Source organism: Podarcis erhardii (genome assembly GCF_964252035.2).
Source record: "Podarcis erhardii genome assembly, chromosome: 3".
Lineage (NCBI taxonomy): Eukaryota > Metazoa > Chordata > Lepidosauria > Squamata > Lacertidae > Podarcis > Podarcis erhardii.
The window spans coordinates 118,865,411-118,937,499 of record NC_138507.1 but is presented as its reverse complement, the minus strand read 5'-3'; the positions used below and the strand labels follow the sequence as shown (position 1 = coordinate 118,937,499).

Sequence of the window (72,089 nt, the reverse complement as noted above, 5' to 3'; positions counted from 1 at the left end):
TTCAGTATCTGAACTGAGTGAAGTTCATTGTCTTTCGACACAAAAATCCCACTCCTGGTTCCTCCCAAGCTTTCCTTTATTTTAGGCATATAATTTAGAATAGAAGGGGGAGCGGAGGGGCAAAAGGCTTTTTGCTGCCCCATTAAACAATTGAGAGTCAAAGGTCCTTATCGGTCTATAGCAATTCAGCCATGGATCTAACAGCCTCCTCCTCCTCCTCCTTCCTCTTTGGCGATCACTCGTAGCCAAGTAAGATTGTCTTCCATAAACACGGTATTAATAGTGAGACTGTCAGTGATTGTGGAGGCCAATTCTGGATCCATATGTCCTTCCACAGTGGGGACATAGGTTTCTTTTTTTAAAAAATAATTTTTATTAACTGGCCAATCACATCAAATTAAATCACATCATATAAGTTCCGAATTACAAAGCCAAATTTTAAATTTTGTTGGGGGGACCCATACTTCAAGATCCAAAGGAGGATTCTGATCATCTTCTTGATGCTGCATTAATCTCCAAATCAGTCCAAATCAGTCCAGACAGAGTTCATAATTCTATCCCATCTTATCTTGCTGTTTCCACTTCACATCTTGTTCATATGTTTTCTCTTTTTTCTTTATGATCTCTTCTGATAGTCTCCTTAAGCCGATAAACACCAATAGTAATAATAATGCTGTGTGAATTTTCCGTTCTTCCAATCCTCAAATCAAGATAGTTACCATATATCATCTTCTTCATAGATAACATTGCTCTTTCCATCATAATCTTGCAAAACTGTCGCTCTTAAGTCCCACTGAGGAGTTTAATCCAAAATATATAAACAACTTTGTTTCTCTCTTTCTCCTCCCAGACTCAAGACCTCCGACAGAGCTTCCCAATATGGCGACGGCATTTTTAACTGCCTCATTCCAAAGCTTTTATACCTTCCATGCTATTCTTAAAACATGCTTTGGTTCGAAAGTTTATCTCCACACAGCCTTAAATCCACAGCTTAAGTCTTTAAAACGACATTTCTGACTCATAAGGGGATTCTTGTTTAATCACATAAGAAAAGAAAGGAAAGTTTCTTCCCCCTCCCCCCTCAGTCATTTGCCGTACCGTGTCTTGGCGTATCTTCTCATGATTTATTCTTGTCTTGTTTTATCAGAGATCTCTTCTGTTAGCAGTCTTTACTCCCCCTTCTTCATTGAAGTATGTGCAATTCGCCTCATCCAAATTGTTTCTTTTGAAGTTCTTGCAGCTAGTGGCGCGAATCAGGGACGGCGTCCAGGAGTGCCGAAATCCCACAGGAGAGCTTTGTGCCTAGTGCCCCCATCCCCACAAATTCGGGGGTGGTATAGGGCACAGCAGGCAAGGGCCGTCCCCCCCACCATCCTGGGGGGGGGGTTAAGGAGGCTAATTACCCCCATCATAGCCTCCAAATTACCTTGTGTGGGTTGGAGAGATGTTATTGTCAGCCATCTTCCGATGCGCCACCTAGTGGCCCCCGGGGACATAGGTTTCTGGGTGGGAGTTGATCATGGTGAGGGTTTGCCAAGCGTGTCTTCCTCGTAGCATGTTTCTTCCCTTTGTCCTGAGTTTGAGCGTCTTCAAAGACCATGATACCTTTGATAAAGGCTGTTCTCCAAATGGAGTGCTCACAGCCCAGTGTGTCCCATTTTTCTGTGTTTATACTACTTTTTCTTAGATTTGCCTTCAGAGAATCTTTAAACCTCTTTTGTTGACCACTAATCAAGCAGCTGAACAACATGACCAGTCCAATGATGCTGATCTTGAACAATCATTCCTTTGACACTGGTGACCTTTGCCTCTTCCAGTACACAGGCTTTTGTTCTAACAGTAGTTGCTCAATGACTCATCTGGGTGCTTCTTCCGGGCTTAGCGTCCTCCACGTCTCACAATGGGCCAAACCTCTAATCTTTCCATCTCTACATGTCATTCTGGGGAAGACAGTGTGCTGATGGCTGAACCAGCAGCCCTACTTTCCTTCAGGGCATGGTGATGACTTAGAATCATAGAATAGAATCATAGAATCATAGAGTTGGAAGAGACCACAAGGGTCTTCGAGTCCAACCCCCTGCCAAGCAGGAAACACCATCAGAGCACTCCTGACATATGGTTGTCAAGCCTCTTGCTGGACTTGGCAAGGAAGTGGGAGGAAACAGCTTCCCAAGGATCCTACAAATATGGATCACTCGTCTCTCTCCTGACAACCTTCTGGCCTGTGGCCCTGCACCGAGTCTCACTGCACCTTCTATCCTAACAGAGCCATGAAGATCCTCCAGCTATGTTTGGCTATTCTGTCTTTGCTGCTCCTGGCTACGTCTGGTAAGTCATACAGAAGAAGGCAGTTGTCTTCATGTCTTCAGGTCCTGCATAGTGGGGCTGGGAAACCACACTATTCAAATGTTTTGAGAACAGCTCAGTTCTTTTAACCCTTCTTCCACTGGTCCACCTAGCTTAATACTGTTTATACCAACAGACAGTGGCTCTCAAGGAAAGAGCCACAGCCTGGAGATACTGGGTTGATGCTGGTCTGCTCCATGAAAGGCTGGAAATGTTTGCTTTCTGCTGCCCTGGAGGGAGAAATTAGATCTAACTGGCTTTAGTTATAGGAATGTAGATTTCAGCAAAACATTTGTAGATCTTTACTGGAGAGCTCAAGTGCTGGATTCCCTGCATTGTTCAAAGCAACAGCACTCAAGCAGAAGAGGGACATATCAACAAGTGTTGAGGAGCAGCTTAAGATTTGCAGTAGTTCCAAGAAGCTTTAGGGCAGGGAAAACCTCAATAAATGTTAGGGACAGCCCCCTTCAAATAATCCCATATCCTAAAGAGGTCTGTAAAGAGGTGTGTGTGGGTGTGTGGGTGTAAAACTGGGGAGGGAAAATGGAATGGAGAGGAGAGCACTACTCAGAACTATAAACACTTCCTTATTTTATTGTATTATCAAATTTGTTAGTTCAAGGTCAAAGGCCTGGTTATAAAGGAAAGCTTTGGCTTGGTGCACAAATATATGCAATGATGGCTCCAGGTGTGCCACCTTGGGGAGAGCATTCTGCAAACAGTCGGCCAGCAGATAAAAGCCCAATCTCATGTTACCACCCTCCAGACCTCTCGTGGAGGGTGCAAATGAAGAAGGGCCTCAGATGGTGATCACAGGGTCTGGGCCGGTTCCTCTGGAACAGGTTTCTCAACCTGTGGGTCCCCAGATGTTCTTGAACTACGACTCACATCACCCCTAGCTAGCAAGGCCAGAGCTCAGGGAAGATGGGAGTTGTAGTCCAACAACATCTGGGGACCCACAAATTGAGAACCGCTGAGAGAGAGGCAGACCTGGAGGTATTGCAACCCTGAGCCATTTAAGCCTTCATAAGTCAAAACCAGAACATTGAATTGGGGCTGGAAATTAATGGGTAGCCAGTGCAGTTGGGCCAGGAATGGTGTAATATGCGTGGGCCCTCTTGGCCAGGTGAGCAACCAGGCCACCAAATTCTACATCAGCTAAAGTTTCCAAACTGTCTTCTGAGGCAGCCTACATATAACGTGTTGCAATATTCTTGTAGGTCCCATTTCTATGGATTCCAAACAGGGTTGGAGAACATGTGTCAGGGACTGGCTGGACGAGGAGGAGTGGTGTTGAGGTGCCAGCTGGGAAGCCCCAAATGGAAATCCCAGAGGAAGAAAGCTCAGATCATGGGGATTGGTGGTGGGACACTGAGGAGAGGTCAGAGGGAGAAGATTGGGAGGAGGTGCAGTGTACCAAAGGGGCAACAGGGTTTAGTGAGCAGGAGAAACCTGTGACAGGGAGCAGTTCAGGCTCCAAGGCTGAAGCAGAGGAGGGATCGTGGTGAAGAGGTTGCTGAAGAATGCTGGGATTCTTTGTCTCAAGCTGCGACAAGCTCCCCTCCTCACTGGTCTCCAAGAAGGTGCAGGACAATGAGTATGGCAAATGGTTGAAGGAACTCGAGGTGGGAGTTGGAATGCCACGTTATCCCGATGTGCCAGTGAACTTGTAGCCCCTTTTCCTTCCTCTTCTGAATTTTCTTTGCCTCCTGAAAACCCATAAGATTACTTTTCTCTCTGCAGTGTACAGTGATATTTTTCTCTCTCTCTCTTTGTGCAGCATTTGCCCAGGAGACACCACAGAGTAAGGAAGCATGCAAGGCTCAAGGTGGTAGTTGCTTACCTCATACGTGCGTCAATTTTCCAGAGATTGGAAGCTGCGGGGGGAAGATTAAGTGTTGCAAAGAAAAGTAATCTTGGTTTGGCAAACAAGAGATCAAACATATTGCCAGAGGTAAGCGTTCCACTGCCCAAACCCTCCAGGCTGAGCATGTCAAGGAGCCTCTGATTTCAGGGTCTTCAGGCTTCTCTCCACAGTCGCTTGACTAATGACTCATTTCTGTGAACCACAATGGGACTTACAGCCAAGGAAACACACTTGGGTTTTGCCCCATCTCCTTTTGCAATTACTACAGCCTCTTCTTATCTTCTAGTATTGTAGCCCTTGCTCAGATATACATAAAATGTAGGGCCAATGGAATTACCATATGCCTTACATTTAACAATTTAAATCATGGTGCCATTCTTTGCTTTCCCATAGAGTAAAAGAGGAAAGGTCCGACTCAAATTTAGTACCAGGATTTCCCCATATTCCTCACATAACTAACTCTTTTCATCCTTTATTCTGAAAACTCATGTCAATATCTCTAAAGAGTTTGAACAGTTTCAGACTTGATTCTGTAACTGGAATCTGTCCTCATTTGTTCATCAGAATCTGACAGTAGAGTCCTAGGCATGCCTCACTTTTCTTTTCTTTTGCCTGTTTATATTGCCTATATCTTCCATTTTCCTTCATTCGTCATTTTTTGTTGTTGTTCAGTTCTCAGATGAGCTGGGGATCTGCTCTAGAACAATAAAAATATATACAGAAAACCATGACAAGAAAATAACAACAACAACCATTTGTTATTTATACCTCGCCCATCTGGCGGGGTTTCCCAAACCACTCTGGGTGGCTCCCAACCGATTATTAAAAACATGATGAAACATCAAACATAAAAACTTCCCTAAACAGGGCAGCCTTCAGATGTCTTCTATCAGATGTCTGTCAGATAGTTGTTTATTTCCTTGTCATCTGTTGGGAGCGTGTTCCACAGGGCGGGCGCCACCACCGAGAAGGCCCTCTGCCTGGTTCCCTGTAATCTCACTTCTTGCAGGGAGGGAATCTCCAGAAGGCCCTCGCTGCTGGACCTCAGTATCCGGGCTGGATGATGAGGGTGGAGATGCTCCTTCAGGTATACTGGGCCAAGGCCGTTTAGGGCCTTAAAGGTCAGCACTGACACTTTGAATTGTGCTCAGAAACGTTTTTGTTCTTGTCCACAGGAGTTTACATTTCCCTGAAATACTTGTTATTGATTGCCTTAGCTCATTCATTGCCTGCAATGCTCTGCCTTCCTATCTTCATCATTTTGACATCTGATTCCAGGTGAAATGGAAATAACTGCTGTATATTTTGCTTTGTTTTCAAACAGATTAGACTGATGGAGGAGGCCTGCTTACCCAAGATCTTTTAAGAGCCACTGGATTGCTGCTTCATTCCCAGCTAGAGACGCCTTCTGCTTCTTCACCAAAGCATCTGGATCGAAAGAATAAGCCATCGTAAAATGTTCCATGATTATACCAGCTTGTCCCTTGCAATAAAAGCAAATTAAAAAACCACGTTCCCTCTCTTTCCAGTTTCCAGTTATCCGTCCTTGCTTATGCAGCCAAAATAGCACCTTGCCCTCATGAGACAGAGGTTTCAACCAGCACGATTGTGCAGAAGCAGAGCAGATCTTTAGAAAAGAACCCTAGAACCCTAGAACCCTAGAAGGGGAAAGGATCCCCCCCAAACTGTCTGTTGAACCACAATGAGGATAATGAACTATGAGTTGAATAGGATCCAAACTGCAGCAGTCTGATTGGTCCTAGAACAATAGGATCCAAATTGCAGCAGTCTGATTGGTCCTAGAACAATAGGATTCAGAATGCAGCAGTATGATTGGTTGGCAGGAACCACCCAACCATGCTCCAGATATAAGTGAATCCACAACCTGATTGGCTTACAGTAGAATTCCAGAATTAGCCAATCATGTGCAGCCCATTGTGTAAATAATGTATATAAAGCAGATACTTTGAGGGGACTTGCATTCATTCCTCCTCACCACTATGAGCTGAATAAAGAGCATGAAATCACTTTGCGACTCTGAGTATATTTCAGAAACAAAACAAAACAAAACAAAATCTGGGATTCCAGGAGAGAAAGAAAGGGTTTTTTAAAAACACAAACGCATGAAAGCTGAATTAAAAATATGTGAAAAACAAGGGGGAAATGAGAAAAAACAGTCAAATGGGGGGAAACCCCATAAAACGTCTTATTTCAACGTGATCCATGGATTGACTATGCAGCCAACCATTTGATTTAATCTAATGGTATTTTTTAAAAAGCATTTTACTAGAAGGCAACAGTTTATCTGATAAACCTGAATTTCGGCATCTTGTCAAAGATATTATTGTTCTTTGTTGCCTACCCTAAGATGGTTAAACAATGTGACCTTTTTACGATGAAAATTACTTACTAGTTCTATTGTGTTGTCTGGGAATATAGGAACAAAGGACACTGATCATGTTGGATCAATCTATCTAACTAACTAACTCAGTACAGTCGTTCCTTGTTGTCATACTAAATCCATTCCGGAAGTCTGTTCGACTTCCAAAACATTCGGAAACCAAGGTGCTGAAGCATATCAACCTACCCTCACTTGCTTCTCTCCGAATCCTACATTGTCACACTGTTTTCTCAGAGCATCCTCATCCCACTCCTGCCTTTAGAACCTTGGGAAAGCAGCCAATGAAAACAGAGTGACGCTGACTTACAATTTTATTATATAGTAAGAGATATAGCAGTATCCTGTACCTCCTGTGAAATATGCCCATTCCTCCTGACCCCATCTTATCTTCACAAAACCTCAAGGGTAACCATTATTATTATTATTATTATTATTATTATTATTATTATTATTATTTTATTCCTTGCATCCCACCCATCCGACCAGGTTGCCCCAGGCTCTTGGGGCGGCTTCCAACAAATTTATTGCACCATTCCCCCACTGAGCTCAAGGCACTGTACGTGGCTGATCCCCAGCTGATATCCTCACAATGTGCTGGCTGGGTTGAGAGATGGCGACTGTCCCAAGGTCACCCCAATGTGCTTCATGGCTGGGCAGAGATTGCAACCTGGATCTCTGCAGCCCTCGCTTCTCATCACCATGACACAGTAGCTATGGCAGAGAATGTGCGTGGTCCAAAGTCATCTGGTAAGTTTCATGGCCATGTGTGGATTAGAACACAGGCCTTCCTGGTCTAAAGCACCCTGCCCATAGATTACCAGGCCTTGTGATCTCTGGAAAAGTATAAATAAAGATAGTACATTAAAGTTCTAATAAAAAACTTGAAAAAGAAAAAAAGAAAAAAAAAACTGGAAAGAGAGGGAACAGGACTTTTTAATTTGCTTTTATTGAAAGGGGCAAGCTGGTATAATCATGGAACATTTTGCGGTGGCTTATTCTTTTGATCCAGATGTTTTGGTGAAGAAGCAGAAGGTGCCTCTAACTGGGAATCAAGCGGCAATCTAGTGGCTCTTAAAAGATCCTGGGTAAGCAGGACTCCTCCATCAGTCTAACCTGTTTGAAAACAAAGCAAAATATACAGCAGTTATTTCCATTTCACCTGGAATCAGATGTCAAAATGATGAACATAGGAAGGTGGAGCATTGCAGGGAATGAATGAGCTAAGGCAATCAACAATAAGTATTGAAGGGAAATGTAAACTCCTGTGGACAAGAATAAAGATCTTGTCATGGTTTTCTGTATATATTTCTATTGTTCTAGTGCATGTCCAGCTCGTCTGAGAACTGAAAAACACTACAAATGACAAATGAAGGAAAATGGAAGATATAGACAAAATAAACAAGGAAAAGAAAAGAAAAGAAAAGAAAAGAAAAGAAAAGAAAAGAAAAGAAAAGGGAGACATGCCTAGGACTCTACTGTCAGATTCTGATGAACAAATGAGGACAGATTCCACTTACAGAATCAACTCTGAGTCTGAACAAACTCTTTCGAGTTATTAACATGAGTGGAACACGCTCCCATCAGATGTCAAGGAGATAAACAACTATCTGACATTTAGAAGACATTTGAAGGCAGCCCTGTTTGGGAAGTTTTTAATGACTGATTTTTTAATGTATTTTTAATCTTTTATTGGAAGCCACCCAGAGTGGCTGGGGAATTAATAATAATAATAATAATAATAATAATAATAATAATAATAATAATAATGGAGGATTACAGAGATCTTCCTTAGTTAAAAAGAGGACCAAAAGCAAAGGAAATTACAGTGGTACCTCAAGTTACAAACGCTTCAGGTTACAAACTCTGCTAACCTGGAAGAGTTACCTCGAGTTGAGAACTTTGCCCCAGGATGAGAACGGAAATCGTGTGCCGGTGGCACAGTGGCTCTAGTTGAGAACAGTTTCAGGTTAAGAACGGACCTCCGGAACGAATTAAGTTCGTAACTCGAGGTACCACTGTACAGATCTAAAGGAAAAGGGAGACATGCCTAGGACCAGTGCTTTTTTGTGGGGTGGGGGGGCCACAGGGGTACAGGTACCCCTAAACATTTTTGTTGACATGCTTTCTGCGAAGAAGCAAAGCCTCTTCCAGCCACAGGAAGAGGCTTCTTGGGATCTGGCGTGATCGTCTATGCCATTTCCATTGCCTCCTCCAGCAGCAAGAGCAAAGACAGGAGGGGGGAGAGGCGCAGCCAGGGTTTCCTTGCCGCTACGGGAACCAATCGCAAAGCAGAGCCTTCCCAGCTGCGCACCGGTAGCTCCTTCCCCCTTCCCCCAAGGCCCATTTGCGCCTGGAAAACTCCGCAGGGCTGTCCTGGAAACACTGTGTAGCTGCAGCTATAGACGAATTTTAAAAGAAACATTGAAAGATGCAGCACCAGTTTCCCATGCGGTTTCCCCCTCCCGCGCACACAACAAAATGTCATAACAAAAGGCAAGGTGCTCATGCTGTTTTTGCATGTGGGTCTTATTAGCGTTTTGAAAGATGCCCTACACTCGTTATAGGTGAACTGTCAGCTGTGTAATATGAGGTAATGCATGTCCATTTACTGTATTTATTTTCTGTTCAAGCTCTGGTTTTCCCAGTAGTGATGTATGGAAGTGAAAGCTGGACCATAAAGAAGGCTGATCGCTGAAGAATTGATGCTTTTGAATTATGGTGCTGGAGGAGACTCTTGAGAGTCCCATGAACTGCAAGAAGACCAAACCTCTCCATTCTGAAGGAAATCAGCCCTGAGTGCTCAATGGAAGGACAGATCCTGAAGCTGAGGCTCCAATCCTTTGGCCACCTTATGCGAAGAGAAGACTCCCTGGAAAAGACCCTGATGTTGGGAAAGACTGAGTGCACAAGGAGAAGGGGACGACAGAGGACAAGATGGTGGGACAGTGTTCTCGAAGCTACCAGCATGAGTTTGACCAAACTGCGGGAGGCAGTGGAAGACAGGAGTGCCTGGCCTGCTCTGGTGCATGGGGTCATGAAGAGTCGGACATGACTCAACGACTATACAACAACATTTGAACTATAAAATAGTGATTTTCTTGAGTCAACATGAGAGTACCCCTAAATATTTTTAAAGAAAAAACCGCACGGCCTAGGACTCTACTGTCAGAGTCTAATGAACAAATGATGGCAGATCCCAATTACAGAATCAACTCTGAGACTCTACAAACTCTTTTAGAGATATTAACATGAGTTTTCAAAATGTTCAAAAGAGTTAGTTGTGTGAGGAATATGGGGAAATCCTAGTACTAAATTTGAGTTGGACCTTGAAGCAAAGAATGGCACCATGATTTAAATGATATGTTAATGAGCTGAGGAATGCTATGCATATGGCAATTCCATTAGTCCTACATGTTAAGTATATCTGAGCAAGGGCTACAACACTAGAAGATAAGAAGAGGTTGTAATATTTGCAAAAGGAGATGGGGCAAAACCCAAGTGTGTTTCCTTGGCTGTAACTCCCATTGTGGTTCACAGAAATGAGTCATTAGTTAAGGGCCTGAAGACCCTGAATTCAGAGGCTCCTTGAAATGCTCAGCCTGGAGGGTTTGGGCCGTGGATGCTATTTGTGAAATTACGCTTATCTCTCATAGCTTGTTTGATCTCTTGTTTGGCAAAACGAGATTACTTTTTGCAACATTTCATCTTCCCCTCACAGCTTCCAATCTCAGTAAGATGGAGACACGTCACAAGTACGCATTTACCACCTTCAGCCTTGCATGCTTCCTTACTCTGTGGTGTCTCCCAGGCAAATCCTGCACAAAGAGAGAGAGAAAATATCACTGTTCACTGCAGAGAGCAAAGTAAGGTTATGAGTTTTCAGGGGGCAAAGAAAATTCAGAAGAGGAAGGAAAAGGGGTACAAGTTCACTGGCACCTCAGGGTACGGTGGCATTCCAGCTCCCACCTCCAACCATTGGCCACACATGTTGTCTGGGCTGGAGTCGGATGCCGGTCATCACAAAGAAACAGTTGTCAGTGAAGTTTAATTTTTATTCAAAGAATCGGCATACAACTCAGTCACATGTCCCAGTAGGTCTTGTCGCTACTGAGCAGTTACTAGGACTGAAGGTCCCTGCCTTCCACTCCTTGTAAGGCTCCTCCTCTTCCAAACATTTCCCAAGCCTTATCTAAAGTCGTCTGCCCACCTCTGACCTCTGTTCTGCTTTTCTCAGTGCCCTGCACATTCTTGGGGACCAGTGGTCAGGGGATCTTGTCACAACCGGAAATGGAGACTCCAGGCATTCTTCAGCAGCGTCTTCACCACCACCCCTCGTCTGCTTCAGCCTTGGAGTCTGAACTGCTCCCTGTCACAGGTTTGTCCTGCTCACTAAACCCTGTTGCCCCTTTGGCACACTGCACCTCCTCCCAATCTTCTCCCTCTGAACTCTCCTCAGTGTCCCACCAACAATCCCCGGGCTCTGAGCCTTCTTCCTCTTGGATTTGCATTTGGGGGTTCCCACCTGGCACCTCAACACCACTCTTCCTCGTCTAGCCAGTCCCTGACACATGTTCTCCATCCCTGCTTTGGAATCCATAGAAATGGGACCTTCAAGATTACTGCAACACATTATACGTAGGCTGCCTCCAAAGACAGTTTCGAAACTAACTGATGCAGAATTTGCTGGTCTGGTTGCTCACCTGGCCAAGACGTCCCAAGCATATTATACCATTCTTGGCCCAACTGCACTGGCTACCAGTTAATTTCCAGGCCCAATTCAATGTTCTGGTTTTGACTTATGAAGCCTTAAATGGCTCAGGGCTGCAATACCTCAAGGTCTGCCTCTCTCCAGATGAACCAGCCCAGACACTGTGATCATCATCTAAGGCCCTTCTTCATTTGCCCCCTCCATGTGAGGTCTGGAGGGTGGTAACACGAGAATGGCCCTTTCTGTGGTGCCTCCCTGTTTGTGGAATGCTCTCCCCAAGGAGGATCACCTGGAACCATCATTACATATATTTGTGCAACAAGTCAAAACTTTCCTTTATAACCAGGCCTTTGACCTTGAACTAACAAATTCAATAATAAAACAAAATAAGGAAGTGTTTATAGTTCTGAGTAGTGCTCTCCTCTCCATTCCATTCCATTCTCCCACCCCAGTTTCTCTCTCTCTCTCTCTCTCTCTCACACACACACACACCACACTGTCAGTTAGTTTACGTAGTATTAAGCTAGGTGGACCAGTGGCAGAAGGGTTAAAAGTACTGAGCTGTTCTCAAAACCTTTGAATAGTGCTGTTTCCCAGCCCCACTATGCAGGACCTGAAGACAACTGCCTTCTTCTGTATCACTTACCAGACGTAGCCAGGAGCAGCAAAGACAGAATAGCCAAACTTAGCTGGAGGATCTTCATGGCTCTGTTAGGATAGACGGTGCAGTGAGACTGGGTGCAGGGCCACAGGCCAGAAGGTTGTCAGGGGAGAGCCGAGTGATCCATATTTGTAGGATCTTTGGGAAGCTGTTTCCTCCCACTTCCTTGCAAAGTCCAGCAAGTCGTCACCATGCCTTGAAGGAAAGTGGGGCTGCTGGTTCAGCAATCAGCACACTGTCTTCCCCAGAATGACATGTAGAGATGGAAAGATTAGAGGTTTTGGCCCATTGTGAGACGTGGAGGATGCTAAGTCCGGAAGAAGCACCCAGGTGAGTCACTGAGCACCTACTGTTAGAACTAAAGCCAGTGTACTGGAAGAGGCAAAGGTCACCAGTGCGATCGCCGAAAAATGGGAAACACTGGGCTGTGAGCACTCCAAGTAGGATCTTCATGGCTCTGTTAGGATAGACGGTGCAGTGAGACTCGGTGCAGGTCCACAGGCCAGAAGGTTGTCAGGGGAGAGCCGAGTAATTCATATTTGTAGGATCTTTGGGAAGCTGTTTCCTCCCACTTCCTTGCAAAGTCCAGCAAGTCGTCACCATGCCCTGAAGGAAAGTGGGGCTGCTGGTTCAGCAATCAGCACACTGTCTTCCCCAGAATGACATGTAGAGATGGAAAGATTAGAGGTTTTGGCCTGTTTTGAGACCTGGAGGATGCTAAGACCGGAAGAAGCACCCTGATGAGTCACTGAGCACCTACTGTTAGAACTAAAGCCAGTGTGATCACCAAAAATTGTGAAACACTTGGCTGTGAGCACTCCAATGGGAGAACAGCCTTTACCAAAGGCCTCATGGGCTTTGAAAACTGTCAAACTCATGCCTAAAATAAAGTTATGCTTGTGGGAACCTGTGGGGGGGGGGACCAGGGGCTGCACAGATGGTGAACAAAACATGATGTGCCAACCCAACCCTTGCCACTTCTGCTGGGTGGGCTTGGGGCACAGAGGTTTAATGGGGCCACTCTGCAATGTCTGCCAATGCAGAGGGCAATCCAGTCGGCTGACATGACCCTTGGCACACACACCCTTCCAGTGCTGGCCAGGCGGCCATTCAGTGAGGCGCCCAGGGTCAAGGCAACAAGGCCAGACTGTGTTCTGAAGCCTAGAGACCCCCAGCTGCAGGCAGGTTGGGGATCCTTACATGGGGGTGCCTGGCTCTCCCCTCCTCAAATTTATGCACCCAGGGCTATGCCCCCCCTGGCCTTCCCCACTCTACAGCCCTGCTCCAACCACTACCCATTCATTCAGAATACAAGCCCACTCTGTCAGACTTGCGTTCGACCGAGCTGGAAAAGCTCATCTTCCGGTCAAGTCCTCCGAAATCTCCTCCGACGATGATTAACGACCTGAGCCTTTGATAAGGCTCTAGGCACGTTCCCCATTCAGTAGAGTATCAAAGCAGCAGAAGAGACGAGAAATATGAGCTACATTACTAGGTTTTATTTCAAACTACACAGACAGAAAAGAAATAAAACATCCTCTCTCTCTGTGAAAATCAGAGAGCAACTGGATACAAAGAAACAAGAAACCAGTAATATCAACATCTGTCTCCTGTGAGACTTCCAACAGTCTGGGATGTCTGGAATGCAAAACAGAGTCTTGTGACTCCAAGCACTGCACAGTGGCAACACACAGAAACCTAACACACTCACCCCCTTGTGTGAGGCGGCACTGAGGGACAGAGAAGGCTTATCTTGGTCCTCAACATGAGAATTCAATCTGCTATGCCCTTCTTGATAGGCAGAGGAGGCTTGAACCCCCTACGCCCATCAGGAACTGAATCTTAGCTTGCCTTGGCAAATGGGGCTGCAAGCTGTGCCAGGGGCGGCGCTGATGGAGCCGAAAGTGGGCTTCCCTCAGATCCACCCTTGCCCATTTAAGCAGCCAGTACCTGGAGCTCAGTCTGTTTGTTCCTCCACCAGGTTTCCCCATCCGCCCACCCTCAGTTTAAGCTGATACTCAATGACTTTGCTATGGCTATGGTGGTTGCCGTCCTTCTAGGGGACGGGTAGGAAATTGCCCACCAGGGTAATTGGCGCTGACCTGGTGGTTTCGCCTAGCTCATAGCAATCATCACAACTGGTTGGAAATTGGGGAGGGGAGGTTGTAGTCTCTTTTTTTTTTAAAAAAAATAATATTTATTAAGATTTCAAAAAAGTTACAGTAATAAAAAAGAAAAGAAAAAGAAGAAAAAATACAAAACACAAAAAAGATAAAAAACAATTAAAAACAAATCAACCTTTCCATATCTTAACTTTCATTTACTTGTTTCCCTGACCTCCTCGCACCTCCCTTTTTTGTATTCTAGTTCAATTAATTATTTCAGCAAATCCTTTCCATTTTTGCTTTTATCCTAATAGTTTATCTTAATATATTATAACTTTACATTCTCACCTGTTAACAATCCATCTTTAAATACTCCTTTATAACATTACTGCTAAAGCCACATAACTTCATTCCAGCATCCTTCTAACATTCCTTAATTTTACAATATTTCTGTAAATAGTCTTTAAATTTCTTCCAATCTTCTTCTACCAACTCTTCTCCCAGGTCTCGGATTCTGCCAGTCATTTCCGGGGAGGTTGTAGTCTCCGCCTGCCCCTTCAAATGCCGGGGTATCCCGTTAAAGGGATCCGGGGGACTGGCCATGTCCATGTGGCCAGGGGGGCCAGGGCCAAAAGCACTCTCTCAAACAGCTGTCCCTGCAGGGGTCACCCTACTGGATGTAAGTCTTAGGAACCTCAGCCTGGATTGACCACACGTCACTTCTGGCCGGCCCAAGCCAAACCTCTTTCATCTGTATTCAGTAAAGTTGTGGCCTCTTTTGACCCCATACCCATTCTCTTAATTTTTTTTTTTTTTTATTCAAAGTTATAACAAAACATATTTTCCAAAAACATATCCTTATTCCCCCCCATTTTTCCTCCCCCCTCCCCCACAAAACTCATCCCCCCACCCCACCCCCCGACTTCCCTCAGTTCCAGTCTTTGTTACAGATAGGTAGCCGTGTTGGTCTGCCATAGTCAAAACAAAACAAATTCCTTCCAGTAGCACCTTAAAGACCAACTAAGTTAGTTCTTGGTATGAGCTTTCGTGTGCATGCACTATCTGAAGAAGTGTGCATACACTATCTGAAGAAGTGTGCATGCACACGAAAGCTCATACCAAGAACTGACTTAGTTGGTCTTTAAGGTGCTTCCAGTCTTTGGTTTCTCCAATAATGCTATTTTCTGCATGTTACAGAGTTGTATAAATCCTCCAACTATTTAGCTAATTATTACCAGTAAAAAATAAAAATAAAAATTGTGGATGTTTATTCAAAACCTGCCAAGGAGTCCAGTTCGTTTTGTTGTGTCTTCAAATACTTTGTAAAGGGTTCCCATTCATCCTTAAAGTCACAGTTATCCTTGTCCCGTAGCTTATGTGTCAATTTTGCCAGTTCTGCATAGTCCATCAATTTTTCTTGCCATGATTCTTTAGTTGGGATTTCTTCAGTCTTCCATCCTTGTGCTACCAAAATTCTCGCTCCCGTTGTTGCATACATGAAGATGTTTTTCAACTTTTTTGGCAGGTCTTTCCCTACAATCCCCAACAAAAATGCCTTGGGTTTTTAAACAAATGTTAAATTCTTAATGGTCTCTTATTATACGGGTTTGCTGGAGGAGACTCTTGAGAGTCCCATGGACTGCAAGAAGATCAAACCTATCCATTCTTTAGGAAATCAGCCCTGAGTGCTCACGGGAAGGACAGATCGTGAAGCTGAGGCTCCAAGACTTTGACTACCTCATGAGACGAGAAGACTCCCTGGAAAAGACCCTGATGTTGAGAAAGATGGAGGGCACAAGGAGAAGGGGACGACAGAGGACAAGATGGTGGGACAGTGTTCTCAAAGCTACCAGCATGAGTTTGACCAAACTGTGGGAGGCAGTGGAAGACAGAAGTGCCTGGTGTGCTCTGGTCCAGGGGGTCACGAAGAGTCGGACACGACTAAATGACTAAACAACAACAACAACAACAGCAGCAGCAGCAGCAGCAACAACAACAACAACATTATACGGGTTGGGGTATGGGGAGTTCGATGCCTGGTCCTGCAAGAAGAGTCTACTGGATCTGGCCATCTAGCATTCTATTATCACAGTGGTCAACCAGATGCCTGCAGGAAGCCAGGATTCGAGCGCAAGAGCACTCCCCACCAACTGTGGCTTCCAGAAACTGGTATTCAGAAGTATTGCTCTCTCCAACTGTGGAGACAGAGCACAGCCATCAGGGATAACTGCTCCCATTAGCCCTCTCCTACATGAAGGTTGTAGGTTCAGTCCTTGGCATCTCCAGGAAGGGCTTGGAGAGACCCCTCTCTGAAACCCTGGAGAGATGCTGACAGTCAGCTTAGACAGCAAGGTCGTACCTTGGATCTCAAATACCTTGCTACTTGAATGTTTTGGCTCCCAAACGCTGCAAACCCGGAAGTGAGTGTTCTGGTTTGTAAACATTCTTTGTAACCTGAACATCTAACACGGCTTCCATGGCTTCTGGTTGAGTGCAGGAAGCTCCTGCAGCCAATCGGAAGCTGTGCCTTGGTTGTCAAATGTTTTGGGAAGTGGAACGGACTTCTGGAATGGATTTGGTTCAACAACAAGGTATGACTGTACTGAATCCGATAGACCCATCTGACATGATCAGTGTCCTTTGTTCCTACGCTCTGTAGTAAGTCATTTTCATCATAAAATGGTACCATTGTTTAACCATCTTACGGGAGGTAACAATAATATCTTTGACAAGATGCAGAAATTCTGGTATGTCAGATAAACTGTTGCCCTCTAGTAAAATGCTTTTTAAAAAATGCCATAAGTTTAAATCAAATGGTTGCCTGCATAGTCAATCTATGTATTAGCAAAAATATGTTGAAATTGTTCACATAAAGCTTTGCCAACCTAATTTCTTGCCTCTAGGTTATTTTAAGACAAAGTTTTATGGGAGGGGGTTCCCCTTTGACTGTTTTCCCCCTCATTTTTGTATAGTTTTTGGCATAATTTTACTTCAGCTTTGAGGCATTTTTTGTTTGATAAAACCCTTTTCTTCATCTCCTGGAATCCCACGATGTTTTGTTTGACCCCCCCCAACCTTTTTATACTGCTACTTAATTATTTTTTGGAAAAAAATGCTGTTTTAATGGCATTATTTGCTTTTAGTATGGTGTGCTGCTTGCAGATGTTTAAAATGTTACCTGGTTTATAAATGCTTTTAAAATCAATTCAAGTTTGCTTTTATCAAAGTGACTCTAATGTAAATTGTTTACTGTCATGGTGGGTTTTTTTAAAAAATAAAAAAGCAAACCACTGTCTAGAAATATTTTTAATAACAAGCAAACAAATTCCTGGATGATGAGACCCACCCAGGCCACTAGCTTGGGGAAGGCTGTTTTTTGCCATATTAAGAACTCAAGCCTTTAAAATAATCATTGCTTTTCAAGTTAAACATCTCTGAGTAACACAGAGAATAAAACCAGACCCCAGAGCTCCCCTGCTTTCTCTCTGTCCCTGTGTCTCTTTCTCTCTTTTTTTCTGTTTACTGAAATGCACCCACCAAAGGAGAACTTTTCCTTTCCTTCTGCTTCTGCCTTTTTCGCAAAGGAAAGTGAGTCTCTGACTCCACCTCCTGGAAGGAAGGCAAAACTACAAATATCAGCAAGCTGGCTATCATCTACCTTGGGCCAAGGAAGTCTTTGTCAGTCCGTACTGGAGAACCCGGGACATGGGTGGTGCTGGGGGTTAAACCACAGAGCCTAGGACTTGCCGATCAGAAGGTTGGCAGTTCGAATTCCTGTGACGGGGTGAGCTCCTGTTGCTCGGTCCCTGCTCCTGCCAAGCTAGCAATTCGAAAGCACGTCAAAGGGCAAGTAGATAAATAGGTATCGCTCCGGGGGGAAGGTAAACGGCGTTTCCGTGCGCTGCTCTGGTTCGCCAGAAGCGGCTTAGTCATGCTGGCCACATGACCCGGAAGCTGTACGTCGGCTCCCTCGGTCAATAAAGCTAGATGAGCGCCACAACCCTAGAGTCGGTCACGACTGGAACTAATGGTCAGGGGTCCCTTTACCTTTCCTTTACTGGAGAATCCAGAAACTGTGGCTTGGAAGTGTAAAGAAACACAAAGCAAGAACATTTTCCAAGCATTGGGAGAGACTCCACTGTCTGCTTCCTACTTTCTCCATACTCCAGCGTATATAAGAGATTTCATGACTAACATGTAAAATAAAATGTTGCTATGGGGAGGTGCCTTTGTTCTCTGCTCCAACAAGCCAGCCATGCCTGTCTCTAGGACTCTCCCTTTCATCCTTTCCTTCTAGGGATGGGAGAATCTCTCCCCTGTGGTTTCTCTGGGCTTCTCATTTTTCCAATCTTAAATCCAGTTCTCCACATTTCCACATAAACTTGCATTTTTTAATATGAATAAATCAACATTTCAGTGGCAATTTCCTGTTTGTATGAAATTTTGCCCAAAATACATATTTCTGCAAATAAATCAAATCAAATCAAATCCGTTTATTGTGAGGACCATGCCTGTGCACAAAAATCAACACTACAGTAGTTAAAAATATTAAAATTCATTACATACTGTGCCAACAAAACCTTCTTCCCACAAGATAGAAAAGGAGGGAAAACAAGCAGCGAGTTAAACAGACGGTGAAGGGGTCTTTACATTGTCGTCTATAAATCTTTCCCTGGCTTTCATGGCCTTCATCACAAAGACCGCTACCACATGGGTAATGCGTGGGTTTGCATCAACTAACAAAAATTTTACTCTATCTTCAGGACTGGTTATAGAGTTGGGTATAATTTGCAGCAATGCGTCTCTAAAGCCCGAGTAAATGGGGCAATAGAGGAAGTAATGTGTAAGATCCTCTTTAATTTTCATAAGGCAAGGACATAAACGATGTTCTACTGGGGTTTTTGTGTATCTACCGGTCAGGTAGGCAGTTGGCAATGTTTGAAACCGTGCCATGGTGAAAGCTCTCCGAAGGGTGGGATTGGTGATATCCACCAAGTAGTTGGCACAGATTTTGACTGCTTTTACTCGGGGGAACCAGTAGGAAAACCCTGAGTTTTTTATCTTGGTGGAGTCCAAAAAGGCGTCTTTTTCAAAGATCCATTCCCGAACTTTATCAGGGCTCCACAATTTGAGAGTATTAAACTCAGGTAGGTTGTATCTGGATAGAATGTCTAGTAGGCTTTTATGCCAAGTGGTATTATTTTGTAATGATATAAAGGCTTGTTTAGCCAATAAGGTGTTCGGGGCATCTATGAGGTTGGTGAAAAAGCGCAGGAATCTTAAGTGGGCCCTGGCAGACACAGAAGGTAATCCTACTTCCACTCTTAGGAGAGCTGCCGGAGTACTCTGAGGGAGGCCTAGAATTCTTCTGAGATAAAAATTTTGGAAGATTTCAAGCCGTTCTAACAGCTTCTGATTCCAACCCCAGAGTTCTACTCCGTATAACATCTGTGGAATCACTTTTCCAACAAAATTTTTTAGTGCCGGGATCACCAGTTGCCCTCCCCTCGAATAAAAGAAACTGAGCAGAGCACCAGTTGTCCTACGTGTTAGAAGTGCTACAGTCTTGAAGTGGGCAAGCCAGCTAGATGTGGCTTGGAAAGTGATACCAAGATATTTAAAAAGGAGACATTGTTCAATTTTGTGTTCATCTAGAGACCATCTAAATGTATGTCGAGCTCTAGTAAACACCACAATTTTTGTTTTATCATAATTTATCTTTAGAGAGTTTTGGGAACAATAAGCTGCGAGCCCCTCCAGCATGCTGAGTAGACCCCTTCGAGTGAGTGCCATGACCGCCATGTCATCAGCATATAGCAGTATATTCAGGTGTTTGCCTTCCAGGGCAGGAGCTGATGACTTATACTTTGCCATATGTTGGACAATGTCGTTTATATAGAAATTAAAGAGGAACGGTGCTAACAAACAGCCCTGTTTAACCCCTTTCCCCAGTGGCAGAGGGTCAGTATAGTTGCCTGACATCCCAGTCCTGATTTTAACTGTGGTGTCTGTATGTAACTCTCTAAGTATTTTGAGAAGTCGTCTATCAATATCTGTGTCATATAGTTTTTGCCATAATTTGTCCCTACAGATTGAGTCAAAGGCGGATGTGAGATCTACAAAAGCCACAAAAAGTTTGCTTATGTGTCTTTGTGTACTTATCTATCATTGTCTGTAATACCAAACAGTGGCCTATTGTGCTATGGCCCTTTCTAAACCCTGCCTGTTCCGGATTAAGCAAGTTAGAATGGTCAGCCCAGTCAACCAGTTTGTTTAGCAGGTGGCGAGTATAGAGTTTATACACAATGTCCAGGAGACTTATGGGGCGATAGTTTGAGGGGTCTTGGGGGTCTCCCTTCTTATAGATGGGGGCTACCAGGCTCAGTTTCCAATTTTCTGGGATTTTGCATGTATCATTTATTTATTCTGCAAATAAATATTCCCCAATATAGAAATATTTCCCGATATACTGCATTTTTGTTTTCATTAATATATGCATACTTAGGCACAATTTCCCCAATTGTACGTATTTACCCCAAGTTGTGTGGTTGGAGAAGTGCACTGAAAAATTCAGAGCACAGAGTATTCACATTCTGTTTCAGTTCATCTGTTGCTTCAGAAAGTGCAAATAAGGTTGGATTGCCTATAAAAGTGAACTGAGTAAAATTGCTTCTCCTTAATTCCCATTCCCACCTCCTTTCTCCTCCACCTTGTCATTCCGTCCTTCTCTTGGAGCTGTTTTGGGGGGATTCCTCCCCATAGGTGAAATATGCCATTTTGGCTTCAAAAGCAACAGCACTCATACCTGAAAATAGGAAACAGAGGGGATGGAGTCTTTTATTTTGCTTTTATTGCAAGGAACAAGCTCATACAATTGATGGAATTTTTCTGAAGTCTTCATTTATTAATTTTTATCTGGATGCTTTGGGAAATAAGCAGAAGGCATCTCCAGCAAGGGATTAAGCAGGATCCAGTGGATCTCAAGGTGAGGGAACATCTCCCATTTTTTCAAAGGATACTGGGTAAGCAGACAGCAATCATTTCTTCCCGATAAATCTGGAAAAGAAAAATACCAGAGTTACTCCCATTTCACCTAGAAACAGATGTCGAAATCAAAAAGAGAGAAAAGGCGAAGCACTCAGCAGAATATGAACTGATGGTACGGGGAATCAATGAGCCAAAACAATTAAAGGAAAGTACTGAAAGGAAATGGGACGCGGGTAGCGCTGTGGGTTAAAGCACAGAGCCTAGGGCTTGCTGAACAGAAGGTTGGCGGTTCGAATCCCTGCAACGGGGTGAGCTCCCGTTGCTCGGTCCCTGTTCCTGCCAACCTAGCAGTTCGAAAGCATGTTAAAGTGCAAGTAGATAAATAGGTACCACTCCAGTGGGAAGGTAAACGGCGTTTCCGTGCGCTGCTCAGGTTCGCCAGAAGCGGCTTTGTCATGCTGGCCAATTGGCTCCCTCGGCCAATAAAGCGAGATGAGAGCCACAACCCCAGAGTCGGCCACAACTGGATCTAATGGTCAGGGTTCCCTTTACCTTTAACTTTACTGAAAGTGAAGCCAACGAACTTTGAGACAAGAAGATATTGTATTGGTTTTAGGCATCTATTGCGCAGACAGGTGGAGACCCCCCGAACCTGGGCAACACTTGCGTGGAACAATGACTCAAGACTACGTGTTATGGGATTAAAATTTGGCCACAACTTTATGAAAACTTCAGATGTAGGAAGACCTTGGCTTAGGTATTGGGCGTTTATCCCTCCCAGTCTCCGGCTGAGGATCTGGGGAATATTAGGGTTATCCAGAATATGTGGGGATTGGGCTGGCTCTGGAGAACATCTGTTCAAGCAGAGAGCCCGCCCCCCATTTTGCCACCATCACAGGGGAGAGCAATGACAACCTCTCGGCTTATTGCCAATGCCTCCCCTCAAAACAACCCCTTTAACGGGGAGCCCTGGGATCACTGCTGCAAGGGGGTGTGGGTCATCGCTTCAGCCCCCCTCCCCCATTTAGGGAAGATAGACTAAAGGATTCCACTCTAGGCCTGAAACGGCCAAAGTTGTGACGTTTTGCCACGGGGAAGGCAAAACCTGCCAATGCTGGAAAGTTCCTTTCTGGCCCTTCAACAGTGACCATAACATAGCAGCGCCTGCATACTTTTGAAGAAAAGGTTAACCTGCAAAAGAAGGCTTAAGTAAGGGAGGGCAGGGTGGGAGAAGCTCTGAAGCCGACTGAGAACTCCCAGGTAAATTCCGCCCACTGTTGTGTGGGCTGGTCGATCCCTCCCCTTACCTGGCCAACTCTCGCCTGGGAATGCCCCCCCCCGGAGGGATTGGGTAACTGGCAGAGGTAGGCAGCTACCTCCAGGCGTCCAGCCTATGGGGGGGCATATCCAGGCTCTACTACCACATGGGATTGGGGGGGGAGACTGTGTGCAACCGCGCAAAAGGCACCCCCCCCCCGTTTTGATGTGGGGAGCGGTCATTTATATAGTGCAGCAGAGGTCCCACCTCAACTTGGCACAATAGCAAAACAGAACTGAATGGGAAGTGGAAAATTGAAGATAAGGGAATTAAAGGTGAAGGGTAAACCTGACTCTGGGGTTGCGGGGCTCATCTCGCTTTATTGGCCGAGGGATCCGGCATATAGCTTCCGGGTCATGTGGCCAACATGACTAAGCCGCTTCTGGTGAACCTGAGCGCACGGAAACGCCATTTACCTTCCCACCGGAGTCGTACCTATTTATCTACTTGCACTTTGATGTGCTTTCAAACTGCTAGGTTGGCTGGAGCAGGGACCGAGCAACGGGAGCTCACCCCGCTGCGGGGGGGAGCTCACCCCGCTGCGGGGATTCAAACTGCCGACCTTCTGATTGGCAAATCCTAGGCTCTGTGGTTTAACCGACAGCGCCACCCGCGTCCCGCTATATGGGCATTGTGAGTAGGTAAAATAGAATTAGGATCATAGGCCTAAAAGAAAAAGTAGAAGGGGAAGTTTTAGGATGTTATTTCCAAGATTTCCTAGAGGTATAAACTCAATAAACTATGCCAGGACCTCGCACTGGTTGCAGATAAGAAATTGGGCAGGTGGGGTTGGAAGATTGAGGTCAGTGGGACAGGGAGACATTTCCTCCAATAGACGGGCCTCCACAATCTTTTAACTGTTTTTTTATCTGGGGAATTGTTTTTAAATGTTTGTATTATTTTTATATATGGCATTATCTTGGCTTTGCAAATGGGCTGGATCTATGGAGCTATATAGGATCGTGGCCAGAGGCAGCACTTGTACTACGAACCACTTTTAATATTTTATCCCTTTATGTATAGAATTTTTTTGCCATTTGGAAGTTGCCCTGGGGAAAGTCTTTTTAATGGGCCATCAGACATCTAAAGAAACGTCTGGTTAAGTCTAGCAAGAATCAAAAAAACTTTGATGACACTTATATTCTGGCTGCTCATTTGATCTCTTGTCTGGTAAGCTGAAGTTACCTTACGCAACATCTCCTCAGCCATCCACATTTCCCCAACTGAACGTAGGGTGAGCGACACCTTCTAAATCTGCAAACACCACCATTGAGTCTGCATTGCTGACCATTCCCTGGTATTAGCTGGGCAGATCCTACACAGAGGAAGAAAAATAGGTTACTGTACACCTGAAAGAGGAGAGGAAATTCAAAAGAGGAAGAAAGGGAGACACAAGTTCAGGAATGGGGGATTCCAGGACTCTCTGGATGTTGGGGCATTCCACTCCCAGGACCTCTCAGCCATTAGCTGAAGTTGCTCCCCATTCCTGCTTTAGAATCACTTCATCAAAAATGGGACCTTCAACAAAGTGTTTATAGTTCAGAGTGCTCCTTTTCATGGTCTCAGCTGCCCATGCCCTCATCCATGGTACACCATTCCATGCACCCTCCTCTCCAGTCCCCACCCCCACAAATAAACAATGGGCCTCATTAGTCTCTGGGCTAATTTTTTGGGTGGGAGAAGGTTTCCTGAGTCCCTCACCCTTAAGATTTTTTGAATATCTGCTGTGTTTGAGGTCCTCCCCCAAGCATCCCTTTTGTGCAAGGATGACGTTGTTTTGCCCACATGGAAACCAGGATTCCAAGTGAGTTTCCTATTGGTTTATAGGAGAAGATGGAGGGCATTGATTGGGTCATCTACTCCACCCTGTGAACAATGCAGAGAATCCAGAATGTGAGTGTCCCCCAACAGAGGGCTTTTCAGTGAGCAAGAGCCCACCACAGCTGCTCTTACCATTAAAAAGGTTTTTCTAATGTTCAACTGAAACCTATGTATCACTTGATCCAAATAGTCCTGCCCTCTGGGGCAGCAGAGAGCATGTATTTTCCCTCTTCGGTGGAACAGCCAAGCATCAACTCATCATCTCCAAGGAGGGTTTGGATAGACTCTTGCCTAGCACCCCAGAGAGCCACTGCCAGTCTGTGTAGACTGTATTGAGCCAGGTAGACCACTGACTGGGCCATGCCTCTGCCTGAAATTTAGCTAGAAGGCCACCAGTGCTAGTTCAAGCAAGTATCTTCTGGCTGTCAGTGTCCACTAAAGAAACATCACTAGCTATTTTTATTTATTTTATTTATTTAAAAGCATTTGCAAGCTGCTTAATGGTTTAGAAATCTCAAAACAGAGCAGAAGCTGCTACAGTTCTGCGCAAGTGTGCAATGGGAGTTGCAGCGCATGGTGCAGGGTGCAGCTTCTGGGGAAACCCATTTCTGATGGAAGGACCAAGGCAGTTTCCTTCTATGGTATAAAAGTTAGATGGAAACGCTTGTTCCCTTTGCAGGGCCACAGAACAACGTCTTGATTCCTCTTACCCTTCCCATTGGCTGACAAGTGTCCCTCTCCCTTACCTGAGGAAGACAGGAGCAGCAAAGAGAGAACTGCCAGGCACAACTGGAGGATCTTCATGACTCAGCTGGGATGGACCAATGTGGGGAAGCTGGATGCAGTCTTACAGGCAAGGCCAAGTCTCAAAGGTTTCCAGGGCAAGACGGAGCTTCCGATATTTGTAGGATCCTTGGGACGTTGTGACACCGGGAGCGGTTGAAGGGAATCTTGCCGAAATCAAAGGCCGTTGGAAAGGTATTGCTACAGTCTGTCAGTCAGAGCAGTTTCCACAAAGACAGCATCCCAGCTACAGACCACAAACGTTAAGGACCGTTTCAAGTTGCCTCTTTCCTCTCTCAGCATTTCCTCATTCTTACGAAACAAAAAATGCCTACCTATCTTAGGACAATGTGGAGGTTTTTTTCATTTTTAAATAGAAGTATTTAAAACAAGCAATAGAGCAGGAATGTACAGTGTAGGAACAACAAAAAAGTTTGGAGATTTAAAACACAAACTGAAAAAATGAATAGGCTCATAGTGTACATTAGGCACTTTGAAGATGAAGCAAAGGGGGTTTCAAACTACAAATTAATCCAGAGATTGGGATACCATCAGGCCAAAGAGAAAAACAGATAATTGGCTGCTGCAGAATGCTTTAGTGTTTTTCAAGACATCCAAAACCTGGAGTAGCCAATGTGGCTGCAGTTCCCATCATTCTGTAGCCTTCCTTTCTGAAAGCTAGTATTCTACATGCAAGGAGGTTTTGTGTTGACAGTGGATCAGTCTGATGTGGGAGGTCTTCTCTACTAGAGGTATAGGTAAAAGGTAAAAGACCTCTGGACGGTTAGGTCCAGTCAAAGGTGACTATGGGGTTGAGGCGCTCATCTCGCTTTCAGGCCAAGGGAGCCAGTGTTTGCCCACAGACAGCTTTCCAGGTCATGTGGCCAGCATAACTAAACTGCTATTGGTGCAACGGAAGACTGTAACAGAAACCAGAGAGCACAGAAACTCCATTTACCTTCTTGCCGCCGCGGTACCTATTTATCTACTTGCACTGGTTTGCTTTTGAGCTGCTAGGTTGGCAAGAGCTAGGGCAGAGTAACGGGAGCTCACCTCGTCACGGGGATTTGAACCACCGATCTTATCGGCAAGCCCAAGAGGTATAAGCAGAGGCTGAATAGTTTTCTCTTAAGGATGCTGCAGTTCCAACCTGTGCTGGAGATTCTTCCCTGAGCTTAAGGTTGGACCAGGCTGCCTCCAATATCCTTTCCAGCAATGACTTCTGAAATATATCTAGTTACTATGGGAGGGTTTCCATCTCTGGGTGTTTGAGAACTGCCATGTTTTTCCAAAGGATTCCAGAGGTATGGTGTGTGTTTTAGAAGATAGGAAGCTACCTCATATTGAGTCCATATAGCTAAGCATTGCCTAAAAATGTCATAAACACTCTCCTTCCATTCCAGTCTTTCCTTTCAACCTCCCTCAGCCACTTACCACAGACATGACTACCCTCCAGAATCTCCGTCCCCCTGACCCACAACCCCTTTCTTTCATCCCAGTGCTTCATCTTGCTCATCCACAGCACTGCAAATGCACCCTTTACCCCCAGCCCCTTCCACCTGCTACCTCCCCAGTTCCTCCTCTTCTGCCCTACGTCACCATCATTGGGGACCTAACATTACCACACACCTCTCTCCCTCTCTCCCCCTCCAGATGCCCCCTAGTGAGGTCCACCTGCCCTCCCAAGTTCCTTCTCTTTTCCTCCTGCCAATCACCAGAGGGCTAAAAAAGGTCGTAGCAACCTGCCCTCATATGCTTCTCTCCCAATCCCGCATTGTCACACTGTTTTCTCAGAGCATCCCCATCCCACTCTTTCCTTTAGAACCTTCGGAAAGCAGCCAATGAAAACAGAGTGACGCCAACTTACAATTTTATTCTATAGTAAGAGTTACAGATATACTGCACCTCCTACGAAGTAAGCCCTCTCCTGCTGACCCCATTTTAACTTCACAATAACTTCATGAGATAAACCTAATTACTACAACTACTAGGTAAAGGTAAAGGGACCTCTGACCATTAGGTCCAGTCGTGGCCGACTCTGGGGTTGCGGCGCTCATCTTGCTTTATTGGCCGAGGGAGCCGGCGTACAGCTTCCAGGTCATGTGGCCAGCAGGAGTAAGCCGCTTCTGGCGAACCAGAGCAGCACACGGAAACGCCATTTACCTTCCCGCCGGAGTGGTACCTATTGATCTACTTGCACTTTGACCGTGCTTTCGAACTGTTAGGTTGGCAGGAGCAGTTACCGAGCAACGGGAGATCACCCCATCACGGGGATTCGAACCGTCAACCTTCTGATCGGCAAGTCCTAGGCTCTGTGGTTTAATCCACAGCGCCACCCACGTCCCTCTACTACTACTACTTAATTATTTGTATCCCACCCATCTGACTGGGTTGCCCCAGCCTCTCAGGGCAGCTTCCAACAAATTCATTGCACCTTTCCCCCACTGGACTCAAGGCACTGTACGTGGCTGATCCCCAGCTGAGATCCTCACAATGTGCTGGCTGGGTTGAGAGATGGCGACTGTCCCAAGGTCACCCCAATGTGCTTCATGGCTGGGCAGAGACTGCAACCTGGATCTCTGCAGCCCTCGCTTCTCATCACCATGACACAGTAGCTCTTGCAGAGAATGTGCGTGGTCCAAAGTCATCTGGTAAGTTTCATGGCCAAGTGTGGATTAGCACTCAGGCCTTCCCGGTCTAAAGCACCCTGGCCATAGATCACCATGCCCTTGTGATGTAATGGAATAAACACTGCATTGTTCCTGGGTGGGGTGTGTCATTGGAGATCCCTTGGAAATTCCAGCTGGTTCAACCTGCTGGCCTTCAGCTGTGTTGTTCTGCAGCTCCCTTCAGCCCCAACCAGCATGACCTGGAGTCAGAGATAATGGTTGCTGTAAGGTAAAGGTAAAGGGACCCCTGACCATTAGGTCCAGTCGTGGCTGACTCTGGAGTTGCGGGGCTCATCTCACTTTATTGGCAGTGGGAGCTGGTGTATAGCTTCCAGGTCATGTGGCCAGCATGACTAAGCCCCTTCTGGCGAACCAGAGCAGTGCACGGAAACGCCGTTTACCTTCCCGCCGGAGTGGTACCTATTTATCCACTTGCACTTTGATGTGCTTTCGAACTGCTAGGTTGGCAGGAGCAGGGACCGAGCAACGGGAGCTCACCCTGTCGCTGGGATTCGAACCGCTGACCTTCTGATCGGCAAGTTCTAGGCTCTGTGGTTTAACTCACAGCGCCACCCATGTCCCTAATGGTTGCTGTAGTGCAACAAAAGAAATTATGGAGAGTGCACCAGGTTGGCAAAGACAAAAATGTCAAGAGGGTATTATTTTGGGTGGACATCTAAATTAGCAAAGGATTTCTTGGAGTTGATATATAATGAAATGAAGAAAATGCTTAAAAAGACCTGAAACCTTCTTATTAGGAATATTAGGTATGGATGTCCCCACATTTTTATTTCTCTACACAATCATAGCAGCGCAAATGGTTTACACTCAGAAATAGAGAGAGAAAATAATACCAACAGAGGAGGAGTGGCAGGTGAAAATGATGGAATATATGGAATTAGGGAAGCCAACTAACAGAATAAGGGCTCAAGAAGATGGAATCTTTAAGGAAGGATGAAAAATATTTTCAGAATAACTGAACAATTATCTTAAATCAGTTAAAAGGTTAGCAGGGTTGGAGTAAATTCAGTAGATGTAAGTATTGAAGTTATAGGGAGCAAGGAGAAAATAAAACATAAAGAGTAATTAGAATATGCAGTTGTAATTCATAAATAAATGAAATCGTGGAAGAGGAGAAGTCAATAATTATTAATGGTTATATTGATTGAAATGAAAAAAAATGTAATGGAAAGTATAAATAAAAATATTACATTAAAGTCCTAATAAAACTCAAAAAAGAAAAAAGTGGATATTGTTCAGGAGTTCTTGCTGGGGCAAGATTTATCTTAGGAGGTGCTTTTTTTTTGTCCTTAATCTGGGTTCAATTCTTCTTTCTCTATTGCCAGAACTTACTGTCAATTTTCTGTGGAGATTTGTTAATATGAACTGTTTCCATTGTTTCGTTCAAATTTTGTAATGCCCTGTAACTGTTAGTGTAGCCTGCAAAACGGCTTGATGTTGCAAGGAACTTTAAATTTTGTAATGCCCTGCAGCCGTTAGTGTTTTCTGCAAGATGGTTTGATGTTGTGAGGAACTTTGATCACACCAATAAGGGATGATTATCCCCTGTGGATTTGTCTAATTCATTTTTAAAGGCTTCCAGGCTGGTGGTCATCACAGTCAGTGGCGTAGCGTGGGGGGTGCAGGGGGGGCCGGCCGCACCGGGCGCAACATCTGGGGTTAGGGCAAATCCACGGGTTAGGGGGCGCAAATCCACGGGTTGGGGGCGCAAATCCATGGGTTAGGGGGCGCAAATTACTTGCCTTGCCCCGGGTGCTGACAACCCACGCTACGCCACTGATCACAGTGACTTCTGGCAATGAATGGAGTGCTGTGACTATTCACTGGATGAAAATGGACTTCCCTTTTGTCTGTCCTGAACCCCCTACCATTCCCCAATATCCAGCTTCATTCAGTCCCCATTGGGTTCTAATATTATGGGAGAGGGAGAAAACATTATGGGAGAGGGGTGCTCAGTCCTCCTCATTGGCCTATTTTTGGGGGTCCTCCCTCCCTCCCTTCAGGGTTCGCCTTCTGATGATGGCAAGGTAATATTATTCAAGCAACGACACCCATGCCTGAAAACCAGACATTGAGGAAATGGAGTTTTTGAATTTGCTTTTATTGCAAGGAATAATCTGATATATTCAATGCGCAAGCTCATCGTGATGCTTGGGTGAAGAGGGTCAGAGCTGCCGGGGAGTGGGCCAGAGCCAACAGAATGGCTGGGGCAGGTTCCACAGGGTGTGTGTGTGTGTGTGTGTGTGTGTGTGTATGCACGCACGCGCTGGAACACCTGATCTTGGTGATCACTGGTAGGAGGAGGAGTTATGCTAAGACCAGACCATGTCATTACCGAGGAGGCAGGTTTCGTCATTCCAGCCCCTGGGTCTGGTTTTGACCGGATGGATACTGGAATCAATAAGGGAGACCCACATGACCTGAAGGTGCTGCTGTGCAATGCCAGGTCAATGATGAATAAGACCACTGCCATCCACGACCTGATTGTGGATGGAGGACTTGACCTGGCATGTGTAACAGAGACTTGGTTGGATGAAGCAGACGGGCCTGTCCTTGCCGCTGCTTGTGCACCAGGTTTCTCTTACACACAGCAACCCAGGTCATGTGGGCAGGGAGGGGGGGTTGCAGTGATTTTTAGGAAGTCACTAGTTTACACCAGGTGCCCTGTTGGGAAGATCCAGTTTTCTGAGTTCATGTTCTGGAAGTTGGGCAATAGGAGCAGTACAGGATTCCTTTTGGTGTACTGACCTCCCCACTGTGCCAAGGATTCTCTGCCCGAGCTGCTTCAGGTCGTGGCGGATGTGCTCCTGGAGACACCCAGTTTGGTTGTCCTGGGGGATTTCAACATACAGATCTGCTGCACTCATGTTTCAGAAGGAGATAGCTTGGATCAAATGAAAAGGGCAATCTTCACATGTCTCCTCCTCCTCCTCCTCCTCCTCCTCCTCTTCCTAACTCATCACCACCATATCTCTCAGACACCTTTTCAAACAGGACTCGCATTTTAATACTGGAGGGGCTCTGCTTCTCTGCTCCCTCCACTTGCCATTTCCCGCTCTGCACCCCATAATAATTGGCCAGCCTGTCCTTCCCTTTCTCCTTTCCACCCTAGAAGATGACAAATCCCCCTTTCTCCTTCCCAACCCTGTTTCTGAAGCCGCTTCACTCTTCTGTTCAAAACCCCCTGGAACCACTGTCAGTATGGCTGTAGTTCGGGGTGATGGCATCTCCAGATCAGAAACATCCAAAGGGCAATGGGTTAGGGTCCATTCCAGGTAATTTCATGCCAAAGGTGCTTGGAACTGAATGTGTGACACTGTACATGAAATATATGGGACTGAATCCTGAGCTATTTAAACAAGGTGGAGGGGGGCACGTTTTATGCCTCTGCACAACCATGCCCGCTGACACCTCCTTCTCATGGGCGTAAGGTCCCATTTTGGCTTCAATAGCAATGACGCTCATGCTTGAAAATAAACAAGAGAAGTAAAAGGGCTTTTGGATTTGCTTTTATTGCAAGGCACAACTCATGTAAGCCTTGAATATGTTGTTTTTTTATAATCTGGATGCTTTGGAGAAGACGTCTCTAGCTGGGGATGAAGCGGGATCCAGCGGATCTCAAAAAGAGCATCTTCCATTTTTCAAAGTCAGCCACCTAAACATTAGAAAGAACTTCCTGACAGTAAGAGCTGTTCGACAGTGGAATTTGCTGCCAAGGAGGGTGGTGGAGTCTCCTTCTTTGGAGGTCTTTAAGCAGAGGCTTGACAACCATATGTCAGGAGTGCTCTGATGGTGTTTCCTGCTTGGCAGGGGGTTGGACTCGATGGCCCTTGTGGTCTCTTCCAACTCTATGATTCTATGATTCTATGATTCTTATCTACGTCTGAAACTGAAATATACTCAGAGTCGCAAAGTGATTTCATGCTCTTTATTCAGCTCATAGTGGTGAGGAGGAATGAATGAATGTCCCCTCAAAGTATCTGCTTTATATACATTATTTACACAATGGGCTGTACATGATTGGCTAATTCCAGGATTCTACTGTAGGCCAATCAGGTTGTGGATTCACTTCTATCTGGAGCATGATTGGGTGGTTCCTGCTAACCAATCATACTGCTGCATTGTTCTAGGACCAATCAGACTGCTGCATTCTGAATCCTATTGTTCTAGGACCAATCAGACTGCTGCCTTTTGGAGCCTATTGTTCTAGGACCAATCAGACTGCTGCAGTTTGGATCCTATTCAACTCAGTACATAACACCCCTCCCCTCTAAGTTCCAGTCCTGCCCGGAAGGTCGCATTCATAGTCCTCAAGGTACGCCGGTGGCCTACGTGTGCGTTGCGGCCTGGGGTGTTCCCTGGTCCGGGGTTCAGGTTCTGGCTCGTGTTCCAAGGATGGGGCTGTTTGGTCTGGCGCAACCGGCTCGCTCAGTCGTGGTTCTGGTTCCGGTGTCCTTTCGGCCTCGCGGGTCCTCTCTGTATTTACTGATTCTGCCTCTCCTGCTTGCCCCTGCTGCTCTATGGGCCTCACTGCCCCACTGTTCCCTTGGGACTCCTCTGACCTGTCCTCCTCCTCCTGGTTTTCTCCCGGGAATCGTCGCCGTATCTGGTCGCAGTGGCGGCGCCAGCATTGCCCCCCATCTGTTAGCACCTCGTACGACACGGGGCCCGTGACCCTGGTGACTGTGGCAGGTACCCATGCAGGGCCTGCCCCAAAATTCTTTGCGTATACTGGGTCCTGGGCCTCGAAGGTCCGGGGGTTCCTGCCTTCCCCCACCACTACCTCATCCTGAGCTCTATCGGGGTGAAGGCGGTCCAATCTGATTGCAAGGCGCCGACCCATTAGTAGTTCAGCGGGGCTCCGGCCAGTCGTTGAGCTGGGGGTGCTGTGCTGTGCTAGAAGGAATGTGGCAAGGCGGTACTCCCAATCCCCTTGCGTCATGCGGCGAAGGGTGTCCTTGGTGGTCCGCACCATGCGTTCTGCTTGGCCATTGGTGGCAGGGTGGAATGGCGCCTAACGGATGTGGCAGATGGCGTTCTGCACTGTGAAGGTTTGAAATTCTCCTGATGTAAATGCAGTCCCGTTGTCTGAGACGAGAGTGTCAGGGAGCCCGTGGGTTGCAAACAGCCTGCGTAGTACCCGGATGGCTGCGGACGTAGAAGTGGACGGTACCAGTGCGACTTCCAGCCATTTGGTGTAGGAGTCCACCACTATGAAGAATGTTTTCCCCTGAAAGGGGCCAGCGAAGTCCACATGCAGGCGTGACCATGGTGCTCGGGCGGACTCCCAGGACTGGACTGGGGCCCTTGGGGGATCTGGGCGGGATTCCTGGCAGGCCTGGCAGTGTTTGACCCAGGCCTCTATCTCTCCGTCGATCCCCGGCCACCACACATAACTCCTGGCAAGGGCCTTCATTCTTACTACCCCTGGGTGTGTCTCGTGTAGGGCTGTGAGGACCCTTTTGCGGAGGGGCTGGGGAACAACGACCCTGCTTCCCCATAACAGGCACCCCTTGTGGGCTGACAGTTCATGTTTGCGGGTTGTGTAGCCGGCGAATTCTGGCCCGGGGCTGCGGCTGGGCCATCCCCTCCACACCCAGTCCAGGACCCGGGAGATGACCCTATCTTTCTTGGAATGGTGTGCAACTTCTTGTGCCTGAATGGGGCGGTCAGGAAGCAGCTCCAGGCTCATAACCTCTTGTGCAGGTGCTGGGTCGGGGCCTGTTTCCGGTAGTGGTAGCCTGCTGAGGGCGTCTGCATGGCCCATCGCCTTTCCAGGGCGGTGAATCAGTGCATACTGGTAGCTGGCAAGGAAAATTGACCACCTGAGGACGCGAGGAGACAGCACTTGGGGGGTCTGCTTTTCGGGGGCAAACAAGCCAAGCAACGGCTTGTGGTCAGTCACCACGGTGAAGGGCCGCCCGTACAAGAAATCATGGAATTTTTTTACTCCCTTCACGATTGCCAGACCCTCCTTGTCGATTTGCGAGTAGTTCCGCTCGGTTTCGTTGAGTGTCTGGGAAAAGTATGCTACCGGTACCTCTCTTCCATCCGGGAGTTGGTGTCCCAGGACAGCGCCGATGCCATAGGGCGAGGCGTCGCATGCTAGCACCACCGGCAGCCTCTCGTCGAAGTGTGCCAAGACCGAGTTTGAGACAAGCAAGTCCTTGACTGCCTGGAATGCGGCCTCCTGGCGCTGGCCCCACACCCAAGGGGCCCGCTTGTCCAGGAGTCTGTGTAGGGGCTCCGCTACCGCCGCCTTGTGGGGAAGGAAGGAATGGTAAAAGTTCAATAATCCCAAGAAGGCCTGAAGTTCAGTCTTGTTCTTGGGCGCTGGGGCATCACAAATGGCCCGTACCTTGTCCCCAGTCGGGTGAACCCCTTCTGCATCCACCATAAATCCCAGAAAGTCCACTTGAGGCACTCCTAGAAGACATTTTTCCCGCTTCACCTTGAGACCCGCCATCTGGAAACGGTGCAGAACAGTGCGGAGGCGGTCCTCAAACTCCTCTGGTGTGGGCCCGGCAATCAACACATCATCAAAGAAGGGGGTGACACCAGGAATCCCTTTAAGGAGAGAGTCCATTAGATTCTGGAATATGCCTGGTGCCACGCTGACCCCGAATTGCAGCCGCTTTACCCTGAACGCTCCTCTGTGCGTCACAATCGTCTGTGCCTCTGCTGTGGCCTCATCTACTGGCAGCTGTTGATATGCTTGGGCCAAGTCCAGCTTGCCAAAAATTTTCGACCCAGCCAGGGTGGCAAGGACATGGCTGACCACTGGCACTGGGTATGCATGGGCCATGAGGGCCTTGTTTATGGTACATTTGTAGTCTGCGCAGATGCGGACCGAACCATTAGGCTTGACGGGTGTGACGATTGGGGTTTCCCAGGGGGCATTAGGCACCGGCTCCAGCACCCCTTGCTCCACGAGTCGGTCCAATTCCTCGTCTATACGGGGTTTCAGGGCGAATGGGACCCGGCGGGCCTTGAGCCTGACTGGTCGTACTGCGGGGTCAAGCTGTAGAGCAATGGGGGGGCCCGTATACTGTCCCAATTTCCCATCGAAAACCCCCGGAAACTCCTTGCATATGGCGTCCACGTCCACTTGTAAGCTCATGTGGTTCACCCCGGTGATGGCTAGTCCCAGTGGTCCAAACCATGCCAACCCCAGTAAGCTAATGTAGGGGCCCTTGACCACAAGCAAGTCCAGTTGCCGCGTCCGCCCTCGGTATTGCACCCTGAAGGTCCCCACCCCCATTGTGGGGACCTTACGTTTCTGGAAGTCCCGGAGGGTGAATGGGGCCGGCCTGAGTTTGGGACCCCCAGTAGGACACAGTTTCCTTAAGGTCCTTGCCGAGATTATGGATAGAGTTGAACCCGTGTCAAGCTCCATGCGGCATGGGGCCCCCTCTATCTGTACCTCTACATAAATTTTCTCTACGTTGGGGTGGGGCAACTGGTATACCTGGAAGTCTGTGAGCTCCGTCGAGTTGCCTTGGTGCGTTGGGCCCCGGGACCTGGGGCTCTTGGATTGGTCATCTGATGCCTGGCTTCGGGTGGGCCGAGCCCGACACACCCGGGCGATGTGTCCCAATTTTCTGCACTGCCTGCACTCTGCATTGCGGAAACGGCAGGTCCTCCTCTCGTGACTTTCTCCACAGCTTGCGCAGTTCCCTCCTTCTCGTCGAGGCAGCTGTGGTATGTGGGCTGCTTGAGTGCGCTGCTGTACTCGGTGCACCTCCTCCCTGTCGGATCCCGAGTCGTTGGTGAGGTCTTCGTGGTGGACCCTCGGTTGGGACGGCTGGCTCAGCCGTGCCTCTTGCGTCGACCTCTCAGCAGCTTCCGTTGCCAGGGCCTCCTCCAGAGCGACCTGGAACGTTAGGTTCTTCTTAGCGTAGAGGCGTCGTTGCAGCTTCTCATCCTTCAGGCCACCGACGAGGCGGTCACGAAGCATGTTCTCCAGCTCTGAGAAGTTGCAGAACCGGGCAGCTTGGCGGAGAGAGGTCACAAACCCAGTTATGGTTTCCCCAGGGGCTTGCCGCTTTGCGTAGAAGGCATTTCGACGAGCCACCACTGAGGGCTGTGGCGAAAAGTGCCCCTTCAGCTGTTCCATTATTGTTTTGTATGGAACAGTAGCGACGTCTTCAGGCGCAAGGAGAGCCCGGGCGATTTCAAATGTCTCCTCTCCGCAGACGCTGAAGAATATTGCCCTCTTCTTGGCGTCTTCTTCATCGGTGACCCCTTTGGCTTCTAGGAGGAAGGTGAAACGGGAGGCGTACGCTTCCCAGTCTCCAGATGCTGGGTTGAATGGCGAGAAGCTGCTGTCAGTTGCCATTCTGAGTTCCTTGTGTCCCGGAGCTGAAGCCTGGATACACGGTGCGAGGCAGCGGTGCGGCAGGTGGCGGTGCTGCGGTGCTGTGTGTGGCAGTCAGCTCAGCGGGATCCCACCTTCGTCGCCAGTGAAATATACTCAGAGTCGCAAAGTGATTTCATGCTCTTTATTCAGCTCATAGTGGTGAGGAGGAATGAATGAATGTCCCCTCAAAGTATCTGCTTTATATACATTATTTACACAATGGGCTGTACATGATTGGCTAATTCCAGGATTCTACTGTAGGCCAATCAGGTTGTGGATTCACTTCTATCTGGAGCATGATTGGGTGGTTCCTGCTAACCAATCATACTGCTGCATTGTTCTAGGACCAATCAGACTGCTGCATTCTGAATCCTATTGTTCTAGGACCAATCAGACTGCTGCCTTTTGGAGCCTATTGTTCTAGGACCAATCAGACTGCTGCAGTTTGGATCCTATTCAACTCAGTACATAACAGAAACATAAAAACCAGCAACAAAAAGACAACAGTTAACTCCGTTTCATAGCAAGGTGACTATGTTTGAGACATGAAAATACAAAGCAAGCCATGTTGGTCCATAAGAAGCATTTCAACAACAACAACAACAACAACAAATCTTTATTACGGTTGAGGACCAGCATTAGGAGGGAGGGATACAATCATTTAAAATATTTTTTAAAAAATGTTTTAAAAAACTAAAATAAGTTAAAACTTATAAGATTCTATAAGAATCCAAAAGAAGATAAGAGAACATTAGACAAAGTCCGGAAGAGCAGAAAAGGTTAGTAGTATATATAGGACTACAGCTATCAGTCTACCAAGCACTCTAATACGAGTCCTCATTATATCTAGTTTGTGGTACAGGTCATCATCTGATGAATTTTGAGCACTGCTGTGCAGAATCTGGCAACGATGTCCGTTGCAGCAGGGTTTGTATCTGAAGGCAGCAGGGAGTTATTGAACTGTCCTGTGCACTGGCAATAACAGTTGGGGTCCTGGCTAGATCCAGTTGGCGCTCAGTGTCTACAACACGTTGTTTTAAGAGAGCTTTGGCTCTCATAACCATTGGGTTGGGATAGGTCTCAGTTTCAGTTTTTCATTTTCAGAAACTGAAAATGTACCCCTGGGGGACAGTGTTTTCTAGGAGCAATTACACATGCCACAGAATAGTGAGCGAGCTTGCAACGTCTCCAAACTTCTCCTGCAGACTGGATGTTATGCATGGCAGGGATTTGTTGTCTTTGTGGCCCTGAGGAAGAGTTCTGGGGAAACAGGAAGCTTGCACCCCATTTTGTGACAGTGTTTTGAGAAACACAGGAGGTACTGGCACCCTGGGGTCCCTTCAGTCCAGTTGCTAATTTCTCTGTATGCACTCAAGACAAAAGCCTACTGCCTCAGGTTATTTCTTTTAAAAAATAAAATAATACTGAAGCTGCTTGGAATTGAATGTAGGAGACTTGCATTCACTCTTCTGTTTAAAACCCTCTGGAGTCGCTGTCAGTATGGCTGTAGATTGGGGGTGATGGCAACTCCAGATCATCAAGATCCAAAGGACAATGGGTTAGGGTCTAGTCCTTGTACTTTCATGCCAAAGGTGCTTGGATCTGAATGTGGGATACCTTACATGGAATATATGGGGCCGAATCCTGAGCTATTTAAACAAGGTAGAGGGGAGATTTTTTGTGCCTCTGCACAACCATGCCTGCTGACACCTCCTTCTCTTACAAGAAGTGAAGCGTGCATGACTAATTAGTTATAGCGAAACTAAAGCCTGTAATTGTAGTCATCAGAAACTCAAGGACTACCCAGAATAAAAGGCTCTATGTTGCATCAAAAAACCTTTCCCACTAATTAGACGCTACATGCACCAAATTTCTTGAGAGACTTGTGGAAGAGACAAATCTAAATTTTATTTTTAAAAATGTATTCCGTAAAATTAATAATAATAATAATAATAAGAAGAAGAAGAAGAAGAATATATTTATATCCCACTCTCCCCAGCTGAAGCCGGGCTCAGAGCGGCTAACAACAGTAAAATTATACAGCATTCTAAAATCAATTCATTGTAAAATCAGTTCAAATCAAATTAATGGCAACCATAGGGCTAGACCTCTGTGAGGATTACCAAAGGAGGGGGTCAGGCTGCGCCTTGGCCAAAGGCCTGGTGGAACAGTTCTGTCTTGCAGGCCCTGCGGAATGATATCAGTTCTCTTGTGACAGAGCGTTCCACCAGATTGGAGCCACAGCCAAAAAGCCCTGGCTCTGGTTGAGGCCAGCCTAACCTCCCTGTGGCCCAGGACCACCAAGGTGCTTTTGTTTGAAGACCGTAAGGTCCTCCGTGGGACATACCAGGAAAGGCAGTCCCATAGGCACAAGGGTCCTGGGCTGTAAAGGGCTTTAAAGGTTAAAATTCCATAAAATCCAACGAAACTGAGACAAAAGAGGCTACCTTTGGTTTTCCTTACCAGTTTTACATGCAATGCAGTTTTCCATATATTGCTGCACCTTAATGGTCATTATGTGAACCAAAGGAGAGCCATCCTTTGAAAGGCAGTTCTCCCTCCAAGTAATGTGTTTATAAAATGTACAGGAAAAAGAATAACTTCATGAAAATAGCATGAAAATATGGGTTATATTAGGGGAAATTGCGTAGCAATGATGGGCGTAATGGGGAAAATTCAGAAACACAGTGCATATTTCCTCTAATAGACACACTTTTGTTGGCAATTTTGTCCGATATATACATTTTTATGCAAAGACTTCCCACTAAAGAGATTTCCACTAAAGAAACATTCCACTAAAGAAACATTGCAAGGCCACAGAAGAGCAACTGGACTCCTCTCCTTCTTCCGCCCCATAATAGGCTGGCAGGTGTCCCTCTGTCTTCTTCCTCTCCATCCCTTACCTGGGCAAGCCAGGAGCAGCAAAGAGAGAACTGCCAAGCCCAGGTGAAGGATCTTCAGGGCTTCCTGACGTGGCAAAGCTGAATGCCAGCTTGTAGGCCAATTGGAGCCCCAAAGGTTGCCAAGAGAGGGCAGGGAGGGAGATGGAGATTAAATAATTGTAATTTCTTTGGGACGTTGTGTCTTAGGCTGACGTGGAAGAGAACATGGCCAAAATCACATGCCTCTTCCTTCATTCTGGCAGTCATAGCAGTTTTCACTGAAGTGAGATCCCAGTTACTGATCACAAACATTTTCAACCTAGAAGATATCCAAGTCCCCTTTCCCCTTCCCACCCCTGTTTCTGAAGCCGTTTCCCCTGCCCGTCCAGCAACACTCAAGGCTGCAATCCTCCCTTAATCTACCTAGGCGCATGCCCCATGAAAACCAACAGGAGTTCCTTCTGAGTGGGCCTGTTTTAGGACTGCACTTTATGATGCCACAACCAGAGATGGCACTCCTGCCTAAACCACTGTCCATACAAATACTTTCCTTAAGTCAGGTAAGCCAAGCAGGGTCCCAGGGAAGGCAGCAAGGCCACCAGGAGGAGAGGGCCAGGGATGTGCAGCCAGTCCTTTTGTCAAGGCAACAACCTTAAACATCTTGGAGACCTTCTTGGCTGTGAGTCCAGGAAGCTCTGCTGCTTGCTCACAGGCCTTTTCCCACCTGGGTTCATTCAGCCCAGCTGCTAGTTACTCTGCAAAGTCCCAGAGCAAAAGTCTGCAACCTCAGATTCTTTTTTTATTTATTTTAGTGAAGGCGTTTGGAACTGAATGTGGGACACTTTGCATGGAATAGATGGGACTGAATCCTCAGCTATTCAAGCAAGGTGGGGTAAAGAAAATCGCAGTGAGCAAATGCCCAGCAGCTATTAAAGCTTCAGGATGGACAATTATATCGATCCTTTATCCAATGAGAAAAACAATGGATGAAACTGCATATTAATCTAAGCATGCAAATAAAGTGTGGTTTAAGGATTGGAGGAATTGGCAAAACCTCACAGAGGAATTGGCAAAACCTCACAGAGCAAAGCAACCAAAGACAAGGCTGATCCCAGAGCCGGACAAGCCTTGAGGTAGGTGAGGATGCTGCTTCAGGTGGCAGAAGCCCCCAACCAGGCAGAATGCCCATGGGTGTCCCTCCTGCCCTGCTGCTTCTGCCAGTGGAGGTGAAGCACCAGCATCATCAGCGCTGATATCTGGACAAGATCACTGCCATTTGGGGCAATACGGGAAGTGCCGCCCTAGGCTGATTCTGCCAAAGGTGTCTTTTGCAATGCACAAGGTATGAAAACAACTGGCTGCGCAACAAATTAAGTTTGCAACCACAGGGCGATGTATTCAAGGACCACTCAAGTAATTGATGTCTTGTGTAACAAATGGAACAGGTAGCTGGTACTCGCTGCTCTATCAAAATGACATTCTGTGTAATAAAAAGGTTGCATTAGAGATACTTTGTACTGCCAGTGGTTGTTTAATTAATGAAAAACATAATTAAGACAACTGTAAATCTTGCAGGCTGTATAACCAACCTATATAATGACTATAATGAGTTTTGTTTTGGTTTTTTCTGTTTCTGAAGAAATAGAATGGCTCTAAGACACAGAAGGGAGGGAGGGAGGGAGGGGGAGGGAGGGAGGGAGAGAGGGAGGGAGGGAGGGAGGGAGGGAGGGAGGGAGGGAGGGAGAAAGAGAGGAGAAATGAGTTTGTACTGATGAGGTTTTTTCATAATGGAGGATATAAGAAAGTTTTAATGGAAAAGTCAAATGGATTTTAGCAGTGGATAAATGTTGTATTAAAGAGGTTAAATTGGAATCAGATAAATTATCATCAACTTGTAAAGAAACCTATTGATCATCATAAACCTTTTCCAAGATATATGTATTGAAGCTATTTTCTCAGTTCACTGGGTCCCTTAGCCTAAACCCAAGAAGGGATGTCCATTCAGGGTGGTAGCCTAAAGCTACTCAGATCAGAGGCTCCTCAAAATGATCTGTCCAGAAAATGCTGTGAGAGGGGCAGGGCATGCGGAGGAGGAATGATCACCTGCTCTGGCCACTTGTTTGAATCTCATTTGCCAAGCTGAATTTCCCTTCCGTAAAAATTATACAATGGCGGAAAGCTCCCCATGTCAGTGAAGCCAGCAGGACACAAGAACGGGAGTTTGTCCCAGCCCAGGAGGAAACAGGAAGTTTATTTACTGGCTGGACAAACATCCCTTCTCCTGTGTAAGCATGTCCACTCTAGGAATGTTGTATTTGACTGCTTTGTGTTTCACACCCCACATACCCCTTCTCAGGCAATACAACATGCACAAACATAAATAACTTTATTCAACCACCCAGAGTCCCAGCTTGACATGTAGGTTCTGGAAACTCTGTTGGCAGGGGTTTCGTCAGGATGTCAGCAGTCATCTCCTTGGTGCGGCAGTAAGACAGTTCCACAAGTCCGTCCTGGATCATCTCACGTACATCATGGTACTTCACGCCAATATGTTTTTTCTTCACATAGAACTTCTCACTCTGTGTCAGCTTCAGGCAACTCTGATTGTCCTCTAGCAAGCTGACAGGTTCCTTTCTGTCAGGCCTGGTTTGTGGAGAGGCCCAAAACGTCATTAGAAAGGAAGACTATGAGGGGGTGAGGATCCCCCCAAACAGTCTAGTGAGCAGGACTGGGCCACAATGTGGGAAATGAAGAGTGACAAAATATGGGGGCTGGAATGATAGGGAGAAGAAGTTCAGTTCTGCTTCCATTTAAATGTTAACCAACCTGAGTGGCACTCTTTTAAAAAGTTTGCCAGTTGAAATATAGTCATCCTTCAAAACTCACAGGTGTCTGAATTTTGGGATTATTGAACTGACCAGACCAGATCTGGAAGCTTCTTCTTATAGATTCTAGGCTCCTCCAGCTACAGGATTACAGGATGGGAAGTAGTCCAGGCTTTTACAGAAACTAGCTTCACCAAGCTCACTTATTATTATTATTATTATTATTATTATTATTATTATTATTACACATAATTGCATGCACATGTGCTTACTAAGAAGAATTCTTCATCCGAGCATCCCATGGCATCCAGTCTGGTGAGATAAGAAAATGCAAATAATAACAATAACAATAACATTAAAACAATAACAATAATTTATTATTTATACCCCACCCATCTGACTGGGTTTCCACAGCTACTCTGGGTGGCTTCCAACAGAATATTAAATGACAATAACCTATTAAACATTAAAAACTTCCCTAAACAAGGCTGCCTTCAGATGTCTTCTAAAAGTTTGGTAGTTGTTTTTTTCTTTGACATCTGGTGGGAGGGCGTTCCACAGTGCGGGTGCCACTACCGAGAAGGCTCTCCGCCTGGTTTCCTGTAACTTAGCTTCTCATAGCGAGGGAACTGCCAGAAGGCCCTCAGCACTGGACCTCAGTGTCCGGGCAGAATGATGGGGTGGAGATGCTCCTTTAGGATTACTTCACTGAGGCCATTTAGGGCTTTAAAGGTCAACACCAACACTTTGAATTGGGCTCGGAAACGTACTGGGAGCCAGTGTAGGTCTTTCAAGACCAGTGTTATATGGTTTCGGCGGCCGCTCCCATTCACCAGTCTAGCTGCCGCATTCTGGATTAGTTGTAGTTTCTGGGTCACCTTCAAAGGTAGCCCCACATAGAGCGCATTGCAGTAGTCCAAGCAAGAGATAATTAGAGCATGCACCACTCTGGTGAGACAGTCTATGGCCATCTAGGGTCTCATCTGCGTACCCGTTGGAGCTGATATACAGCTGCCCTGGACACAGATTTGACCTGTGCCTCCATGGACAGCTGTGAGTCCAAAATGACTCACAGGCTGCGCACCTGGTCCTTCAGGGGCACAGTTACCCCATTCAGGACCAGGGAGTCATCCACACCTGCTCGCCTCCTGTCCCCCAAAACAGTACTTCTGTCTTGTCAGGATTCAACCTCAATCTGTTAGCTGCCATCCATCCTCCAACCACCTCCAGACACTCACACAGGACCTTCACTGCCCTCACTGGTTCTGATTTAAAAGAGAGGTAGAGCTGGGTATCATCCGCATACTGATGAACACCCAACCCAAACCCCCTGATGATCCCTCCCAGCGGCTGCATGTAGATGTTGAAAAGCATGGGGGAGAGGACAGAACCCTGAGACACCCCACAAGTGAGAGCCCAGGGGTCTGAACACTCATTCCCCACTACCACTTTCTGAACACTGCCCAGGAGGAAGGAGCAGAACCACTGTATGACAGTGCCCCCAGCTCCCAGCCCCTTGAGATGGTCCAGAAGGATGTTATGGTTGATGGTGTCAAAAGCCACTGAGAGATCCAGCAGAACTAGGAAACAGCTGAGAGTAAAACCCCCAGGTGGTTGTCACCAATGGAAGCCAAGGCGGTAAAAAGACTGAACATGGACTCAGATTGGCCAAAATATTGTGAAATTATAGAATATGATGGTGAAAACCTGAAACTACAGAGTTTTGAGAAATTGAAACCTAAAGTCCGAGACTGGTTACATTATTACCAGATTAATGAAACCTTTAAGCAGGACAGGAAACTAGGATTTCAGAAGGAGAGGTCAAAGTTAGAAACAGAATTGCTAGAACCCAATACTAAGAATTTGTCTAGAATGTATAATTTGCTGCTAAAATGGAACACACAGGATGAAACGGTTAAATCAGCTATGATTAAGTGGGCACAAGATGTTGGTCATGATATTATGTTTGCTGACTGGGAGCAGTTATGGACCACAGGTATTAAATTTACGGCATGTAGTGCCTTGAAAGAGAATATAATGAAAATGATCTATAGGTGGTACATGACCCCAGTCAAGCTTGCAAAGATATATCATTTGCCCAATAACAATTGCTGGAAGTGTAATGAATGCGAAGGAACTTTTTATCATCTTTGGTGGACCTGCCCGAAGATTAAGGCCTACTGGGAAATGATCTATAATGAAATTAAGAAAATCCTTAAGTGGACATTTATAAAGAAACCAGAGGCTTTTCTCTTGGGCATGGTGGGCCAAACGCAACAACAGCAGCAAGAATTCTTTTGGCGAAGTATTGGAAGACTAAAGAAGTACCTACTCTGGAAGAATGGCAGACCAAGGTGACTGAATTCATGGGACTGGCAGAGATGACCGGCAGAATCCGTGACCAGAAGAGAGAGACAGTGGAAGAAGACTGAAAAAAATTCAAAATCTATCTTAAAAATTGTTGCAAAATTTTGGAATGTTAAGATGTCAAGGGATTGGATATAAAGAATTACAGCTGTAAAAATTGAAATTTAGAAAAAAAAAAAAGCTTTAAAGAGAATTAAATATAAAAAGGGATGAAGGATTGCTAAAAAAAATTTAAAATAAGGATGCAGTGAAGGGGAGGTTTGGGGAAGTCGTGTTATGTTTGTTTGTTTTTTGTTTATGTTGTAAAATTAATAAAAATTATTTAATAAAAAAAAAAAGAACTAGGAAACAGCTCTCACCTTTGTTCCTAGACCGCCGGAGATCATCAACCAGTGCGACCAAGGCAGTTTCAGTCCCATGATGAGGCCTGAATCCTGACTGGAAGGGATCCAAATGGCATGCCTGGAATTGTTCAGCAACTACTCCCTCAATCACCTTGCCCAAGAATGGAAGATTTCAGACTGAGTGATAGTTGGCCATATTGGCAGCATCTAAAGATGGTTTTTTAAGAAGTAGTTTCCTAACTGCCTCTTTCAGCCTGTCTGGGAAGGTTCCCTCACAGAGAGAAGCATTCACCACCCCACGAAGTCCATCGCCCAGCCCTTCCCCGCTAGCTTTTATAAGCCAGGATGGGCAAGGATCCAGGAGACAGGTGGTTGGTTTCACTCGTCCAAGCAGCCTGTCCACATCCTCAAAGGTAACAAATTGGAATTGATCCCATGCAACTTGACTAGACAGGACTCTAGCACTCTCCCGCCCCAGCCCTGCTCCCATGGTGGAGTCTACCTCTTCCTGAATCTGAGTGACTCTATCTGCAAAAAACTTTGCAAAATCATTGCAGGACATCATGTGGCCCGTACTGGGCCCTGATGTAGCAGATGGTTCTGCTGAATTGCAAACCACCTGAAAGAGTTTCCTGCTGCTGTTTTCTGCAGCTACAATAGAGGCGGTGAAGAAAGTCCTCTTTGCCATCGCTACCGCCACTTGGTAGGCTCGACACTGAGCTCTAACCCGAGTCCGGTCCGCTTCAGAATGAGTTATCCGCCAACTGCGCTCTAGCCATCTCAGCGATTGTTTCATTGCCCTCAGATATGTGGAAAACCATGCAATCGGAGAGGCCGCTTCAGAGCCCTGGTTAACGCCACATTCCAGCGGGCCACCAGGGAATCAGCTGAAAGGCCATCAACCGCTCCTTCCTCCTGGGACGTGTTAATAAAGTGGTGGGCGGGATGAGTGTTCAGATCCCTGACCTCTCTCTTGTGGCGTGCCTCAGGGTTCTGTCCTCTCCCCCATGCTTTTCGACATCTACATGCCGCCACTGGGAGAGATCATCGGGGGTTTGGGCTGGGTGTTCCTCAGTATGCGGATGATACCCAATTCTCTTTCAAATCAGAACCAGTGAAAGTGGTGAAGGTCCTGTGTGAGTGTCTGGAGGCAGTTGGAGGATGGATGGCAGCTAACAGATTGAGGTTGAATCCTGACAAGACAGAAGTACTGTTTTTGGGGGACAGGAGGCGGGCAGGTGTGGAGGACTCCCTGGTCCTGAATGGTGTAACACGTCCCTGAAGGACCAGGTGTGCAGCCTGGGAGTAATTATGGACTCACAGCTCTCCTTGGAGGCGCAGGTCAATTCTGTGTCCAGGGCAGCTGTTTATCAGCTCCATCTGGTACGCAGGCTGAGACCCTACCTGCCCGCAGACTGTCTCACGAGAGTTGTGCATGCTCTGGTTATCTCCCGCTTGGACTACTGCAATGCGCTCTATGTGGGGCTGCCTTTGAAGGTGACCCAGAAACTACAACTAATGTGGAATGTGGCAGCTGGCCTGGTGACTGGGAGTGGCCGCCAAAACCATATAACACCAGTCTTGAATGATCTACATTGGCTCCCAGTACGTTTCCGAGCACAATTCAAAGTGTTGGTGCTGACCTTTAGAGCCCTAAACGGCCTCGGTCCAGTATACCTGAAGGAGCATCTCCACCCCCATCATCTGCCCAGACACTGAGGTCCAGTGCTGAGGGCATTCATGTGGTTCCCTCGTTGTGAGAAGCCAAGTTACAGGGAACCAGGCGGAGAGCCTTCTCGGTAGTGGCATCTGCCCTGTGGAACGCCCTCCCATCAAATATCAAAGAGGAAAACAAATACCAGACTTTTAGAAGGCATCTGAAGGCAGCCTTGTTTAGGGAAGTTTTTAATGTTTAATAGGTTATTGTATTTTAATAATCTGTTGGAAGCCGCCCAGAGTGGCTGGGGAAACCCAGCCAGATTGGCAGGGTATAAATAATAAATTATTATTATTATTATTATTATTATTATTATTATTATTATTATTATTATCATCATTCTCTTATCTCACCAGACTGGGTGCCATGGGATCCTAGGATGAAGAATTATTCCTGGTAGGCACATGTGCATGCAATTATGCCTAATATACTATAATGAGTGGGCTAGGTGGAGCTAATTTCTGCAAAAGCCTGGGCTACTTCCTGTGACGTTAACATATGAGAGTGCTGGAGGTGAAATAGTTAAGCAGGTTACCCAATCAGAACCCAGGGGGGTGGAGTCAGAGGGACTACAAAACCAGCTCTGGGAGGGGCGAAGGGAGGAGTTTGTTGGGAGTGGGGTGGTTGGTTGCAGTGGGAGTCAATTGGGATAGTCTGTGGGTAGGTTGAATTAGTGTAGCGAAATAAGCTGAGTCAGGAACAGTTAGGAGTTAGAAAGACAAGTAAATATCTGAGAAGTGGTTTAGTGAGTGAGAGCAGGTATGAAACCACATGCTTGTTAAATTGCAATAAATCAACAGAACTTTATGTTCCAATTTAACCCAGACTGGACTCAGTATTGTACCAGGTAGGGTCTGGGTGGTGGCAGCGAGAAATAAAGTGGTGGCACAGGGATCAATAGATGGTGAAATGTCCAGGACCCTGTGTGATCGCCACACTTCCCAACCTGCAATCCTGTGGGGGGAGGGGGCAAGAATCTATAAGAGGAAGCTTCCAGACCTGGTCTGGTCAGTTCAATAATCCCAAAATTCAGACACCTGTGGGTTTTGAAGGATGACTATATTTCAATTGGCATACTTTTTAAATGAGCGCAACTCAGTTTGATTACCATTTAAATAGAAGCAGAACTGAACTTCTTCTCCCTCTCATTCCACCCCCCATATTTTGTGACTCTTCATTTCCCACATTGTGGCCCAGTCCTGCTCACTAGACTGTTTTGGGGGATCCTCACCCCCTCATAGTCATCCTTTCTAATGATGTTTTGGGCCTCTCCACAACCATGCCTGGTGATACCCAGTGGCATAGCGTGGGTTGTCAGCACCCGGGGCAAGGCAAGTAATTTGTGCCCCCTAACCGGTGGATTTGCGCCCCCTAACCCTAACCCCCAGGTGTTGCGCCCGGTGCGGCCGGCCCCCCCTGCACCCCCATGCTACGCCACTGCTGACACCTCCTTCTCATGGACGTAAGGTGCCATTTTGGCTTCACTAGCAAGAACACTCATGCTTAGAAATGAAAAACAGAGGGGAAAAGGCTTTTGGATCTGCGTTTATTGCAAGGCACAAGCTCATGTCAGCCTTGAAACTGTTGCTTTTTTCAATCTGGATGCTTTGGAGAAGAAGTCCCTAGCTGGGGATCAAGCGGGATCCAGCGGCTCTCAAAGAGAGGGAGCATCTTCCACTTTTCAAAGGCATCTATCACTCCTCCCGTCTAAAACATAGAAACCAGCAACAAAAAGACAAGAGTTAAGTCAGTTTCATAGCAAAGTGACCATGTTTGAGACACAAAAATACAAAGCAAGGCATGTTGGACAACAAGAAACATTTCATGATAATAAACCATTGGGTAGGCATAGATCTGTTTCAGTTTTTCATTTCCAGTAACTATGAATTACATAGATTCACCTTTCGATGAGAATTGAATCCAGTCTATTGCCCATACTCACCCCTGGGGGACTTTCTTTTCTAGGTACAATTAAATATGTCACAGAATAGTGAGGGAGCTTGCAAGGTCTCCAATATTCTCCTGCAGACTGGATGTTATGCACGGCTGGGATTTGTTGTCTTTGTGGCCCTGAGGAAGAGTTCTGGGTTAACAGGAAGCTTGCTCGCCATTTTGTGATAATGTTTTGAGAAACACGGGAGGTACTGGCACCCTGGGGTTCATTCCGTCCAGTTGCTAATTTCTCTGCCAGGACCCAAGACAAAAGTCTACTGCCTCAGGTTCTTTCTTTAAAAGATAAAATAAGAATGAAGCTGCTTGGAATTGAAAGTGGGAGATTTCCTGGAATGTATAGGATGTGAAATTGAGGTAATCTTAAATGGTGGAGGGCAGGACACCACACAGAGTAAGTGCCCAGCATCTGTTAAAGCTGCAGAATAGACCTCCCTTAGGCACTGAGATAAACAATGGATGAAGCTGCACAACAAATTAAATGTGCCCATCCGGTGTGGTTAAGGGATTTGGCAAAGGAGATCTGGCATAAGCTCACAGGTCATAGAGCCCAAAGACAGCTGGACCAGCCATGAGGCAGGTGAGGACCCTGCTTCTGCTGGCAGAAGCCTCTCAGACAACAAACCCATTGGTGCCCCTCCTGCCCCGCTGGTTCTGCCTGTGGTGAAAGAACTCGGCACCATCTTGCTTAAAATGGGCAACAATGGTAGTGCCGCTTCTGTGCCTGCAACCAACAGGGTATGGTGTGTGTCAGCGGCAGATCAGGCATGGCAGGAGGAGCAGGTAGATGGGCTTAGGAGCCGTGCTGGCAGAATGGCAAAGCAGCAATTAGCATTTTGCATCAAGCGGCAAAATGGGATGTGCCACCCTTGGCTGATTCTGGCATAGGTATTTTTATTTTTATTTTTGCAATGGAGCAATTGAGCTTCCAGGCAAAAGATGATCAGTTTAGGAGACTCTGCATTGGGTACTTAAAATGATCAATCCAGAGGGTAATGGGAGAAGGGCAGGAGGTATAATTCTTATTTGGTCAGCTGAAATTACCTTTGGCAACAGAAATAATTAGGAGCACACCTTCCAATCTTCTTAGAATTATTGGGACAAAGTAGAGGGTAGCAAATACCATTGGCCTTATAGCATTTCCTAGCATTCTTAGGTTCCTCATCCTGTGCAGATCCTGTGCAAAGAGAGAAACAAACATAAGTGGGGAGAAGGAAGTTAAATCACAACTGGATGAAAGAGATGAACAACTCCAAAGCCCTTTGAACAGGAGTGGCTCTGTGAGGCTCTGGGTGCTGTGGCATCCCAACTCCTACCCCCCACCCCCACCCCCTGCCAGTGGCCACTGGTGTTTACCACCCTTGCTATATTCACAAGAAGAAATGGTCAATGTGCTTATCCAGCTATTTGCTCATGAGTGGAGGGTGTCAGTCCACGAAACACGACAGCAAGAAGTGAGGCACACATGGCTTATACGTTATAGAGAAACTAAAGCCTGTAACTGAAGCCATCAGAGCCCCAAGGACTACCCAGAATAAAAGGCTCTAAATTACATCAAGAAAGTTACCTCAAGAAACATTCCCCACTAATTAGAAACTATATACGCCAAATTTATTGGCAGACCTGTGGAAGATACAAATCAAATTTTTATTTTGTAAAACATATTCCATAAATTTGCATAGAATTCCATAAAATCTAACCAAACTGAGAAAAGAAGAGGCTACTTTTATTTTTCCTTACCAGTTTTACATGTGATGCCATTTTCCATATATATATATAAAAAGGTAAAGGACTGTTTTGACAGTTAAGTCCAGTTGCAGACAACTCTGGGGTTGCGGCGCTCATCCCGCTTTACAGGCTGAGGGAGCCGGCATTTGACCAGAGACAGCTTCCGGGTCACGTGGGCAGCATGACTAAGCTGTTTACCTTCCCGCCAGAGCGGTACCTATTTATCTACTTGCACTTTGATGTGCTTTCGAATTGCTAGGTTGGCAGGAGCTGCGACCGAGCAATGGGAGCTCACCCCGTTGTGGGGATTCGAACCGCCAACCTTCTGATCGCCAAACCCAAGAGGCTCAGTGGTTTAAACCACAGGGCCACCCACATCCCTTTTCCCTTATATTACTGTGCCATAATGAAGTCATCATGTGAACATCAAAGCACAGCTATCCTCTGAAAGTCAGCTCTCCCTGCAAGTAATGTGTTTAAAAAATGTACATGAAAAAGTGTAATTTCATGACAATAGCATGAATTTATAGGTTATAGTAGGGGAAATTGCATAGCAGTTATGGGCATAATGGGGAAAATTCAGCAATACAGTGCATATTTTCCCAAGTAGACACACATTGGTAGGCAATTTTGTCGGATATATACATTTTTTATGCAAAGAATTCCCACTAAAGAGATTACCACTAAAGAAATGTCTCTAGCAAGAAAAGTGAGCTTCCTTTGCAAGGCCACAGAACAGCAAGTGTACTCCTCTCCCTCTTCCGCCCCACAATCGGCTGGCAGGTGTCCCTCTGCCTTCTTCCTCTCCATCCCTTACCTGGGGAAGCCAGGAGCAGCAAAGAGAGAACTGCCAAGCACAGGTGAAGGATCTTCATGGCTCAGGATGAATTGTGGTGGCAAAGCCAGGCAAAGCCAGCTTTTAAGCCAAATGGAGCCCCAAAGCTTGCCAAGAGAGGGCTGGGAGGGAGAAGCAGATTCCATAATTTTAATTTCTTTGGGACGTTGTGACTTAGGCTGACGTGGAAGAGAACGTTGCCAAAATCACGTGCCTCTGCAAAGGCATTCCTGCATTCTGTCAGTCATAGCACTTTTCACAGAAGTAAAATCACAAACATTCAGGTGTGCTGTATTTATGTTTCAGAGCGAGATAGCTTGAATCAAACAAAACATTTATGAGGAGCATGCGATGCCCCACATAGGCAGTGCTAGGGGGATGTATCCCTCAGGTAAATGACTCACCCCTCACCTGTCCCCATCACATTGCTGGACCCTTGTGGTTAACTGAAGGAAGGGGACTTTCACATGCTCGTCTCCTACAATTATTATTCTTAGTAGTAGCCCGTGCTCCCCCCCCCAAAAAAAATGTTTAGGGTTACTCTCATTTTCCTACTCATGTTGAAATACTGCTCCTCAATCTGGCCAAACTTAGATTCACAAAATGTTTAGGGGTATGTGTACCCCTGCATCCCCCCCGGAAATAGCACTCGTAGTAGTAATAGCTTCAAACAGTTCTTCCAAAAAAAAAAAAGAAAGAAGAGATCCAAGTCCACTGATTGAAGAGGTTGAGTGGAACATTCAGAGCAAGGAGATTTCAAAGGTGAAATGATGGACTCTTTGCTTACTTGAAGGAAAGGTGATCTTCACATGCTCTCTTATCCTACTCCTTATCCTTCTTGCAATCACCATCACCCTATTTCTCAGACACCTTTTCCAGACAAGACTCAAGGCAACTTACAAAAATATTTTCAAACAGGAGGGGCTCTGCTTCTCTGCTTGCTTCACCTGCCATGTCCCACTCTGCACCCCATAATAATTGGCCAACCTGTCCTTTCCTTTATCCTTTCCACCCTAGAAGATGACTAAGCCCCCTTTCCCGCTTCCCAACCCAGTTTCTGAAGCCGCTTCACTCTTCTGTCCTGCGCTCCATGGAGTCGCTGTCAATGTGGCTAAAGATCAGGGGTGATGGGATCTCCAGATCAGAAACATCCAAAGGCCAATGAGTTAATCTTCTCTGCTTTGAGTTTTCATTTGAGATTTCATTCTCAGGCCTGGTGCTTTCATGCGCAAGGTCCTTGGAACTGAATGTGGAACACTTTACAAGGAATATATGGAACCTAATCCTCAGCTAACGGACGCGTGTGGCGCTGTGGTCTAAACCACTGAGCCTTGGGCTTGCCAATCAAAATGTTGGCAATTCAAATCCCCGTTACAGGGTGAGCACCCCTTATTTGTTCCCAACTCCTGGCAACCTAGCAGTTCGAAAGCACGACAAAGTGCAAGTAGATAAATAGGTACCGCTCCGGCTTAAAGGTAAACGGCGTTTCTGTGTGCTGCTTTGATGTCACCAGAGGTGGCTTAGTCATGCTGGCCACATGACCCAGAAAAACTGTCTGCGGACAAATGTCGGCTCCCTCAGCCAGTAAAACGAGATGACCGCTGCAACCCCAGAGTCGTCCGCGACTGGAGTTAACTGTCAGGGTCCCTTTACCTTTACCTTTTAATTCTCAGCTATTCAAACAAGATGGAGGGGAGAAGATCACAGGGAGCAAATGACCAGCAGCTATTGAAGTTTTAGGATGGACAGTTATGGTGATCCCTTTCCACTGAGATAAACAATAGATGAAACTGTATATTAATCTAAACAATCAAATACCATGTGATTGAAGAATTCGACCAAGAGGAATTGGCAAAACCTCACAGAGCACAGCAACCAAAGACAGGGTGGATCCCAGAGCCTTGAGGCAGGTGAGGATGCTGCTTCAGGTGGCAGAAGCCCCCAACCAGGCAGAATGCCCATGGGTGCCCCTCCTGCCCTGCTGCTTCTGCCAGTGGAAGAGAAGCACCAGCATCATCAGCACTGATTTTGGGCTGCCATTTGGGGCAATACGGGAAGTGCCACCCTAGGCTGATTCTGCCATAGATGTCTTTTGCAATGGACAAATTATGAAAACAACTGGCTGTGCAACCAATTAAGCTTGCAATCAAAGGACGATGTATTCAGGGACCAGTTAAGTAATTTGTGTAATGAATGGAACAGGTAGCTGGTACTCACTGCTCTATGAAAATGACATTCTGTGTAATAAAAAGGTTGCATTAGAGATGCTTTGTAATGCCAGTGGTTGTTTAATTAATGAAAAGCACAATTAATACAACTGTAAATCTTGCAGGCTGTATAATCAACCTACATAATGACTATAATGAGTTTTGTTTTTGTTTTTTATGTTTCTGATGGAGCAGAATGGCTCTTAGACATGGAAGATGGAGGGTGGAGAGATGAGTTTGTAGCAATGAAGTTTTTCCATAATGGAGGATATAATAAAGTTTTAATGGAAAACGCTAATGGATTTTAACAGCGGATAAATGCTATATTAAAGGAGGTTAAACTGCAATCAGATAAATGATCATCAACTTGTAAAGAAACCTGTTGTTCATGTTAGCAGGCATCATAAAAAATTTCCAAGTTGTACGTAATGAAACTTTTTTCTCAGTTCACTGGCTCCCTTTGCCTAAATCCGAGAAGGGATGTCCATTTAGGGTGGTAGCCTAAAGCTACTCAGATCAGAGGCTCCTCAAAACGATCAATCCAAAAAATTCTACAAGAGGGGCAGGGCGTGGGGAGGAGAAATGATACTTTCCTCTGGACACTTGTTTGATTCTCATTCGCCAAGCAGAATTTCCCTTCTGCAACAATTATACCGTGGAGGACAGCTCCCAATGTCAGTGAAGACAGCAGGACACAAGAACAGGAGGCAGATATTATGGACAAATCCTGTGTAGCGGGAGAACACATACCATGGTCCACAAGTGAAAGGAAAGTTCATTCAGAAGAGGAAGAAACGGAGGCACAACTTCATAGGCCCTCATCAAATAAATCTTGGCTGCACCCATGCTTTCCATAATTGTAATTTATTTGGGACGTTTTGACTTAGGTTGACATGGAAGAGAATGTTGCCAAAATCACATGCTTGTGGGAAGATATTGCTGAAATCTGGTAGTCGTAGCAGTTTCCACAGAAGTAAGATCCCAATTACTGATCGCAAACATTCAGATCTGCTGCTTTCATGTTTCACAAGGAGATAGCTTGGATCAAGCGAAAAGTTTATGAGGAGGATAGGCAGTGCCAGGGGGATGTATCCCTCAGGTAATGACCGCTCCCCGCTTAAAACGGGGGGCGCCGTTTGCGTGGACACATGCAGCCCCTAGATCTGGAGCGGCTCCGCGATACCAGGGTTCCCCGTTAAAGGGGTTTTCTGAAGGGAGGCTTTGACCGTACGCCGAAAGGTCATCATTGCTCTCCCCTGCGGCGGCAGCGTAATGGGGGCGGCTCTCTCTGCTTGAACATATGTTCTCCAGAGCCGGCCCATCCCCCCCCCACACTGGATAACCCTGATGCTCCCTAGGTCCCCGGCTAGGGACTGGGGAGGGAGAACGCCCAATGCCTGAGCCAAGGTCTACCCACATTTGAAATTTAATAAAGTTGTGGCCAATTTAATCCCATAGCACGTTGTCTTCAGTCGTTATTCCACATGACGGGGGGACCGCGCGGGATCTGGGGACTCCGCCTGTCCACGCAATGACCGCTCCCCGCTTAAAACGGGGGGCGCCCTTTGCGTGGACGCGTGCAGCCCCTAGATCTGGAGCGGCTCCAACAGCATAGGCTTGGCTTTGCCTTTCCTCAGGTGGGATACCTGGAGGTCTCTGCCTACCTCAGTCAGTTGTCCAATCCCATCTGGGGGAAGCGTTGCCAAGGAGACCAGGCCAGGTAGGGGAGGGATTACCTGCCCACACAATAGAGGGAGGATCTTACCTGGGAATCCTCACTTGGCTCCAGAGCTTCTCCCACCCTACCCACCCTCAGTTAATGTCTTATTTTGCAGGTTAACTTTTCTTCACAGGTTTTGCAGGTTAACTTTTCTTCACAGGTATGCGGGCGCTGCTACATTAAGGTCGCTGTTAAAGGGCCAGAAAGGAATTTCCCTACATTGGCAGGTTTCACCTTTCCCGTAGGAAAACGTCACAACTTTGGCGGTATCAGGCCTTGGGCGGAATCCTTTAGTCCATCTTCCTCTTTGCGGCGGCAATACCAGGGTTCCCCGTTAAAGGGGTTTTCTGAAGGGAGGCTTTGACCGTACGCCGAAAGGTCGTCATTGCTTTCCCCTGCGGCGGCAGCATAACGGGGGCGGCTATCTCTGCTTGAACATATGTTCTCCAGAGCCGGCCCATCCCCCCCCACACTGGATAACCCTGATGCTCCCTAGGTCCCCGGCTGGGGACTGGGGAGGGAGAACGCCCAATGCCTGAGCCAAGGTCTACCCACATTTGAAATTTAATAAAGTTGTGGCCAATTTAATCCCATAGCACGTTGTTTAGAGTCGTTATTCCACATGACGGGGGGACCGCGTGGGATCTGGGGACTCCGCCTGTCCACGCAAATCACTCCCCCCTCACCTCTTCCCATCACATTGCTGGACCCTTGTGGTTACCTGACGAAGGGCACCTTTCACAGTAATAGTTGGCCAACCTGTCCATTCCCTTCTCCTTTCTATCGCAGAGGATGACTAAGCCATTTTTATTATTTATTTATTTGTTTGTTTGTTTATTATACCACTTTATAACAGGGGGTCTCAGGGCACTTCACAGAATAAAATTAAGATATAATACCACAAAATACCTAATAAAAATAAAAAGCAGCTCAATACCCCCACCAAAAAAAACACATAGTCAAATATAAAATGTAAATAATTAACAGGAGAATACAATATTATTTCAAGCTGGCTGACACGTTGTCATTAGAAAACAGCCCAGACCCTCCATCTCCCAGAACCCGGAGGGACTTAAAAGTAGGAGAGCAAAGACTTCGAAGACAGAGGACACTTAGCGGCACCCGTAGAGGAGATGATGTTGATGATGACAAACGAGGAAGTGGGAGAGACGGGAGGTAGAGATTCAATGGGACAATATCATTATCCAAGAGGCTGGGTTCTCTACCCTCTCTCTGTAAAGTCTGAAATAAAAAAGGATTCCTGGGAAACCAGCAAGGAGCTGCTGACCGCGTCCTGACAGATTGTACCGAGTCAATTAGTTGCCGCTTAAGTTATAAATCATGACAGACTGCGCAGGAGCTGCCGGGGGTAGCCTCCCAACACTAGTCTCAAACGTTTGTTGGGGGGAGACCTAGGTTTTTTGGGGGGGGAGTTACTTGTCCTGTCTGCACGCTTCTTATGATGGAGGACAACTGTAGCCAGCCCCAACGACACGTTCTCAAGATGGAGAGTGAGGGAACAGCTGCAGTCGCCTGCGGTTCCTGCACAATGTTTGCCATCTTGCCAAAGGTTGCAGGCAGCTTTACCTGCAGCAATTGCATGTTGATTGCCCTCTTAAAAGACAAAGTCCAGCAACTGGAGGAACGTGTGGCTACGCTCCAAAGAATTAGAGAGCTGGAGCTCTTCTTGGAAGCAACAGAGCACACCGTCTCCACCAAGGAGGAGACAGGGGACTCCCCTGAGAAGGAGGCTAGTTCACCAACACAGGAGCCAGATATATGGAGAAACGTGACTCAAAGAAGTAGGAGGCCCAGGGTTCGCTCTGATTGTTTAGAAATACATAATCGCTTTGAGGTCCTCTCCCCTAGAATGGAAGACGAAGAGCAGACTCCATTTGAGGATCTCTCCCTCGTTACAGTCGATCAGGTATATGAAGACGAGCAGCAAAGTCAGTCCTCAGGGAATGTGCAGGCGACCTTGGAACGGACAGATCACGGAAGAACCCCGACCAAACCTAAGAGGAGGCGTGTAGTGGTGATAGGGGATTCCCTACTGAGGGGAACAGAAGCAGTGATCTGTGGGCCTGACAAGATGTCTCGGGAAGTGTGCTGTCTCCCCGGGGCTAAGATCCAAGATGTAACTGAACGACTACAAGGAATCATAAAACCCACTGACAAATACCCCTTCCTCTTGGTTCATGTGGGAACCAATGACACTGCAAGCAATAGCCTCCAGAAGATCAAAAGAGACTATGAGGCTCTGGGCAGGAAATTGAAGCAATTAAATGCACAAGTTGTCATCTCATCTGTCCTCCCAGTTGAACGACGTGGCCCAGGGAGAGAGAGAAAAATAGTGGAAGTGAACAGCTGGCTTCGTAAATGGTGTAAACAGGAACGGTTTGGATTCTTAGATCACGGACTGCAGTTTCTTGAAGATGGACTTCTGGCAAGCGATGGGCTGCACCTCACAACAGTTGGGAGGAATGTTTTTGCCAAAAATCTCAGAAACCTAATCAGGAGGGCTTTAAACTGACTAATGTGGGGGAGGAAGACAGTGCTCCTGAAGGTAGGAGTCTATCAATTGATGAACATGATCATCCAAATGTCATAGACCAAATGGAGCAAACAGCACGCAGACCTAGTGGTGGGAGGAAAAAATCCTTAAATAAGAGACACGGGGGAATGATTAATGGACTTCAATGTCTGTACACTAATGCGCAAAGCATGGGAAATAAACAAGATGAGCTTGAGCTCTTGGTACAGCAAACTAAATATGACATAATAGGCATCACTGAAACCTGGTGGGATAAGTCCCACGACTGGAATGTAATAATGGAGGGATACAATCTATTTCAGAGAAACAGACCAGACAAGAAAGGAGGAGGAGTGGCATTATATGTCAGGGATGTGTATACCTGTGAAGAGATCCAAGATTTAGAACCTCAAAGGCAAAGTGAGAGCATTTGGGTCAAAATTAAGGGAGAGATGAATAACAGGGACCTCATTGTGGGAGTTTACTATAGATCCCCAAGCCAAACGGAGGACATAGATGATGCCTTCCTGGAACAGATGGCCAAGCATGCAAAAGGAAGGGAGATAGTAGTAATGGGGGACTTCAATTACCCGGATATTTGCTGGATGTCAAACTCAGCCAAGAGCATAAGGTCAAACAGATTCCTCACTGGCCTTGCAGACAACTTTGTTGTCCAGAAAGTGGGAGAAGCAACAAGAGGAACAGCCATTTTAGATCTGGTCCTAACCAATGTTGATGACCTGGTTAGTGGGGTAGAAGTGGAAGGATCATTAGGCGCGAGTGATCATGCTCTTCTGAAGTTTACTATACAGCGGAAAGGAGCAGCCAAGCATACTAGGACTCAATTTCTTGACTTTAAGAAAGCCGACTTCATAAAACTTAGGGAAGTGCTGGGTGAGATCCCATGGACAGTAATACTAAAAGGAAAGGGAGTTCATGATGGCTGGGAGTTTGTTAAGAGGGAGATAGTAAAAGCACAACTTCAGGCAATACCAGTGAGACGGAAACATGGAAGGTGCCTAAAGAAGCCAGGGTGGCTATCTAAAGAACTTTTAACTGAGTTAAGATTAAAAAAGGATGTGTACAAAAAATGGAAAAGGGGGGAAACCACCAAAGAGGAATTCAAACAAATAGCCAGCACGTGTAGACACAAAGTCAGAAAAGCTAAAGCACAGAATGAACTCAGGCTTGCTAGAGAGCTTAAAAGCAACAAAAAAGGCTTTTATGGGTATGTTCGTAGCAAAAGGAAGAACAAAGAAACAGTGGGGTCACTCAGAGGAGAAGATGGTGAAATGCAAACAGGGGACACAGAAAGGGCTGAACTCCTCAATGCCTTCTTTGCCTCAGTCTTCTCCGATAAAGAAAACAATGCCCGACCTGAAGAATTTGGAGCAAATGATTCAGCAGAGGAAACACAGCCCAGAATAACTAAGGAGATAGTACAAGAATACTTGGCTAGTTTAGATGTATTCAAGTCTCCAGGGCCAGATGAACTGCATCCAAGAGTATTAAAAGAACTGGCAGGTGTGATCTCAGAACCACTGGCAGTCATCTTTGAGAATTCCTGGAGAACAGGCGAAGTCCCGGCAGACTGGAGGAGGGCAAATGTTGTCCCTATTTTCAAAAAGGGGAAAAGAGAGGACCCAAATAATTACCGCCCAGTCAGTCTGACATCAATACCAGGGAAAATTCTGGAGCAGATCATTAAGTAAACAGTTTGTGAGCACCTAGAAAGGAATACTGTGATCACCAATAGTCAGCATGGATTTCTGAAAAATAAGTCGTGTCAGACTAACCTGATCTCGTTTTTTGACAGAATTACAAGCCTGGTAGATGAAGGGAAAGCAGTGGATGTAGCCTACCTTGATTTCAGCAAGGCATTTGACAAGGTGCCCCATGATATTCTTGTAAAGAAGCTGGTAAAATGCGGTCTTGACTATGCTACCACTCAGTGGATTTGTAACTGGCTGACTGACCGAACCCAAAGGGTGCTCATCAATGGTTCCTCTTCATCCTGGAGAAGAGTGACTAGTGGGGTGCCACAGGGTTCTGTCTTGGGCCCGGTCTTATTCAACATCTTTATCAACGACTTGGATGATGGACTCAAGGGCATCCTGATCAAATTTGCAGATGACACCAAACTGGGAGGGGTGGCTAACACCCCAGAGGACAGGATCACACTTCAAAACGACCTTGACAGATTAGAGAACTGGGCCAAAACAAACAAGATGAATTTTAATAGGGAGAAATGTAAAGTATTGCACTTGGGCAAAAAAAATGAGAGGCACAAATATAAGATGGGTGACACCTGGCTTGAGAGCAGTACATGTGAAAAGGATCTAGGAGTCTTGGTTGACCACAAACTTGACATGAGCCAACAGTGGGACGCGGCAGCTAAAAAAGCCAATGCAATTCTGGGCTGCATCAATAGGAGTATAGCATCTAGATCAAGGGAAGTAATAGTGCCACTGTATTCTGCTCTGGTCAGACCTCACCTGGAGTACTGTGTCCAGTTCTGGGCACCACAGTTCAAGAAGGACACTGACAAACTGGAACGTGTCCAGAGGAGGGCAACCAAAATGGTCAAAGGCCTGGAAACGATGCCTTATGAAGAACGGCTAAGGGAGCTGGGCATGTTTAGCCTGGAGAAGAGGAGGTTAAGGGGTGATATGATAGCCATGTTCAAATATATAAAAGGATGTCACATAGAGGAGGGAGAAAGGTTGTTTTCTGCTGCTCCAGAGAAGCGGACACAGAGCAATGGTTCCAAACTACAAGAAAGAAAATTCCACCTAAACATTAGGAAGAACTTCCTGACAGTAAGAGCTGTTCGACAGTGGAATTTGCTGCCAAGGAGTGTGGTGGAGTCTCCTTCTTTGGAGGTCTTTAAGCAGAGGCTTGACAACCATATGTTTGGCAGGGGGTTGGACTCGATGGCCCTTGTGGTCTCTTCCAATTCTATGATTCTATGAAAGTTTTCATGATAATAAACCATTGGGTAGGGATAGATCTCTTTCAGTTTTTCATTTCCAGAAACTATGAATTACATAGATTCCCCTTTCGATGAGAATTAAATGAAGTCTCTCAGACACCCCTACCCCTGGGGGACTTTCTTTTCTAGGTACAATTAAATATGTCACAGAATAGTGAGTGAGCTTGCAAGGTCTCCAATATTCTCCTGCAGACTGGATGTTATGCATGGCAGGGATTTGTTGTCTTTGTGGCCCTGAGGAAGAGTTCTGGGGAAACAGGAAGCTTGCTCACAATTTTGTGACAATGTTTTGAGAAACACGGGAGATACTGGCACCCTGGGGTTCATTCCGTCCAGTTGCTAATTTCTCTGCCAGGACCCAAGACAAAAGTCTACTGCCTCAGGTTCTTTCTTTAAAAGATAAAATAAGAATGAAGCTGTTTGGAATTGAAAGTGGGAGATTTCCTGGAATGTAAGGGATGTGAAATTGAGGTAATCTTAAATGGTGGAGGGCAGGACACCGCACTGAGTAAGAGCCCAGCATCTGTTAAAGCTGCAGAATAGACCTCCCTTAGGCACTGAGATAAACAATGGATGAAGCTGCACAACAAATTTAATGTGCCCATACGGTGTGGTTTAGGGATTTGGCAAAGGAGATCTGGCATAAGCTCACAGGGCAAAGGGGCCAAAGACAGCTGGGCCAGCCATGAGGCAGGTGAGGAGATCAGGCCATGGCAGATCAGGCCACGGCAGGAGGAGCAGGTAGATGGGCTTAGGAGCCGTGCCGGCAGAATGGCAAAGCAGCAATTAGCATTTTGCATCAAGCAGCAAAATGGGATGTGCCACGCTTGGCTGATTCTGGCATATGTATTTTTATTTTTATTTTTCCAAAGGAGCAATTGTGCTTGCAGGCAAAGGATGATCAATTTAGGGGACTCTGCATTGGGTAATTAAAATTACCAATCCAGAGGGTAATGGGAGAGGGGCAGGAGGTGTAATTCTCATTTGGTAAGCTGAAATTACCTTCTGCAACAGAAACTAGTTCTGCACCTTCCAATCGTTTCATAATTTTTGGAACAACGTTTACGGTGGCAAAAACCATTGGCTTTATGGCACTGAATATGATTGGAAGGTTCCTCATCCTGTGCAGATCCTGTGCAAAGAGAGAAACAAACATAAGTGGGGAGAAGGAAGTTAATTCACAACTGGATGAAAGAGATGAACAACTCCAAAGCCCTTTGAACAGGAGAGGCTCTGTGACGCTCTGGGTGCTGTGGCATCCCAACTCCTACCCCCCACCCCCACCCCTGCCAGTGGCCACTGGTGTTTACCACCCTTGCTACATTCACAAGAAGAAATGGTCAATCTGCTTATCCAGATATTTGCTCATGAGTGGAGGGTGTCAGTCTACGAAACACGACAGTAAGAAGTGAGGCACACATGGCTTATAAATTATAAAGAATCTAAAGCCTGTAAGTGAAGCCATCAGAGCCCCAAGGACTACCCAGAATAAAAGGCTCTAAATTACCTCAAGAAACATTCCCCACTAATTAGAAACTATATACCCCAAATTTATTGACAGACCTGTGGAAGAGACAAATCAAAATTTTATTTTGTAAAACATATTCCATAAATTTGCATAGAATTCCATAAAATCTAACCAAACTGAGAAAAGAAGAGGCTACTTTTGTTTTTCCTTACCAGTTTTACACGTGATGCCATTTTCCATATATATATAAAAAAAGGTAAAGGACTGTTTTGACAGTTAAGTCCAGTTGCAGACAACTCTGGGGTTGCGGCGCTCATCCCGCATTTCAGGCTGAGGGAGCCAGAGTTTGCCCACAGACAGCTTCCGGGTCACATGGGCAGCATGACTAAGCTGTTTACCTTTCCGCCAGAGCAGTACCTATTTATCTACTTGCACTTTGATGTGCTTTCGAATTGCTAGGTTGGCAGGAGCTGCGACCGAGCAATGGGAGCTCACCCCGTTGTGGGGATTCAAACCACCAACCTTCTGATCGCCAAGCCCAAGGGGCTCAGTGGTTTAACCCACAGGGCCACCCACATCCCTTTTCCCTTATATTAGTGTGCCATAATGAAGACAACATTTGAACATGAAAGCATAGCTATCCTCTGAAAGTCAGCTCTCCCTCCAAGTAATGTGTTTAAAAAATGTACCTGAAAAACTGTAATTTCATGACAATAGCATGAAAATATAGGTTATAATAGGGGAAATTGCATAGCAGTTATGGGCATAATGGGGAAAATTCAGCAACACAGTGCATATTTTCCCTAGTAGACACACATTGGTAGGCAATTTTGTCGGATATATACATTTTTTATGCAAAGAATTCCCACTAAAGACATTACCACTAAAGAAATGTCTCTAGCAAGAAAAGTGAGCTTCCTTTGCAAGGCCACAGAACAGCAAGTGTACTCCTCTCCCTCCTCCGCCCCACAATCGGCTGGCAGGTGTCCCTCTCTCTTCTTCCCCTCCATCCCTTACCTGGGGAAGCCAGGAGCAGCAAACAGAGAACTGCCAAGCACAGGTGAAGGATCTTCATGGCTCAGGATGAATTGTGGTGGCAAAGCCAGGCAAAGCCAGCTTTTAAGCCAAATGGAGCCCCAAAGCTTGCCAAGAGAGGGCTGGGAGGGAGAAGCAGATTGCATAATTTTAATTTCTTTGGGACGTTGTCATAGCAGTTTCCACAGAAGATCACAAACATTCAGGTGTGCTGTATTCATGTTTCAGAGGGAGACAGCTTGAATCAAATGAAACATTTATGAGGAGGATGCAATGCCCCACATAGGCAGTGCTAGGGGGATGTATCCCTCAGGTAAATGACACACCCCTCACCTGTCCCCACCACATTGCTGGACCCTTGTGGTTAACTGAAGGAAGGGGACTTTCACATGCTCGTCTCCTACAATGATTATTCTTAGTAGTAGCCCGTGCTCCCCGCCCCCTAAAAAATGTTTAGGGTTACTCTCATTTTCCTTCTAATGTTGAAATACTGCTCCTCAATCTGGCCAAACTTAGATTGACAAAATGTTTAGAGGTATGCGTACCCCTGCATCCCCCCCCCCCCCCGGAAATAGCACTCGTAGTAGTAATAGCTTCAAACAGTCCTGCGCTCCTTGGAGTCACTGTTATTTGTGGCTAAAGATCAGGGGTGATGGGATCTCCAGATCAGAAACATCCAAAGGCCAATGAGTTAATCTTCTCTGCTTTGAGTTTTCATTTGAGATTTCATTCTCAGGCCTGGTGCTTTCATGCGCAAGGTCCTTGGAACTGAATGTGGAACCCTTTGCAAGGAATATATGGAACCTAATCCTCAGCTAACAGACGCGGGTGGCGCTGTGGTCTAAACCACTGAGCCTTGGGCTTGCCAATCAAAATGTTGGCAATTCAAATCCCCGTTACAGGGTGAGCACCCCTTGTTCGGTCCCAGCTCCTGGCAACCTAGCAGTTCAGAAGCACGTCAAAGTGCAAGTAGATAAATAGGTACCGCTCCGGCTTAAAGGTAAACGGCATTTCTGTGTGCTGCTCTGATGTTGCCAGAAGCTGCTTAGTCATGCTGGCGACATGAACCAGAAAAACTGTCTGCAGACCAACATCGGCTTCCTCATCCAGTAAAGCGAGATGACCGCCGCAACCCCAGAGTCGTCCGCGACTGGACTTAACTGTCAGGTCCCTTTACCTTTACCTTTTAATTCTCAGCTATTCAAACAAGATGGAGGGGAGAAGATCACAGGGAACAAATGCCCAGGAGCTACTGAAGTTTTAGGATGGACAGTTATGGTGATCCCTTTCCACTGAGATAAACAATAGATGAAACTGCATATTAATCTAAACAATCAAATACCATGTGATTGAAGAATTCGACCAAGAGGAATTGGCAAAACCTCCCAGAGCAAAGCAACCAAAGACAGGGCGGATCCCAGAGCCTTGAGGCAGGTGAGGATGCTGCTTCAGGTGGCAGAAGCCTCCAACCAGGCACAATGCCCATGGGTGCCCCTCCTGCCCTGCTGCTTCTGCCAGTGGAAGAGAAGCACCAGCATCATCAGCACTGATTTTGGAAAAGATCACGGCTATTTGGGGCAATACGGGAAGTGCCGCCCTAGGCTGATTCTGCCATAGGTGTTTTTTGCAATGGACAAGGTATGAAAATAGCTGGCTGCTCAACCAATTAAGCTTGCAATCAAAGGACGATGTATTCAGGGACCACTTAAGTAATTGATGCTTTGTGTAACTAATGGAACAGGTAGCTGGTACTCACTGCTCTATGAAAATGACATTATGTGAAATAAAAAGGTTGCATTAGAGATACGTTGTACTGCCAGTGGTTGTTTAATTAATGAAAAACCTAATTGACACAACTATAAATCTTGCAGGCTGTATAATCAACCTACATAATGACTATAATGAGTTTTGTTTTGGTTAATTCTGTTTCTGAAGGAATAGAATGGCTCTAAGACACGGAAGGGAGGGAAGAGGGAGGGAGGAGAGATGAGTTTGTATCGATGCAGTTTTTACATAATGGAGGAAATAATAAAGTTTTAATGGGAAACTCAAATGGATTTTAACAGCGGACAAATGTTATATTAAAGGAGGTTAAACTGGAATCAAATAAATGATCATCAACTTGTAAAGAAACCTATTGTTCATGTTAGCAGGCATCATAAAAGTTTTCCAAGTTTTACGTAATGAAACTATTTTCTCTCTTTTTTTAAAAAAAATGTTTATTAAAGTTTTAGCAAATAAAACAAGCATACAACAGAAACGAAATACATCAAAAAGAAAGAATACTTCACACAAAGAAAAAAGAAACAATAAAAACATAAAAAAGAAAAAATCCACTTTTTAGCTTTATGTCTATATAACTCTCTTTCTTGACTTCCTCACATCTCCCTTTTTTGTGTTCCCCTTTACACAATCGAGTTCAGCAAGTCCCTCTTTCAAATCTCATTTATGGTTATATATTTCAACCTATTATGTCTCCAATTTTCTTCCCTTTTCAAATCAATTTTCACCATATACATTAGACATAATATTACACTGGTCTTTTCCCCCTTTTCTTTTTAAGCATTTTTGCATACTCCTTTTAACTATGTCACTAATGCCATATTATCTTTATATCCAACATCTTTTTAACATTCAAACATTTTACAATGTTTCTGCAAATAGTCTTTGAACTTCTTCCAGTCCTCTTCCACCGACTCTTCTTCCAGGTCTCGGATTCTGCCAGTCATTTCTGCCATCTCCATATAGTCTATCACTTGCATCTGCCATTCTTCCAGGGTGGGCAAATCTTGTGTCTTCCAATATTTTGCGATAAGTATTCTTGCTGCAGTTGTTGCGTACATAAAGAATGTTCTGTCCTTTTTTTTGGCACCAATTGGCCGACAATGCCCAGGAGAAAGGCCTCTGGTTTCTTAAGGAAGGAATATTTAAATACCTTTTTCAGTTCATTATAGATCATTTCCCAGAAAGCCTTAACCTTTGGGCATGTCCACCAAAGGTGAAAGAATGTTCCCTCAGTTTCTTTACATTTCCAACATTTATTTTTGGGCAAATGGTAAATTTTTGCAAGCTTGACTGGTGTCATGTACCACCTGTATACCATTTTCATTATATTCTCTCTTAAGGCATTACATGCCGTGAACCTCATACCTGTGGTCCACAACTGTTCCCAGTCAGCAAACATAATGTTATGACCAATGTCTTGTGCCCATTTAATCATAGCTGATTTGACCGTTTCATCCTGTGTATTCCATTTTAACAGCAAGTTATACATTCTTGAAAGTATCTTAGTTTTAGGTTCTAACAGTTCTGTTTCCAATTTTGATTTTTCCACCTGGAAGCCTATTTTTTTGTCCAAATTATAGGCCTCTCTAATTTGATAATAATGCAACCAATCTCACACTTTATCTCTTAATTTCTCAAAACTCATGTTAGCAGGCATCACAAAAATTTTCCAAGTTGTACGTAATGAAACTATTTTCTCAGTTCACTGGCTCCCTTTGCCTAAATCCGAGAAGGGATGTCCATTTTGGGTGGTAGCCTAAAGCTACTCAAATCAGAGGCTCCTCAAAATGATGACTAAGCCATTTACTTACTTACTTACTTACTTACTTACTTAATATACCGCTTTATAACTGGGGGTCTCAGGGCAGTTCACAGAATAAAATTAAGATATAATACCACAAAATACCTAACAAAATAAAAAGCAACTCAATACCCCCACCAAAAAAACACATAGTCCAATATAAAATGTAAATAATTAACAGGAGAATACAATATTATTTCAAGCTGGCTGACATGTTGTCTTTAGAAAACAGCCCAGACCCTCCATCTCCCAGAACCCAGAGGGACTTAAAAGTAGGAGAGCATATCATAGTGATATAGGTTTAAAAACTATGTAAAAAATGTAAATTGTAGAAGGGTGAAAGACTAAAGTTATATTATGTCAAAAGTAAACAATACATTAAAGGCGTTTAAAAATAAGGAGGAAGGATTGGAGACATAATAGAATGATTTTAATAATCAGAAATGAGTCTTGAAAGAGGGTAAGGATTTGCTGTATCTGACTGGATAAAGAGGAACACAAAAAAGGGAGGCGTGAGGAAGTCAAGAAAGAAAGTTTTGTAAGCATGAATTTAAAAGCTGGAATTTTTATTTTTAATTTTATCCCTTCTCTTTTTGATGGATGGAATTTTTTTTTCTTTTGTATTTTTGTATTTTATTTTTCTTATCTGTTTTATGTGACTGTTTTTGTTTTTCTTATTTTTGTGGTTGTTATGTTTCTTCTTTTCTGTAAAAGCAAATAAATATATTAAAAAAATAAAATAAAAGTAGGAGAGCAAAGACTTTGAAGACAGAGGACACTTAGCGGCACCCGTAGAGGAGATGATGTTGATGATGACAAACGAGGAAGTGGGAGAGACGGGAGGTAGAGATTCAATGGGACAATATCATTATCCAAGAGGCTGGGTTCTCTACCCTCTCTCTGTAAAGTCTGAAATAAAAAAGGATTCCTGGGGAACCAGCAAGGAGCTGCTGACCGCGTCCTGACAGATTGTACCGAGTCAATCAGTTGCCACTTAAGTTATATATCATGACAGACTGCGCAGGAGCTGCCGGGGGTAGCCTCCCAACACTGATAACTGACAAGCAGTGGCGTAGCGTGGGGGGTGCAGGGGGGCCGGCCGCACCGGGTGCAACATCTGGGGGTTAGGGTTAGGGGGCGCAAATCCACGGGTTAGGGGGCGCAAATCCATGGGTTAGGGGCGCAAATTACTTGCCTTGCCCCGGGTGCTGACAACCCACGCTACGCCACTGCTGACAAGAACAATTTCAATGGCTTTTACAATAACATTTTATGCTGAGAGGACACATAGAACAATTAACAAAATGCCGAAATCTCAAGGGCGGAGGCAGAAACACACAAATGGTCAGGAAACACACACACACACACACACCCCAATTCCCCGATCAAAGTTCAATGGAGAGTCTCCCCTGCGTGAGTGCCTAAGGGCCCCATTCCTGCCACTCACTACATGGCAGGTGGAGCAAGCAAGGAAGCAGAGCCCCTCCAGTTTGAAAATATTTTTGTAGGTTGCCTTGAGTCTTGTCTGGAAAAGGTGTCTGAGAAATAGGATGATGATGATTGCAAGAAGGATAAGAGAGCATGTGAAGATTGCCTTTCCTTCAAGTAAGCAAAAGAGTCCATCATTTCACCTTTGAAATCTCCTCGCCCTGCATCTCCCACTCAACCTCTTCAATCGATTGACTTGGTTCTTTTCTTTTTGAAGAACTGTTTGAATCTATTACTATTACCTGTGCTTTTTGCGTGTGAAGACCCCCAAACAACCTCCAAAATAAATCACACAGGAAACAGAATATTTTTGGCATTAATTTGGCCACAACTTTATTGTTTACAGCATGTGAGGGGAGATCGGACAGAGCAAATCGAGCCCCTGGATTCCTTTAACGGAATTCCCCAGCAGCAACAACAAAATTGAGGGGCAGGCACAGCCAATCCACAATCCCGTCCACCAAAGAGTGAACCAATGCCTAACAAAGTTACAAAGTTGTGACGATTTGCTACACGGTAGGCAAAAACCAAATGGCACCAGCCCATCAGCCAAGTGGCAAAATTCCTACCGGGCCCCTGCTCCGAAAACAGACGACCCCTAGACAGGCATAGCAAGGTCAAAAACACAACCTAAAATTATAGGAATGGAAGGAGATCCGCTGCACGATGCGAAAGAGGAAGTACTTTGCCATGTTCAGCCCCTTAAATAGCCCTTTATGTGCCAATCAAACCCCAACTGACAGAAATCTGCCCCAGTAACAAAGGGGCGACCAGTGAGGCAAGGAGGTTATCCAAACGGGCCCACCCCTGCAACAAGAAGGCAGTTTGGTGATCTCACCGCAACATGTGGATCTCCATGATTTGGAGGACATGATTTCCTGGGGGGTCGCAGGGGTACGCCTACCCCTAAACATTTTGTGAATCTAAGTTTGGCCTCATTGAGGGGCAGTTTTTCAATTTTTTTTTTGAAAAAAGCAGACTACTACTAAGAATAAGAATAATCATTGTGAAAAACATCTTCATGTATGCGACAACAGCTGCGAGAGTTTTAATGGCACAAGGATGGAAGACTGAAGAAACCCCAACTAAAGAATCATGGCAAGAAAAATTGTTGGACTATGCAGAACTGGCAAAACTGACACACAAGCTATGGGACAAGGATAACTGTGACTTTAAAGATGAATGGGAACCCTTTACAAAGTATTTGAAGACGCAACAAAGCGAACTGGACTCCTTGGCTGGTTTTGCATAAACATTCACAAACTTTTTATTGATAATTATTGCTTAAATAGTTTGAGGATCTATACAACTGTGTAACATGCAGAAAACAGCATTTTTAGAGAAATCAAAGACTGAAACTGAGGAAAGTCGGGGGGTGGGGGTGGGTGGGTTCTGTGGGGGGAGGGAGGGGAAAGAGGGAAAATAAGGATGATATGTTTCTGGATAATATGTTTTGTTTTAATTTTGAATAAAAAAGTAATTAAAAAAAAGAATAATCATTGTGGGAGGGGAAGCATGTGAAAAGTGCCCTTCCTTCAGGTAACCGCAAGGGTCCAGCAATGTGATGGGGACAGGTGAGGAGTGAGTCATTTACCTGAGGGATACATCCCCCTAGCACTGCCTATGTGGGGCATTGCATCCTCAGCATAAATGTTTCATTTGATTCAAGCTATCTCCCTCTGAAACATGAATACAGCCCATCTGAATGTTTGTGATCTTCTGTGGAAAGTGCTATGACTGACAGAATGCAGGAATGCCATTCCAGAGGCACGTGATTTTGGCAACGTTGTCTTCCACGTCAGCCTAAGTCACAACGTCCCAAAGAAATTACAATTATGAAATCTCACTTCCGGAGGCGGCGCGAAACGGTAATGGCTGCCCTCTTCTAACTGGGAGAGGGTAGCTCCGCTGAAAAGGGTCGTCCGCTACGGCGAAGCGGAGACCCACATCGGAAAACCGCAGGCGGCAGAAGCCTGCGGTCCTGGGACCCGGCGGGCGCCAAGAGCTGCCCCCAAAACGTTGAAGGAACCCCGTAAGGGGCTCTGGATCGCGGAGGGGGTAGCGTCGCCGAGGGTCGTTCCGCAATCAACGGAGCGAAGCCGCGTAGCTGTTGCCGGTGAGCGCTGACCTTTCTTCCTGAAATTTCTGTTTTGGAAAAGCAACAACCCGTGAGTAATAATAGACTTTGTACAATTTGGGACCTTAAAGCACTGAATTTGGCTGAAAGCAGAGTGACGAAAAACAGGAAGTCCGTCTTCCGCCCGCATTGAACTTCAAAGCAAAGAGCTGGAGGAGTGGAGGTAAAGAGAGATCTTTTAACCTAACTGATCTGAGCACCCATTGAACTTTATTTTAAGTGGAATAAGGACTTTAAGTGCTAGACTTTTTGCGTTTTAGCTGTATGGTGATACCTTTCTTCTATTGGAGCTACATCTTAAGTAAAAAACCCAGGTGCTGGAGCTGCCTGAGTAACTGAGCTGTCAGTTTGCAGTTTGCAGATTTGGATACTTTGAATCTGAACTTTGAAACAATCTGAGAGAGTCTGAACTTGTTACTTTGAAGCATTTGGATTACCAGTATGCACCATTTGAAACACTGTTGCTGCTAAATACTGAATCCTAACTCTGCTGAAATTTCTTACTGAAGGTTCCTGGACTTTGAAATCTGACTTTATTAATTTTACTGGAATTGATCTCTTCCCTAGAAATATTTTAAAAAAACTCCCCCTAGAGGATTTGGGACTTACAGCAGTGACTTTTATTTCACTTTCCTTTTCCCGGCCCTCTGTTTGACTGTTACCATCTGGGACGTGGCTTTCTCATGGGAACAACTCAGCTTGACCTTGACTTTTAGATAACTTTGGAATGAGTGGCGCAAGAAGGAGAGGAAGAGCTAGACAAACAACTTTGACAACTTTAACCGCAGCCTCACAGACACGTAGATCATCTGTGCCTACTTTGCCTTCGGAGGAAGAAGCTGCTTCTCTGCCACGGGCAGGGGAGGGAGAAGCTGAGGAATTACAACTGGAAGATATGGCCTCAGGGGTAAGCACCTCTATTTTAGAGAAAATCTTTGAAAAATTGGAATCTCTGGACAAGAAAGTGGAATCTTTGGACAAGAAGGCTGACGAGCAAACATATAAAATCGATCAAAACACAGAATGTCTAAATAGATTAAATGGACAAGTAGCACAGAATGCACAAGCAATTGGAGAATTGAAGGAGGCTGCAGGGGAAAATTGGAAATTGGCTGAGGATACCAGCCAAAAACTTGAAAATTTAGAACAAGAGGTAAGACCACTCTGCAAACAAGTAGGTGAACACCAGACCTATCTTTCTATGATAGAACTGCGGAACCGTGAGAGTAATTTAAGGATAAGGGCGATACCAGAAGTGGAAGAAGGCAACCTAGCTGAGTTTTTGACTAAAGAATTTTCCAAATTTTGGAACTTAGAGGAAAAAGACTTTAAAATTGTATCAGCTTTTAGACTTGGAAGACTTATAAAGAAAGAGAAGCCCAGAGACTGTTTGATAATATTGAGGTCAAAGGAGGAAAGGGACAAGATTCTGGGCCTACACTACGGAAAGTCACTGGACATCTTGGACAAATGAATTGAGATTTACAAGGACATTCCTAAACAACTGTTGGATCTCAGATCTAACTATTTGGAGCTGACAAGATTGTTAAGGAACAATTCAATCATCTTTAGGTGGGAATTCCCCCAAGGATTATCTTTTACCTTTAGAGGGAAGAAGATTAAAATCAGAACATTGGAAGATAGAGATAAATTTCTGAACGCACACGGAGAGGACCTTCACAAGGGAATTGACCTACCTCCAGGGCCTGAAATACCAGAGGTACCTGCACCCTTGGATCCTGAAGATCCAGTGAATAAGGTACCACCCCCTGAAAAATAACCAGATTTATTCAGGATGTCTCTGCAACTTTTGAGTTGGAATATTAATGGTTGTAACATCCCGGAAAAAAGGAGGAAAATTTTTCATATATTAAAAAAAGAACAACTGGACATTATTTGCTTACAAGAAACACATGTGACTAGGCTCCATAGAAAGGTGTTAATAAACAAAAGACTTGGCCAAGAATTTATATCTTCGGACAGAGTAAAGAAGCGAGGGGTGGTGATATATGCAAAAGAGAGCCTGTCACCTAAATTTTTATTCAAAGATGAACATGGAAGAATTCTAGCAATTGAGATACAACATCAAGGAGAAAAGATTCTGATATTAGGAATTTATGCACCAAATGACGGGAAATCGGAATTTTACAAGAAGTTGCATGAGATTATGTTGGATTATCTGGACTACAACAACATCATTATGATGGGAGATATGAATGGGGTCGTATC

The 72,089-nt window shown here is 45.7% G+C and overlaps 3 long non-coding RNA genes across 3 annotated transcripts; all 3 read right to left on the bottom strand.

The window, feature by feature from the left end:
- Positions 1-7,618: 7,618 nt before the first annotated feature.
- Positions 7,619-12,167, bottom strand: LOC309339540. Its single transcript, XR_014155445.1, has 3 exons — positions 11,969-12,167; positions 10,303-10,429; positions 7,619-7,727 (listed from the first exon to the last, which is right to left on the bottom strand). It is a non-coding gene; the product is annotated as an uncharacterized lncRNA (long non-coding RNA).
- Positions 12,168-20,923: 8,756 nt separating this feature from the next.
- Positions 20,924-26,133, bottom strand: LOC309338113. Its single transcript, XR_014154721.1, has 3 exons — positions 24,961-26,133; positions 23,579-23,708; positions 20,924-21,144 (listed from the first exon to the last, which is right to left on the bottom strand). It is a non-coding gene; the product is annotated as an uncharacterized lncRNA (long non-coding RNA).
- Positions 26,134-47,710: 21,577 nt separating this feature from the next.
- Positions 47,711-51,133, bottom strand: LOC309338066. Its single transcript, XR_014154660.1, has 3 exons — positions 50,677-51,133; positions 49,176-49,308; positions 47,711-47,888 (listed from the first exon to the last, which is right to left on the bottom strand). It is a non-coding gene; the product is annotated as an uncharacterized lncRNA (long non-coding RNA).
- Positions 51,134-72,089: the final 20,956 nt, after the last annotated feature.